Source organism: Solanum lycopersicum, chromosome 11 (assembly GCF_036512215.1).
Source record: "Solanum lycopersicum chromosome 11, SLM_r2.1".
Lineage (NCBI taxonomy): Eukaryota > Viridiplantae > Streptophyta > Magnoliopsida > Solanales > Solanaceae > Solanum > Solanum lycopersicum.
In genome coordinates, this window is record NC_090810.1 from 31,507,798 (window position 1) to 31,579,886 (window position 72,089).

Genomic DNA, 72,089 nt, shown 5'->3' on the forward strand with positions numbered 1-72,089 from the left:
AAAGTTCTATCATATTATACTTATACTTCATCGAAGTTGGCTTTACTCATTGATTTCTCATCTCATCATTAGTATTAAGTATGAATTGACTTCAATACTTTCATTAGAGTGTTAATAGGGACTAGTCTCTTTATTATATTTACAGTCTCATAGGTGAGTACATTTTAATAGTCATTTGAGATTGCTCTCATCTTTCACATTAGCCTCTTATCAGGTTGTCACCACATTCATTAGCTTTAGCACATTTGCTATTCATAATTAATCTCCCCTTTTACGTGAATGTTCATTTCATCATATGCCAATGCACTTGGCCTTTTAGTGTATTCTACACTCTTACTTAACCCTTTTAGGGTCACATCATTTCATCACATACATTTTAGGTTCACTTACTTTTAAATTATGCTAGACTTATGAGTTTATACAAACAAGCCATGAGGCTTCATTTATAATTCTTTTAAGTTATTTCTATCTTCTTAAGATTATGTATACAAGACTTATGCATCTTGTATGTATGCCAAGATCTGGATTTTGATCTATGTAGGCAGCATTTTCTTGGAAATTTATTCACGTACGACTTATGTGTCAATATAGAATTGGGCAAGGAAACCCAATTTCAAATCCCTTGGATAACACTTACATTTGTATTTATTTTTCCCTTTTTCCTAATATTCACCCTCGGCTCGGGGACCCGATTTTGAATCCCCTCAACTAACATTGTTTTTCCTTTCTTTTTGCTTTCCCTCACTTCACCTTAACCGTTTAGTTATTAGGGGATCCAAGATCGAACCGCCATAAGCACATTTCTTTATTTTTTTTCTTTTTCCTTAACTCCTTTTGTGTATGCCAAGAGGATGTGGGTTCGAATCCCACTCCTATTATCTCATTATTTTTATTACTTTCTCCTTGTTCTCATGTTTGACCAAAAGGTGGTGGGTTTGAATCCCACTCGTCTCACTTATTTTTTTTTATTTTCAAGTATGAGAATCGGCTAAGGCTCCCAATTTTGATTCCTATTAACCACATTTCCTTTTAAAAAATTAGTGATTTTAATAAGGTGAGGTCTTACGTTCAATACTTAGTAACATCACTGATATTATATTCATTTTACATTGCATATTGTACAACTTTGCTTGGCCGAAACCAACCAACAATGTACTGGAAATTGGGTCACATTTTTCATGTCAGTTTTATCAACAATTATACGTTAGTTCTTAAGGAATTTCGTGAATCATTTAGTACGTTTTTAGGGTGTAGTTTCATTGTTACATTTAGCTAAGAGTCTTCCACTCAAATCAGCCACATTATACCTCATATAAACATCACAATTTATACAAGTTTGTGCGCGTTAAATACAACCATAAAACATGTCATTTTCGAACTTCAAACCGAAACTATATTTCACGGCTTACACATTGCGCACACATAATTTTTCACATAATTTCGGAAGACATAAATTAACAGTCATACAATTCTGAAGACAATTTCATGAACATATTCATCACAAACATAACAATTGACGCCTAATCTACCAGCAGACATACAAACCTAAGATCATTGGAAGCTTGTGACAAGGAACATGTAATGGGTAACAACCTTAGTTTTCGAAGTAGATTCATTTGAGATAAGGGACTCTTGGGAAAAGGACCAAGAGGAAGAAACCCCTACCTGATTTTGCGTCATTCTACACTTCATGTTGCCGCCAAATCCACCCCAAAAAAAAATTTCACCAACGAATCTTACACCTTGCCCGACGAGAACATAACATTTTGTTTTACGTTTTCGGATTGCTTTGTCTTTTGTAAGTTGCGTGTAAGTTCTTCAAGTATGAAGAACTTTTGTTTTTGTTATTAATCTGATTTTTGGTTTCTTTTTTGTTTACCAAAGAGAACGTGAAAGATAATGTTGAAGAGAGGGAGATAAACGTGTGAGTGGATAGATGTGAGAAAGAGTGTTTCCTTAGAGCTAGGACTTTAGGCAAGACATCGTCAAATAAGGTTAAATAATTAATAATAATGATTAATAGTAAAAAATCTGATTTTCCATTTTCTTAAATCAGCCATTAATTATTAATTTATTAAATTAATTCACCAAATTAAATAATAAAATTAAATCATTGCTCCCACCTAGGTTCGAACCCGGATGGAGCAAGATATTGCTCAAAGGCCAATTTTGGCCCTTTCTCCCCAAAATGCCCCTCCACCATATTAATTAAATATTTAGGGTAATAACGATACTACCATTAGCCTGGAAAAAGATTATTTTACCCCTAAACCTTCCATTCATAAGATTTCCCATTTTTATGTCTGGTAAAGACCCATCCGGGTAAATCTTCATATTCGGGTGCTCTACATGGATGGACCCAACCTTTCCTAGGTCACCTAACTCACCAAGTTAGTTGGATTGGCTATTGCAGAAGTTCAAGGGTTTGGTTCTATGCGCATCAATCCGTGTGAACCCGGTCTAGTCGTAGGCATTCTAGACACATTAAGCATTACTTAGCATATCAATATTTAGGGTTGTTACATATATTCTAGGTCTTATTAAAATGTTTAACCCTGATATGACTCTTTTAGCCCTTTGCAGGACCTAAACGCACACCAGATCATTTTACTAGTCTATGGACGTCATGGTTGTTTCTTGACGTTTACACTTTAATCCTCCTATCTAATTTAATTAAATTAGGATAGGTCTAGAAACATAATCTTCACCATTTTTAGGTTATTAGAAACCTTTCAAAGCTCTAGCTTAAGTAATTTGATTTCCTAGGTGTAACAATATCCCCCCTTGGGGAACATTAATCCTCGAATGACACATTAAACATCTTTTTGGAAACTATGACTCAAGACTAGCAGCCCAACCAACACATGATACATAAGAACAATTCAATAGCAAAGGAGGAAACATTCACTACTTTCTCAAATACAACAATGCATCACAATGAGGTAGAAACTATATCAACCAGCAAATTGCTCATATTTCATCATTTCAGATTTTACAGGGAGGAATGTCCTTCTCCTTCTCATATAGCTCAACATATTGAACAAGATGAAATACATAATTTTATCACTTTAAACATGAGTAATTTCATAACAAGAAGTATCACATAAGGTCAACTATTCCACATAGTCAGGTGCTAACAAATATGAAGAACATATATTTCAAGACACACATGAAACAATAAATTGTCACAAGAACATGCACAATGAAGAAAAATCATGGAAGTTCAAACACACATAAGACCCTTCATAAATATAAACTAGGAGGAATCACTAACTCAACCTTAACTCTAAGAGGAAGGAAATGATGAGGATATCGGGACTTCATATCGGCCTTGGCCTCCAAAGTAGAATTTTCCACAAGATGACTCTTCCAAATAACATTTATGGAAGATACTTCTTTATTCCTCAACTTCTTAACGTGACGCTCTAAATCTCAACCAAAACCTCTACATAGGAAAGGTTTAATAAACTCCTAAACCTTCTTGAGGAAGGATAGACACCGGATCACTTATGCACTTTTTAAGCATTGACACATGGAAAACCGAATGCACCGGAGATAACTTACTAGTTAATTTTAACTTATACGTAACACTTATAATGCGTTTCAAAACCTCATACAAGACCGCATACAGGGGATTAAGTTTCCCCTTCTTCCCAAACATTATCACACCTTTCATGGATGATATCTTCAAATAAATCAAGTCACCTGCCATAAACTCAAGGTCCCTCTTTCTATTGTCGACAAAAGATTTTTGCAGACTTTGGGCCATCTTCAAATCATCCCTTATGAGTCGGACTTTCTCCATAGCTTAGTAAATTGTTTCAGGACCTATGATAGTAAACTCACCTTAGTAAATTGTTTCAGGACCTATGATAGTAAACTCACCTATCTCAAACCACGCAATTGGACATCTACATTTCCTCCCATAAAGGGAATCAAAGGGTGCCATTGCAAACTCGAAAGACTCTTGTCAAATTCAATCAATTGTAGATGGTCATCCCAATTATCCTTGAAATCAAAGACACATGCCCTCAACATATCTTCTATGGTTTGGATGGTTACTTCCGCCGAACTATCCAGTTGAGGATGAAATGAGGTACTACATTTTACCTTGCTACCGAGCCCACTTTGGAATGCTTTCCAAAAATGTGAAATGAATGATAGACAAGGGGATTTTGTGTATTCTCACAATCTCATTAAGATACAACTTAGCATATTCTTCCGTAAAATAAGTAGCTTTGACGGGGATAAAAATGGTAGATTTTGTACACCTTTCAACAATAAACCATATCAAATAATTTTGCCTTCGTGTATGAGGCAAACACATAATGAAATACGTATTGACATCTTCCAATATCCATGTAGGATATCTATATCCTTAGTTAACCCTCCGACTCTTAGATGTTCTTCCTTTTCTTGTTGACAATTAGGAAATTTGGCCACAAATTCCATAAAGTCCTTCTTCAAACCATTCCACCAATAGATCAGTTGTAGATCACGATACATTTTGGTGGCATCTAGATGAATAGAATATCGAGAACCATGAGCCTGTTCAATTATTTTTCTTCTTACGTCATCCACATTCGTCACACACAACCTCCCCAACGGGCCAATCTATGCATATATTTCACTAACTCTTTCTTCCCATCATCAACATGGGCTGCACTACACTATAAATTATACTCATATCATTCGCAAAAATATTGGATTTTTTGGGGTGGTATAGGACACTTATATCATAATCTTTCAAATTCTTTAACAACCTTATTTGTTGGAGATTTAAATCCTTTCTTGTGAACACATATTGGAGACACATATGATCGGTGAACACATCTATATTCACTACATATAGATAGTGTCCCTATATTTTCAAAGCAAACGCTACGACCACCAGCTCAAGATCATGAGTATGATAGTTCTTCTCGTGAATCTTGAGTTTTATAGAGGAATGCACTATTATCTTACCATGTTGCATGAGGACACAACCCAAACATACTCGAGAAGCATCCACAATATACAACAAATCCTTCGGTTGGAGAAGAGGTAAGCTTATCTTTTAACTCTTGAAAAGCTCTTCCACAAGCTTCGGACCACTAAAACTTCACTTTCTCTTTTGTTAGGGTCGTCAAAGGAGAAATACTGATGCAAGCCCGTCAACATATCTCCTATAATACCAAGATCACGAGTTGGATAATTCTTCTCATGAAGTTTGAGTTGCCTAGAAGCATATGCTATCACCTTGCCATATTGCATGAGGACACATCCCAAGCCCACACGGGAATCATCACAATACACTACAAAATCTTCATTACCTTCTGATAAGGTCAACACTAGAACAAACGTAAGCTTATCTTTCAATTCTTGAAAACCTTTTTCACTTGCTTCTTTCAACTCAAACTTCATCTTCTTTTGGGTCAAAGCTATCAAAGGAGAAGCAATGGACGAAAATCCATCCTCAAATCTTCTATAGTACCCCGCTAGACCCAAGAAACTTTTTATGTCTATTAGAGTGAAAAGTCTAGGCAAATTTTTGACTGCATCCATCTTTTTAAGATCAACCTCTACACCATAACCAGAGATAATATGGCCAAGAAAAGCAACTGATCTTAACAAAATTCATACTTTCTAAATGTGGCGTAAAGTTGGTGTTCTTTGAGGACTTTCATGGACAACCTCAAGTGACTCTTTCTCATTTTCATTCTTGGAGTATATCAAAATATCATGAATGAACATAATCACAATTGGGTCGACGTAATCTCATAATACTCTATTCGTTAGGTCCATAAACACTGTCGGGGAATTAATTAACCCAAAAATACATAACTAGAAGCTCATACAGACCCTATCTAGTTTGAAAAGTTTTTTTGGGAACATATTTACCTCTCACCCTAAGTTGGTGATATCGAGACCTTAATTAATCTTGTAAAAGTAGCAAGCACCTTGGAGTTGATCAAATAGATTAGCAATTTGAGGGAGAGGATACTTGTTCTTGATGGTGACCTTATTGAGTTGGCGATAATCAATGCACATTACAAGAGACCCATTCTTCTTCTTAACAGACAAGTTTGGAGAACCCCATGCAGAAATATTGTGTTGCAGGAAACAATTTTCTAGTAAATCTTTGAGGTGGAGATTCAACTCTTTCAACTCAGCCGAAGCAATCCTATGTGGTGGAATCGAAATGAGATTGGTATCCTTTAATAAATCAATGCCAAAGTCAATTTTCCGTTATGGAGGAATTCCTTGAAGGTCATTAGGAAATAGTTCTGGGTATTCTCTCTCTACAGGGAATGACTCAATAGAAGAAGTTTCGCATTCTAGGTCCTTAAGCCTCACAACATGCTATAAATAACCCGTGGCTATCATTTTACAAGCCTTCAAGCACGAAATAATTTTACCCCTTGGCATAGAATTTCCCACCTTCCACTCTAGAATGAGTTAATTAAGGAATTGAAACTACACTAACCTTGTTCTACAATATGTGGAAGCAAAACATGCATGAAGCCAATCCATACCCAAGATGATATCAAAATCAAACATGTAAAGATCTACGAAATCAGCAACAGTAACTCAATTGGGAAAAATTACAGAACATTTCCTATAGACTCTTTTTGAAACCATAGTGAAACCCATTTGGATACATACCGAAAAGGGTTCAATCAAAACATCGAGAAGTACATCAAACTTCCTAGCTACCATAGGTGTAACAAAAGAAAGAGTAGCACCTAGATCAAACAATGCATAAAAATTAATAGACAAAACTTGTAACATACTCGTCACAATGTCGGGAGAGTTCTCTTGTTCTCCTCTAGCCTTGAGTGCATAGAAACAGTTCCTTTTTGGACATTCAGAATTAGGACAGCTTGGTTGAATTTGGCTATTCTCCTTACCTTGAGTTCTTACATGTGGACAATCATTAACCATATGTCCACCTTTAGAACAACCATAGCAATTATTAGTTCCAATAAGGCATTCACCCACATGTTCTTTACCACACTTACCACAAGTTGGTCTCTCTTATGGTGGATCAACATTCAACCCCTTTTATGGTTTAAGATTCGAACCTCTATCATTTCAATTGTTGGAGAAATTTGAAGGAACTTGAATTGAAAACTTCTTCTTAAAATTTAGGCTTGTCTTGCACATCAAGCCTATTCTTAGAGGAACTACTTTTAGAAGACCTTGCCGTCTTAGCTTCCCTATTATCCTTCCTTAGACAACTATCCTCAACTTGTTGACCATGAACCATCAAGTTAGAAAGATCCATATTGTCATGAAGCATGGCTGCACGACTTTCGTCTACAAGATCTTTAGACACGCTGTTACAAAATGTCTCATCTCATCCATATCATTCGAAACAAAAGAGGAAGCATATTTGGACAACTTAATGGATTTCAAGGAGTATTCCTTAACACTCATACCTCCTTTACTAAAATTGATTAACTTCTCTACCTTATCTTCCCTCTGCTCCCTTGGAAAGAATCTGTCAAGAAAATCCTTTTTGAAGATCTCCCATGTGACGGGATCATATCCTACAACACTATTATCTATCCACTTATTGTACCATGTCTGAGCCACGTCCTTGAGTTTATAAGAAGCAAGCTCAGCCTTTTTATTAGTACTCACCCCCATACCAAATAAAATCTTGTAGACCTCATCAAGGAAGTCTTGGGGGTCTTCATAAACCATAGATCCGAAAAACATAGGAGGATTCATCCTCGTAAAATCCCTCAAATGTCTAGCCATAATACTATCATGTTGGTTCTCTCGAGGAAAACTTTCGTGTTGCTTGTGCCATAATGGCTTGAGCTTGGGTGGTGATGGCTTGGGCCATTTGAAGCAGGTCTACCCTCACCTCACCATCAGCCATTGTCGGAGGACTGAAAAGAACTTGTTCATATTCAGCAGGTTACACTTAAGGAGGAACTTGATTTCCTAAGGGAGTAGCTCCTGCATTCGCAATCTTATCTCCTACTCTGCTTGCGGTTGTCTTTCTTGTGTTCATTGACTAAAACCATAAGAAATGAATTAGATGCTAGAATAAAATTAGTGTCAAAAGTCTAGAGTTATGATATAGGATTATCAAGAAACAAGAAGTTTCCTAGTAATCACGTAGCCTCTCATCCATAATTGTGGCGCGCTTCATAACCATGAATAAGATACTATGTAACATGGTTTATTGAGACATTGATCCTAAGGATATTTAACCTCATGATCTGATACAACGTTTGTCACACCAGAAGAGTATACCCCTGATGCGACCGGTGTCGTCGTCCTCTCAAAGGACTCAAACAAGCCTATTAGTGTTCTTCAATACACGTCATCAGTTAAAATTGTGGAAAATTTTAAAACTTTTAGATCTTATTTAAGTATATGTAGACTTCATACTTAACATTCATAATGACATACAATATTCTAAAAACTTGTATCAAACATATAAAACAATCTAACAGATTGAATAAGGACGTAGCCAATAAATTGTAATTATTCCATTTAGGCCTTTATACAAAAGAATCCAAGGAACATAAATGGAAATAGAATGTTCACAAATTCTACTAATATCTTATAAGTTGGAATACGAAAGATAACATCCCCCAAACATTTGGATGTTCCAATACTTGGAGAAAGAGTTCTAAGCTTCTTCAATCGACCTTCTAAATCTTCAATGGCCGGACTCTACATTTGTAGTAATATAAGTAGTGGGATTAGTACATCATATGTACTAAATATGGGTATATGCACATAACATTAAAGGACATGCATGAAACGGATCATTTCTTAGAAAGCATGCTAAGTTATATGAAAGTCTTCAATGCACATACCATAGAACATATACAACATAAGGATTTCGTCAAATAAAGCATAGTCATAATCAAAGACATATTATCATAGAGCCATGTTACCATTTATATTCCATAGATCATATAAACATAACATACAAAAATACTTACCAATTATCTCATCCCCAATCTACAAGTACTATGGTCATGTGAATCCCTATAACCCTACACAACCTAGTAGATAATATAGGATACCATAAATAAAGCGTTGATTTATATAACATGTAACTTAGTAGTCATCATTTCATATGAAAATAAAGCATGTTCATCAGCATAGCCACCATCATATAAGAGTAATAACATGTATCATAATCATCATAGCTATCATGTTATGATATTACATAAGACAATCTCCGAGGACATCCCTTAGAGTCAACTTGTGCAATATCTAGGTAGAGTCTCATACCCCTACCTATACTAAGGTAGACTCTTCAAGTCACCCTAGTAAACATCCATTTACTTGCCTTTTATTTTATAAGGGAACATACACCTTAAACGACATAGACCACGTGAGATAAACATGGAATCCGGTGTCATAAAATTCCACACCAAAAAAAGGTGGTCTACCCGCCAAAGTAGAAAAAAACATGACATAGTTTTCTAGGTGTATCCTACGATGGCAACATAGTTCAAGAACTAGGAGATGCATTAGAGACCCATAGTTCCACATGAAATCGCAGCCTCTATCTGGTGAGATTCATTGTGAACCTACCTTACAACTATGAAGGGAAACCTCTCATATCTAGTTCATTGGTGTTTAGCTTAAGTCCCTTTATCATAAGCTTATCATAGGTCATAGGATATTACCTCCTTATATAAATGATCATGAGCTCTTTATGATTAGTTCCAATCCCTACGTTCATATGTCATCTAGTAGTAGGTATATCCCATTTGAAACCATCAAATTGATAATAAACATGCTTCACACGAAAATCTATCATTACAAGTCCAACACACAATGCATGAATTATTAATCATTCAAAACAATTACTTTTCATCGAGTATCATAAATATAGAGTTAGGAAAAAAATCCATTTTGTAAAGTAAAAACGCTAGAATTTTGAATTCTTTAAAATTATCTTTGAAAGGACCTCTTGGTCAAATGAATACCAAGAGTGAAAAACCCATACCTTATAGATGAAAAATCCATAAAAATATGTATTAAAACCTTAAAGTCTTTGTGTTCTTCGTTAAGATCTTCTTGTTCTTCAATAGGGTTAGGAAAAGAGATTGTTCTTGAGAGAGTTTAGAGAAAACTTGTTTGATCTGATTTGGAATATGTAAAAGTGGTCTAAAACCGACCTAAAATCCATATATAGTCGTCTTAGGAATAACCCAAAAGACCCTCCACTTAAATGACTCTTTGATGAAGTTAAATTACAAAAAATGTGACTTTAACGATTCTGGGAAGTGGTTGAGCGTCACGAGGCCAAATCCTATCATTTTTCTAGAGATTTTTTGTCAAGGCAGTGAGGTACATGTCAGACTTGCGGCCTCTCAAATCTTGAGGCAGAAAACCTCGTGAGGAATGCCATCGCGCACCTGTTCCTTCAATTATGCATGTTCGAAAGCTGCCAGGCAACCTTCTCACCCATGTTTGGGTCCTCCACAAGGACCCTTCGGGTGTTCCTTGGGTTGTCTTTTCTGGACATTTGGAACCTTTATACTATATACTACCTATAAAAGGTCTCTTTATATGTTTTGGACTGTATTTGACACATCTAAGCCTTCACCAAACATAGGGACGTTTACTTGTTCAACTTAGCTAGTTTCCGGACGTCAAGGTCTTTCTTTGTTGTTTTTGCTCTAACCTTTTCAAAATTAATTTGTTACATTAATATAGGTCTTTAAATATAATTTTTAACGTTATTTAATTGATGAATCTCTAGTTTAAGTCACTGAATTTCCGTAATGTTACATATGTGCTCATGTAGGTCCTTGCTTAGTGGATCCACTAGAATAGCTTCTATGTATAAAGTACCTATCCTTGAAAGTAGTACCCCTGTAGGTCCTAGATTAATTGGAATATGTGGAGGTATGGGACTCCATGAGTACATTGCACAAGTAAGCTTTTGAAGGATTTGTAAGGGTGGTTTACCTATGATATGAAATAAATGAGCGATTAATAAAGTTATAGTTAATGAATGAGATCTTATATGATGTTATGATGTATGTTGGTCTTACGCCTAATGTTGAATGAAGATGTTATGACTTGATCAATATGATATCCTTTTATAGGATGACTTCTTAGGAACATTTGGAGTGAGTAGTATTATGGGATGCTACTTGCACATTGCACTCGTGTGAATTGGGGGTTGTCTTAGATGATGGCTTTTATGTGAAGGTTATGTCTTATGATGTGATTATAACCTTACGAGTATATGAAGTTGGATTGATTAAGTCTATATGAAAGTTCATCTTCGGTAACATTAAGGTGATGCATTGTACTAAGTATCAATTAAGGGTTTCTTGAAGAAAGGTGTTACGATAAAAAGGAAGGCAATGTATGATGTGTATTGAATATGCCTCAAAATGTGATAAATGGATTTATATGTAATTTTGAATAGTTTCCATGTGTATGATGAGGTATGTGGTCTATGTTATGCCTATTGTATAGATGCTTATGAAACTTTCAAAAAAAGCATAATGCATGATTTCTAACCAAATGTCCCTTTTAAAACATGTTTGAATGGTTATCATACTTGGTGCATTCTAGTAATAACTCTATTATTCTTCATCTTTTTACACAAAGTGTAGGTGGTGATGGCTATAGTATCTTTCTTAAATTGCAAAGCATGGATAAACGGGATTAGTTTCTTAACTACGTACTTTTGGTTTATAAATGAGGGACATTTTAGAATTGTGTTGTACTATGAAAAGATTTTAATTTCCTTTATTTTATGTTTATGCAATGAAGGTATGCTAACACATTATATAAGACATTTGAGGGGTCGAATATTTCATGTGACATCTAGGGTGTACCCTCGGTTCATTACATACTCCAAGAGTAAGGATGAGCACATTGGTCATTTGAGGATAGTATTGCAAGTCCTCAAGGAACATCAACTCTTTGATGGCACATTTGCTTTTCATAATTACTCATTCCTTTTACTTGAATGTTCATTTCATCATATGCCAAAGCACTTGGTCATTTAGTGTGTTTCACATTCTTACTTAACCCTTCTAGTGTTTCATCATTTCATTACATACATCGTAGTTACTCATCCCTTTTTACGTGAATGTTCATTTCATCATCTTTTAGTGTTGACTCAAGCATCATGTAGTCTCGCTTCTTGATTGATATTTACTTACTCTATTGATGACTGGTCATCCTTACTTTACATTGATAAAATGTGAATTGTTCTTTCATATCATCCTTTATTTACATTGATAAATGTGAATTTTCCATACATATAATCCTTAGGTGTTAATGAGACTAGTTTCAAACATTCTAACACCTTCATTCGTGAGTATTCTTTTAACAAATTAGCTTTGGTGTAAGTAAGACTTGTCTCACATCCTATAACACTCCATTCTAGTCACCTACTTAATTTAAACCCCTTTAATTATATTATAACTCATGTTACTTACTTACTTTAATGTAGTAGCTTCATATCACCGTTCATGGACGATGAGCACTTCATTCAATGAGTTTCATGTGTTTATAGTTCATTCTTGTGGAGCATATTGGGAGTTGCCCCAATTAATGTCATGCCCTTGGTTATGGATTCATTGATATTAGTTTAGAAGTGTTTAATATATATTTGATAATCTTACTACACAAGAATTGACATATAATTAGTATTGGCTCAAGATTTGGGATGTTAGTCTAGAAAATTCATTCTTTTTGGCATAAGCCAATTTTTACGTATGTTCATATTTAAATTGCCATATGTATGAACCCTTAGACATTATTTTAATCATTCACATAAGTTCCTATACATTAGCATATATTCATTTTGACCAAATAGAGTTAACCAACTTTATTGGAACTAGATAGCCAATTTATTCAAGATATGATTTCATAGATGTCTTTGAGCCAATTCTTAGTTTATGAATTTTAGTGTAACGTTTTAAGAACATATTGGACAGCATTATGTTTAAATTTGATGGATTTAACATCTTCATAACATCACAACAACAGAAATTCAACATTCAACCAAAGAGACATATTCACTTAACACATCACGGACTTAACTTAGCATATTATTGATCGTTAATTATCATGATAAGATTAACTTTACGCAATTACAAGTTCATAAGTTTATTAGATACTCATATTCAAAAACAATACATTTTAAGAAAATCCATCACCACATACCAACAACATTATCTCTAACCTATTCAATATTGAAATCGAAAAGGATACTGAGGAAGGGAAGTTCGACGAGAACGACAAGAACAACCCTAGTATTCAAGATCTTGTGAATCGTTCGAAGGAAAATACTCGTGGAGAAATAATTCCAGGAGATAAATCCATAAATTAAGTAAAAATCAATCTACAAAGACCATCTTGAACGAAAAGTTGGAGAAACCTTGAAATCACCTAGGAGAATCAATAGAATTTTTGTTTTTCTTTCCCTCGCTTGCTTACTGTTTTGCATCCCTTTTTTTCTATTAGTTTGAACGTGATTTTTAGGTTTAAGAACTGATATTGAATTATACAACTTAGTTTTAATAAGTTAATTTAATAAACTAATTAACCAATTACCAAAACGCCCCTCCTAAAATGACTAAACATAGGAGAACATAACACTTAGTCAAATCTGGAAATTGGTGTTGACTATGGTATTGGTCAACAATTTTGACCTTATATTAATCGATTAAATCCTTAATTTAACTAATTTAGGTACCTAGGGTAAGTGCTAAAGTACCCTCAAGTCATTGGAACCAAAATTAACCCCTTTTACCCATCCTAGGTTAACTACTAGGATGTTTCTTCAATTGTACTAGGTTAGTGTAAGAATTTTGTTTTGATCATTTAAAATAATTCATTAAATTGTGAATTTACTTAATTAGGTTACCAAAGGAAATTACTAAAGTACCCTTAAGTCATTAGGACCATAACCAATCCTTTGAACCATCCTAGGTTAGGTACTGCGTTGTCTTTTTCTTGTTTTAACTGAAATCTTGAAATTGCTTTGTGATTTAGGTTTTGACCCTTTAAATTAATTAATTAAGTTTCTAAATTAATTAATTAAGTGTCATAGGATCATTAATAAAGTATACCTAGGTTTTTAGGACCTTAACTAACTCTTTGGACAATCCTAGGTTAGGTACTAGGTTGTCCCTTTCTTGTCTTAACCGGAATCTGAAAATTTCCTTTTTAGTTTCGGTTTTAGCCCTTTTAAATTAATTAATTAATTTTCTAAATTAATTATTTAAGTAACCTATGGGAATTAATAAAGTACCCCTATGTTGTTAGGACCATGACTAACCTTTTAGACCATCCTAGGTTAGGTACTAGGTTGTCTCTTTAACTAGTACTAGGTTAGTGTCAACTCGGTTTTGGTCCTAGGTTGTCAGGTGCAGTAATTAGGGGTACCTTGTGCACGTTTCCCCTCCCCCCTAACAACCATAACCTAATTCGGTTAGTGTGGTCCCCTCCTTGGCCACTTCTTCACATATCTTGCACATGTGCTTGCACTTGGTTTGTTGTACTTCCCTAACTGACTATTATTTATGGTTCATTTGGTAATGTTTACTTATTGTCCCAAGGACCCTCACTATGTCCTTGAGCACAACTAAATTTACATGATCATTTTAAATGATCATGTGCTATGGTACTAGGCTTGACACTTGGACGCCTAGTACTTTGTGTGGTGGTATGGTTGAATATTGAATTTTGGATTAGGATATTCCATGTAGGTACATTTATTTAACATAAATCTTTGATTGGGGTATGACAACCCAAAAAGTATATTTCTTATTCGTATATAGAAAATTTGTTAATACCCCTTAGCCAATTTTTCTATACCATGACCAATATTTCTCAATATTGGGCAATGGAGTGCCTATGTACCCCTAATAGGCTATCCTAAGGACATACTGGCTCTTCATTAGACATATGATTTTTCGGAATGTTACATTATCCCCCCCTTAGGAACGTTAATCCCCGAATGTCACTTACACATCATTGAAAAGAAGAAGGTGATTTTCGAAAGTTACTCTATCATGCTTAAACGTTTCTCTTTTGTGAATATCTGATTCACACTTATTTTGATGATGCATAACCTTCAAGCTTATATGAAGCTTCATATTTAAAATTGAGAAATTTCCTTCTCAATCACACTTAACTTAATGCACGTCACAAATCATGTGACACAGAAAACATGCCTATGTTACACAAAAACAGCAACATAAAATGCAACATAACTGCATTTTAACTCACATAGTGCTATCATAAGACATAAGATTAGGGACTTACCACACCAAATCCACTAAAGCACTTAAACTTAGAATATCTTACACATAAACCAGACTTAGGAAAAGTACATCTAACCTCTTATATAACATCTTGTTGTCCTTAAGATTTGAACCTAATGACGCCTAACTTAATTTCAAAGGAACTTGTCGCTATGCCATCTCTTTCTCTACATAACTCTTCGACCTTACCACTGTCTCCTATGGGAGTACTAACTAGAAACGGTTCATGTAAGATCTCAGGAAGTAATTCAAATTGATTAGCCACAAAAGGAGGTACCATAGACAAGGTAGATCCTAGATCTAATAATGCATAAACATGAAAGCAGAATTATCCACATCTGTGGACTTCTCCTTGTTCCTCTCTTCCTTTCAACACATAAAACTGGTTTCTTTTGGGGGGTTAGGCTACAAAATAAGGATTTGAACCACGCCTTTCTCATTTTAGCCAACTTATTTGGAAACTAAACACTTACTACCCTGTTTCTATAGTCTATTATAGCATATCACTTATGAAGCAAATCCATGTATAAGCCATATTCTTGAGTTGGTACGTAGCAAACTTATCCTTCTCCTCCTCATCAATACTCATAGCAGGCTTTTAGACATTGCATGCATTCACCTCCATGCGAACAACCACACACACCACACGTCTTTCATCCACGTTGGGAATTTCCATTATGGCCCCTTCTTGGGAAGGCTAGATCTTGAACCTGGCACCTTAGACCACTTGGACATCCTAATTTTTAAGCATTCACACAATAAGGAAGTTAGATAGTTATGTTGACACAAAGTGTCAAATATTTACATATCACGATAAAGGAAGAAGGTAGAATTTCCTAATATCGTGTAGTCTCTAAGTAATGATGGTGGCGCGCTTCATAACCATAAGCTAGAAACTACGTAATGTGGTTGTGTTGATATTTAGTTCCAAGGTACTTTAACCTCATTATCTGATACCAACTTTGTCACAACCCATATTATTGAATCCTTATCGCAACTGGCGTCGTTGACCTCTCAGAGGTCGAAGACAAGCCTTATCTTGCATTCATCACATTCATCAAGTTAAATTTGTAAAAAATTTAAAACTTTTTATACGTATGAAGTATACATAGACTTCATATAATTATTAACTAGATACATCATATACTAAGCTCAACATAAGATAACAACCATTTAACATAAAGAATCAATTTGAACTGATGATGAATATATCATAAATAGTTTACCAAACACGGCCTTCTTACAAAGATTCGAAGTGCAAAAAAAACGTTAGGGACAACATCCACTAGTTATGTATAAAACTAAGTCCATAGAATCCTCAAAATCATGAGGACCTACCAAATGGTTTGGAGAAACGCTGAAGTCCAAACCGCTATAAATGTCGTCAACCTGTCCTCTTATCTCCACCTATGAAAAAAAAAGTAATTATAAGGGGGTTAGTACACCCCTTGTACTAAGTATGGGTGTGTGCACACATACACATAAAGCTATGCATGATCAATGAAAGCTCTTCCTAAGCAACATGCCATTTCTGGAAAGTCTAGTCATTAGACTTTCCTAATTCGTTAGTTGTGAATTGTGGTATGAATATGATGTATTTTAATGCATTCAAAGCACACAACTCATTTTTTATGTTATTAAAACACATTAGTATCATTAACATACTAATGTCCTCTTTGTACACTTAGATTATTCTTCAATATTTTTCTTGTTGTTTTTATGTAGTTCAATAACTCCTTTTATCCTATGTTTTACTTAAAATTTCAATGATTCATTGTAATCCCATACCCACAATGAATCAAGCAAGTAATTCAAGAGATTAAGGAAATGACTTAACTAAAATTTGTGGCATGAATATATTTATAAGTCAATCCTTATTACCTATACTCATTCTTTAGTTGATTGCATAATATGCATAGATCTTGGGTCATTTCATTAAAGCTTATGATCTTGCTTACTTTGGGCATGAATTCTTTATAAACGAATCTTTAGTGACTATTTCCTATTATTGTATTATTGGCCTAATGTAAGAAGTCATTATAAGCCAATCTTATTTGGCTAATATCTTTTGCCAATTATATAAACTCATTCTAAGCCAATTATTTGGATTTATAATTTCATAACATGAGGATTAATTATTAGTTTTTCCCTTTACTTATTGTAAACTTTATTGGACAGGATTTGACTATCCTTACAACAAGTTATTCATTACATCAAGTATTCATTACATTTCATAAGTCATTCTTTATTGATTATGCCATTGATTTCATTACTTTCATGTTTTATATTTTATACATTTCATATACAAGAGACATTGGAATCTTTGACATAGCATTAAGACATCTCAAGTGAGTGGCCAACATATAGGACCTCAACCGGAGGGCCTTCTTTAGCAAACAAAGAGTCTGCTTCATTCGTTCATTCATACTTCACATTATTCATTTAATTCATTCGTAGGCTTATGTAAACACTATATATACCAAGGATGAAGTTTAAGACTCTCATCGGGATCAGGAAGTGTAATGACCAAGAATGACCTAATGTCATTACTTGAATCTGATTTCACCTCGTGATTGTCTTGCACAAACACCTTCGGTATCGTTCATTTCATTATTTTTCATACTTTGAGGAACTCCAACCTTAACCTTCATAGATCATGTGAGCATCATGAAATGCAGTGTCTACCCCACTCCAAAAAGAGGTGGAATCACCGGCAAAAGTAACCCAAAACATGCTAGTGTACATGGGAATTGAACCCCCCCAGATCCCTATATGGGCAATATAGGTTTGAAGACTATGAGATATAAGGAGACCCATACCCAGCATGTTGGACAGTCTCATCTCATGAGAGTTACGTGAACCTCCACCCTTCACGAAAGAGAGTATCACCACTCTTAGCTAGCCTATCGGTGCTCACTATAAAGTTCAATTTCATTCAACTCATACATCATGGAGGTTGGCTTCTAGTATGAGGAAATCATATCTCAATAGATGATTTTTAATCTCATCATTTAAATAGTATTAAGTATACATCAGTCTCAATACTTTCATTAGAGTGTAGATAGAGACTGGTCTCTTCATTAGCTTTACACTCTCATAGGTGAGGACATTTTGTAACGTTTACTTAGGATCATTTGAGATTTCTCTCATATTTTACATAAGCCTCTTATCATATTTTCACCACATTCATTAGCATTAGCACATTTTCTTTTCATAATTACTCATCCCTTTTACATGAATATTCATTTCATCATATGCCAATGCAGTTGGTCATTTAGTGTGTTTCACACTCTTACTTAACCCTTCTAAGGTTTCATCATTTCATTACATATATCTTAGTTACTCATCCATTTTTACGTGAATTTTCATTTCATCATCTTTTAGTGTTGACTCAAGAATCATGGAGGCTTGCTTCTAGATCGAGATTTACTTACTCTAATGATGACTAGCTATCTTTACTTTACATTTATGAAATGTGAATTTTTCTTTCATATCATCCTCAATTTACATTAATGAATGTAAAATTTCCTTATTTTTCATCCTTAGGATTTAATGAGACTAGTTTCACACATTCTAAAACCTTCAGTCGTGAGTGTTCTTTTAACAAATTAGCTTTGGTGTAAGTAAGACTTGTCTCACATCCTTCAACACCCCATTCTGGTCACTTAATTAATTTAGACCCCTTTAATTATGTTATAAATCACGTTACTTACTTACTTTAGTGTAATAGCTTCATATCACCGTTTATGGACGATGAGCACTTCACTAAATGAGTTTCATGTGTTCATAGTTCATTCTTGTTGAGCATGTTGAGAGTAGTCCCAATAAATGTCATGCCCTTGGTTATGGATTCACTCATATTACTTTAGAAGTGATTAATACATATTTTATACTCTTACTATACAAGAATTGGCATATGATTAGTATTGGCTCAAGATTTGGGATGTTAGACTACCAAATTCATTCTTTTTGGCATAAGCTAGTTTTTACGTATGTTCATATTTAAATTTCCATATGTATGAACCCTTAGCCAATCTTTTGATCATTTGCATAAGGTTCTAGCCATTAGCATGTTTTCATTTTGACCAAATAGAGTTAGCCAACTTTATTGGAACAAGATAGACAATTTATTCAAGATATGATTTCATAGATGTCTTTGAGCCAATTCTTAGTTTATGGGTTTTAGTGTAACCTTTTAAGAACATATTGGACAGCATTATAGTTACATTTGATGGATTTAACATCTTCATAACATCACAACAACAGCAAGTCAACACTCAACGAAAGACACATATTCACTTAACACATCACGGACTTAACTCAGCATATTATCGTTCCTGAATTATCATGATAAGATTAACTTTACGCAGTTAGAAGTTCATAAGTTCATTCGATACTCGTCATTCAAGAAGAATTAATGTTAATATCATCCATAACCACACACCAACAACATTATCTCGAACCTATTAAATATTCAAATCGAAAAGGATACTAGGGAAGGGAAGTTCGACAAGAACAACGGGAACAACCCTAGTTTTCAAGAACTTGTGAATCGTTCGAAGGAAAATACTCTCGGAAAAATAACTCCAGGAGATAAATCCATAAATTAAGTAACACTTTATATACAAATACCATCTTGAATGAAAAGTTGAAGAAACCTTGAAATCGCCTAAGAGAATCAATGGAATTTTTTGTTTTTCTTTCCCTCGCTTGCTTACTGTTTTGCGTCCCTTTTTTTCTATGAGTTTGAACGTGATTTTTAGGTTTAAGAACTTATATTTAATTATACAACTTAGTTTTAATAAGCTAATTTAATAAACTAATTAAATAATCACCAAAAGGCCCCTCCTAAGTTGACTAAACATAGGAGAACATAACACTTAGTCAAATCTGGAAATTGGTGTTTATTATTATTTTTGTCACCATATTGACTTTATATTAATCAATTAAATCCTTAATTTAATTAATTTAGGTACCTAGTGTAAGTACCAAAGTACCCTCAAGTCATTGGAACCAAAATTAATCCCTTTTGGACTATCCTAGGTTAAGTAGTAGGATGTTTCTTGAGTTGTACTAGGTTAGTGTAAGAATTTCATTTTGATCATTTAAAATAATTAATTAAATTTATAATTTAATTAATTAGGTAAAATATAATTACTAAATTACCCTTAAGCCGTTAGAACCATAACCAATCCTTTGAATTATCCTAGGTTAGGTACTAGGTTGTCTTTTTCTTATTTTAACCGAAATTTGGAAATTGCTTTGTGATTTCGGTTTTTCCCCTTTAAATTAATTAATTAAGTTTCTAAATCAATTAATTAAGTATACTAGGGTAATTACTAAACTATCTCTAGGTCTTTAGGACCTTAACTAACTCTTTGGACAATCCTAGGTTAGGTACTAGGTTGTCCCTTTCTTGTCTTAACCGGAATTTGAAAATTTTCTTTTAATTTCTGTTTTAGCATTTTTAAATTAATTAATTAATTAATTTTATAAATTAATTAATTAAGTAACCTATGGGAATTACTAATTAACCCTAAGTTGTTAGGACCATAACTAACCTTTTGGACCATCCTAGGTAAGGTACTAGGTTGTATTTTTAACGAGTACTAGGTTAGTGTCAACCCGGTTTTTTGTCCTAGAATAGTAAGCTATTTAGGGCAGTAGGTTAGATTCTATATTTCGTTAGGAAGTTAGGACCCACATGAAGGGGTCCCTTGTGCACGTTTTCCCCCTTAACTACCCTAACCGAATTTTGTTAGGGCGGTCCCCTCCTTGGCCACTTCTTCACATGTCTTGCACATGTGCTTGCACATGAGTTAGTGTTAATTACCTAAATAACTATTATTTATGGTTCATTTGGGAATGTTTACTTATTGTCACAAGGACCCTCACAATTTCCTTGGACACTGCTTAATTTACATGATCATTTTAAATGATCGTGTGCTATGGTACTAGGCTTGACACTTGGATGCCTAGTACTTTGTGTGGTGGTATGGTTGAATATTGATTTTTAGCTTAGGTTCTTCCTTGAAGTACATTTATTGAACATAAATCTTGGATTTGGGTATGACAATTCAAAAAGTATATTTCTAATTCGTATATACAAAATTGGATAATCTCTCTTAGCTAATTTTTTTATACTATGACCAATATTTCTCAATATTGGGCATTGGGGTTCCTATGTACCCCTAATAGTGTAACCTAAGGTCATATTGGCTATTCATTAGACATATGATTTTACAAAAAGTTATACTTCCATACCCAAATGATGAAGTTTTATTGGGGTCCACTAATCGGGGCTCCCCCTGCCACACGCTTTGGTTTGGTGAGGGACATCTATGAATTACTCCATATTGTTTGCTGGGATGTTACCCACCCCACCATCTGCATTCTTATAGTCGACAACCCTAAGAGCACTTAGTCCATCAATGCGGTGCTCGAGGTGCCAGAGGTCTCCAACTAAGAGTAAGAGACCCACATGAAGGAGAGGGATATGGGGTAGTTGTGGAACACACAGGTAGAGGTTGCACGTCGGGAACAAGTCGATTAGGCTACTAATGAGGGAATCACTTGTACTCACTTGTCACTGTATGCCAAGAGGTTGTTGCACCTAGTATCTAGTAGGATCTGTATTCCCATCGAAAAATTGCATCGACTTGACCTTTCGCAGGACTCTAGTCGTAGTTAGTTTTGTACAGCGAATTGGGATGGACGTGAGGGCATATATCATGTCTGAATAGAAGATCTTTGATAGAGGGAACAAGAAGGATTTCTTCTTGTTCGGGCTAGTGACAGCTATGTGCGAGAGGGCGGGGGTTCCACTCTTATACACTGATAAGGTATTTCTTATGGATCCCTTTTTTCACACTCTTTTGACTAGGAAACCATCCACCCAGGGAAGGATGAGACAAAAGGGGCACGGGGCCGGTAGCACTAGAGAAGTAGCTATGCAAGAAGATGAAGGAGAGGATGATGATGTCGGCAGCGATGCCCATCCTACCTAGTCTCAGTCCTCGCTTTTAGGCACTCGCGTGGAAGAGGGCCTGGCGGCTGCCTAGAGGAAGTTTGGAGTCTCTCATGCTAGCGCCTCGACTGCAGTTCCACCATCCACTACCCTTGAGTTTGAGATGTTTTTCCGCCAGCTGCGATGAGAGGAGAAGAAAATGCGCCAAATGTGAAAAACCCTTAAGGTCATTTTTGCTTGCGCCACCCCTAGTAGGAGCTTCTAGGCTCAAGCTGAAGGAATTTTGGGAGTTTTCCTAGTTGAGAGAGGCATGGATTGGCGAGACAGACCCGGAGGACCTAGAGTTCGGCAATGACACTTCATATTCCCATGAACCTTCATTAGGGTTTGTCGTACTTGGCCAAGTAATAAACAAAATTTATATTTTTTGTTTTACTTTTTCTTAGGTTTTTGTAGGAACTTGGATGCTCATTTTTCTATTTTTATAGCTTAATTAATGTTAGGTGATAATTTTGTTGCTGAGTACTCATTAGATTGTGAGAAGTAGTCCCTACACATTTGGGGTCCATAGGTGAAACAAGTGAAAATAGGGGATTCAGGGTTGAGATTTTGTTTCACTCTGGTTGTGTCGCCCTGGCCAAATGATCCCACCCCAATGGCTTCAACGGGACCAGTTTCCAACACAATAATTCTTGGGGGTTATCCACTTTTCTAGAGTTTTTTCAATGACTCCTAAGGCTATAAAAGCATTTAGGATAATCCTCTTAGCTAGGATAGTCATTGTCCACCCCGAGTCAACCCAGCATTGTACACACCAGTACCCTTTTGCACTAATCTAACCCTATAAGCATGCACATCCTAAGAATATGCCTATTAATCACAGTTTGTAATCGGTTGCAAAGAATATCAAGATACCCTTTCATCATAACAAATTTCATCACTATTCAATAACATTCAGTTATATGATATGGTTCCCGACCCATCCTGGTTGCCCTAAAATCGGAGTTTTCCTACAGTCACAAGTTGTTATTTTCCCTTACCCTCTTTATCAATAGTAAGCCTATGCACAAGTAACAGTTGCATTCCCTCTCATAAGTATATCATGTCATGCTTCAAGAATTCCTTTATGAATTACGTCGTAGTTTATCTCTGGACCTGTGCACACAATTATTAAGTGATGATTCTCTCTCTCTAACAAAAACTTCACGAAAACCCAATCAATCATAACTCAGATATTTTTCGAACATTTAGGCAAGTAAACTGCACACATCAAAATCTAAAGAAGCAACACTGTGCACATACTCACATCATAGCATTCAAGTAAGTATACTTCACACACCAATCGTTCTTTAGACAACACCATGCGCATAATCACAATTTCAAGATACATCACACAGGCAAAAATCAAAGTGATTAATTAATTTGCTTCATGGATGACCATTAGTTGATCATTCGTGCATTTATAAAACCTCTAAGGCCATATACAAATTGGAACCTTCTCGGTTCAATTTTAGCTTGGTTGTGTCCCTTTAGCCATGACTATGGTATGTAGTTCCATTTCTTGAGATACCATTGGAATTGGAAGATACCAGTCGGACACAACTCGTAGAAACAACTTTCAAGGAAGAATAATGGTCACCTACTCTAACACCTAAGTAGTTCGACCCTTAGTTCCCAAATGGTTAAAAAGATGCAGAAGATTGAGAAAAGCTGGAGCTAAAGGAAATCCATGAGATTTTTACATAATAAAAGGGTTTGAACAATCCAAAGTTAAATTTGTTAAATAAATAAAACCCAAGAGATCTAGTCTAAACATGTTCAAGAGCTTCTAAGATTACAAGGTGTAAAATACAATAACTAAAGACAACTTCCACAACAGGGAAGGAAGAGTAGAAGTTGTTGGAGATTGTCTTGTCTTAACCTATGAAACAACACTGAGCCTACAACAAGAGTATGCCACAAGGCATAGCAAGACTATGCCACACGTACTGGTAGACATCATCGATTAACCCGATACCACTGCATAATATAAAGAAATCAACTAGCAGGAAACAGGGAATAAGAAAGTATACCACTCAATATTTATCCTCATTGTTTTATTTATTTTTTGGAAAAAAATATATATGTTTACATATGTTTTTGACTTTTTTAGAGTCGCCATTGAATTTTTAAGGAAAAATAAAGAAAACTTTGCTTTCAAAGATTTAAAAAGAAAATCAATTTGAAAACATTAAAAAAGGTTCGGGGATTCACATTTATATTTTAGTAAGGTGTTTGAGGCACCTAAAATATTTGTTAATATGGTTTTCATAAAACTAACTTCTTTGGCTAAATGTTTTTAACTTAAAAATTTGAGATGAAAATTATTCGATATTGATTAAAAGGTGAATTATCAATTTTATTATCTAATTGAGATTTACAAAATATTAAATATTATTTTTTGAGTTCATTTATATTTTTGATCGATTTGAATAAGCAATTAAACGAGATGGTGTCTTGCGAGGATTTGCAGTTTCTAACCCCAAAGCTAACATGAACAATAACAAACACATAAACGATAAAGTAAAGGGGAAAGAGAGAGAGATTCGTTGGGCCCAAATCCGGTTTTGTCCTCCTGAACTGATGTTTGGACCCACTTTCTTTTGGGTTTTAACCCATTCTCGTTTTGGGCTTTTAGCCCATTTACATTTGGTACTGTCCTAAACTAATCATACATTAATTAACAAATGAAAGACAACAAAGGATTAAGCCCCCAAGATAACAAAATACAATATATATTTTTAAAAAAAGAACAAAATGAATTGGGCCTCATGGCCGGCCTCTTTATCTCTTCTAATTTTGTATCTTTTGCCTTGATACTTGTACGTCATTTTTTATGGCTTGACTCGATGAAGGAAAATATTTAGGGCCTTCGTGCCCCAAATGGGAAAATGCGAGGAGATAGGATCCATGGGGACCCGGGTATATTTCACATGCAAACAAAAAATATACCAAAATGAGTAACAAATTGATTTGATGTAAAGGAGGATCAATTAAGTTGAATTGATATACCACTTAAACTTTTGTCTTCCAGACATAGTAAGAAGAAAGACATCAAAAAAAGATTCTCAAACCCATTTTTATGGCATTTCACTGACTTTGAATGACTAATTCTATAAATCAGAAAAGCTATTTTCAATTTTTGATATTAAACCCATGACCAACTTGTGGTCACATAGCTTTGAATAAGCCAATATATCCAACAATAACTCAATGGCAAACATCCTAAAGGAGCAAATGCGACTGGAAACAGTAAGCAATGTATAATGCAAACGATGGACAAAAACATGTTTCTTATCATGTGAACCAATATGACCAAACTTCAAAAATAGAAAACGAGAAACTTAAGAATACCAATATCCTAGAGAATAAATTGTGGTAGATAAACACTTAATTCTTCCGTGCAAACAATACACATAAATGGTCTCTCCTTTTGACAAACAATGAACTCTAATATTAAACAAAGCTTACTATAATCTAACATAATTAAAATAATGTTAAACATGCTATATGATGTTGAGTTGAAGTTCAATTTTTGCACATGCACAAATTGACAAAATAATAAGAATAATACAACAAGACGTATGCTTAAACTATAAATCCGTAGATTTAAGCTAACATTAGATTTATCATACATAGACAGATTGGATGCACTAAGTCAAAACATCAGTGCATTTAACCGAGATGAAATTGAACAAATATGGAGTTGCTTCGGCAATTTGGAATTAATACTATATCCCAAGGACCAAGAAGCTCCAATTCATTCAAATAACAAACTCATAATATCATGTAACACAGATGCAAAAGAAAAATGTGTAAATAACTATATACCTTGATTCATATACTTAACACAAAGAGCATGCAGGAAACAATGGTGGAATGCTGGGTAAAACCAAAGAACCAAAGCTGGGATATGAAAAGGGGACAGAAGATGACTCAAGTTGTGAGACAAATCCATTTTTGACAAAAAAAAATACTATACAAGTTGAACGTAGGGTACATAGTTACAAAATTTCAAGAAGAATCTGAAGACAGTTGAAACACAGAACCATATCAGTAAATCAATTAATGACAGGACGATCATGCTTCAATTTGACAAAACTAGATTAGATGCTCAACGCACAACTACTAAGACTACAATCAGCTTAACATTAGATATAAAGAAGAGGAGAAACAATAAAAGGGATGATAACAGGGAGAAAACGAGAGAAAACTGAACTTCAAACAAACCATAGAAACACTACCAAAATTTTAGATAGGGAAAGTTGAGAAGAGATTTGATTGAACAATCTGTGAATGAACCTAAAACAAGGAAAAATAGAGAACAAAATAGAAACAAAATCAGTGAATCAAATAATTTAAACATGCCATCATTTATCACTCTTTGAAATGAAGCCAAATGCAAGAAATTCAAGACAAAGTGAATTGTTAACAGAGAACTATCAGGTGAAGGAGAATAAAATATTGCATCATGTCAATAGATTATATTCTAAACAGCAGCTAGCAACCAATCAAACACAAATATGACCATAGGCTTCCCAAATGGCAAAATCCACTGTAAAACAAAGGAAAGGTGGAAAAAGAGACGTCAAAATGATTGAAACAATAGTTGCAGATTTAAGATAGTAAGTATAAATCGCTAAATGAAATTCGAAATATTGATATTTTGCCTCATTTTTTCAGCCTATGGTGAAAGAATAATAAGAACGACATATAAGACTAACCCCACATTAGATTCATAACGATCAGAAGAAAAAACAAACAAGAGCAACAACATGACAACCAAGCTAAAAGAGAAACTGGAGGTAGAAGGAAAACCGTACATAGGACATAACGACAACTCGAACTAACTAATTTTATTTGTTCTTAATGTGAAAAAATAGTGTAATATAAGCCAATGGAAGTCAAAATCACCCACAGAATATGATTTCAAACTTCACGACTAAAATGTTACTTTCACATTAGATTTAAACAGAGAAAATTAAGCTTGGGACCAAGGAGAAACATCAAACCTTCAAAGGAAATTAACACAAACATCAACATAGACTAACATACAAACTCATTACTGATTTGCACTAATTTGCAGCTAACAGTGAGTCACAAAAAACATTCCAAAACACTAACATATAAGCAGCCCACACAGTTGAGAAATAATATGCTAACAACAATGTATATTTGAAGCGACTTGAGCATTCAAAGAATGAGAAATCATTATGAGAAAGTAGCGGAATATGACATCGCTTCACCTAGCTCTAGACTTGAATAGAAGGAAGCTAGTGCATATTTTCACGATTTTATATTAGGAGGAGAGATCTGTGTAGGCCACTGAACATCACAATGAACTTAGCACAAATTTTTATCCAAATTGATCACACATTTAAGTTAACAATCTCAAACTTTTTAGATTTCATTTTCTCCGACTTTGGAGAAAGAACAGAGGAAAGCAAGCATCTAATACTACACGACACCGCCAGTTCCCTACAGCCAAAGAAACTTAAGACGAACAGAACATTTTGTCGGCTATGCAAAAGGATGACTGAAAAAGAAGGAAACCATAGCTATTGATAAGATTCACGAACTTAACCATTTTTAATTATATATAACCATATCTTTCATTAAGATTTCAGAGACAGATCATGAATGGGAACTATCAAATCAGCTAATTCATAATTAGCTCATGTAACATTCATCCAAACTCAACCAAATTAACAAACTAAATTCGACGTGAAGAGAAAGTACCTTCGTTGGGGCAGCGACCTAAGACTTGGACGAGCTATTCCTCCACCATAAGACTTCAATGCAAATGTTTGACCAATAACCCGCAACGAATGGAGTGAAACAAGAAAGTAGAGGATCTTTACTGTATGTTCTATGAAGGATTATAGCTATTTGAGTTTTCTATCTATTTTGTTCAAGGAAAATCTGAGCCAAATAATCTCCAATAAATTTTCTTTTTTTCAAAAAAAAATCATTCACAGTGAACAGGAAAAGATATTATATATGGGAGAATTAGGGTTTCAAAAATGAGGGGAAAAGGGTAGAGACGGGTTTGAACCAAGAATAAATTTCTAAAATTCAAGCCTGCTTACAAAAGCTTAAAGAAAATCCTTCTCTTGTATAAGTTCTCATTCAAATCCCGCAAAATCCGGTCAAGGCATGGGCTTGGAGGGCTTGGATACTTTCCAATCTTCCTTCCTTAACGACATGTCATCATCTCGTGCTTCCAGGATGAAATCGCGTGCCTCCATTACTGTTGAAAATCATACGAGTGAGGGAGACGTTTAGAGAAGACGACAAAAGGTCGAGCAGTTGTACGCAAAGGGAGACGTTTAGAGAACTCGTTTTGTTGTCGTGTTTACTGCTGATGCGCTGAGTATTCCATTTGCACTTCGATGTTTGCTAGGAATATTCACGCTAAAGAGGGGAAAATGGCGGGTCGGGTAAAAAAGAGATTGGGAAAACGGGTTGGGCAGAATTTTGGGCCTGTGACTTGGGCTGGGTCAGGGCAAACGAAGTGAGCTGCTGGGACTTGGGCCTGGGATGATTTGAGGAGGAGAATGGAATGGGAGTGGGCTGAATTCCTCTGACACTTTGTGATGGGTTTTTTATGCTGCAGAAAAAGAAAGCCCTCACATTTGTTCTTTTAAGATGAGTTTTGAAAGGGGATTGATTAAAAAAGACCCAACAAAGTTGGCTATAAATACATAAAGCGAATAAATGTAAACTAATCAACGAGCTTCCTAATCTTGATGCCATAAAATATTTAGACATAAGATAAATAATTTAAAATATAAATTGTCATATAACTAAACTAATTAATCAAATTTCAAGTAAAACTAATATATATATATATATATATATATATATATATATATATATATATATATATATATATATATATATATATATATATATATATATATATGCATGTATGTATTATTAGGAATTCCCAAAGTGACAAAATTGTATGAATATAACTTGAATATATATTTGAATGTCGTGAAATATTAATTATTTAAAATTGTTTGGAACTTAAGAAGATCGTGAATTAATTTATACTGGGGAGGGTCGAATTTGGGGGTCAACAATTGTCCCTCATTTTACTTGAATTGATGCAAGAAATTCGAGGAAAATAAAATTGACCGACTCAATTTTGACCGACCATGCCGCTCGTCTTTGGGAAAGGGACTTAGTATGGACTTTGGGAGTTATGGCCAAACCCAGAAAAGGATTTCCAACATATGTCAGGCTATATGAGAATTAAGATAACTTGTAATTCGATAAGTTTTGTTCAATGCACGATTCTTAAAAAACAAATTTAGAAGCTACCTCGATACCGAATTATGAAGGGACCAAAATTCTTGAGAATAAGATTCAAGAGCAAATTTTTGAATACAGGCAAGTTTTCGACAATGTGTATGCCTACATATCCCTAAAGTCGAGGAATTAGTCTGCTTGTAGTTCGACTAGATCGGTCGAAAAGGAAATCTATTATGCTAGATAACCTTTGTTTCTGGAAGAGTGACAAGTAAATTGAGTATGTAAAAGAGGCTTGTAACCTCTTAGTCATGAATGTGGTGCACTTAACACCCATAATTAATAACTTAAAAGAACATAATCTTCAAAGCTCTTGGCACATTGTCACTGAGATCAAAAACTTACTTCCGGCAAAGACCAAGAGTTCTGGATGCAAAACCGAAACTGAGAAATCTAAAGAAAAAACCATATGCCTTTTGATAGGGGTGTGGTTTGATTGTGGTGGATGTCGCTCCTCTACTCGTGTCCTAGGAGTTTGACACTCCTCTTTGGACTACGTCCCAATCACTGCTAAGAAAAAGTTCCACGTTGCGCTGCATCCTTTTTATGTCATCCACATCTGTTGTTTTGGGGAGAATTCATCTTTTCAGATTCTCTTGACAAAGACTGAGATAAAATTCTTCAGCATTAAAATGCAATTCAAATGGGAGGCAGTGTCTTAACTATGTCGACACTTGATTTCTCTCCTTCAACATTTGATGTCAAACTTCATCGATTTGACGGAAAGAAAATAAAGCTGAAGTCTTATGTTTGGAAAATAATCTTCAATATACTCTTCATTTAATGTCAAAATAAAAAAAGTTGATGAAGTGTTGATATTTCTCTTGATGTCATATTTGATGATTCTCTTCACATGCACTCTTGCCAAATAAAAGATGCATTTGATGTTGAGGGGTAAATATTTCTCTTGAGATACACGATTTTCTTTTATGGCAGTGCATGATTTCTCTTTCTCAATGCATGACTTTTCCGCGTTGCATGAATTTTTTCTTGCAATGTATGACTACTTCTCCGCAAAGCATTATTTGTTTTCTGCAATACATGAATTTTCCGCGATGCATGAATATTTTCTCGCGATGCATGAATATTTACTCGTCATGCATAATTTCCCGCGATGCATGAATAAAAAGTCGAGATGCATGAATATTAACTCGCGATGCATGATCTTCTACAGGGCATGGATATCTTTCCATGATGCGTGATGTCTTGCAGGGCATGCATATCTTCCCGCGACGCGTGAATATTAACTCACGATGTATGATCTTCCGCGATGCATGATTTTCTGCGGGGCATGAATATCTTCTAGCAATGTGTCATTTTCTGTGGTGCATGAATATGTTCCTGCGATGTGTGAATATTAGCTTGCGATGCATGATTTTTCGCGATGCCTGAAGATTATTATGCAATTCATGATTTTTGTGGGGCTTGAATACCTTCCCATCATGCCTTCATGGCAAATTCCGTGATGCATGATTTTCTATGGGACATGAATATCTTGGAATGATGCTTGGTTTTCTGTGGGGCATGAATATCTTCCCGCGATGTGTGAATATTAACTCTCGATGCATGATTTCTGCGATAACTGAATATTAACTTCCGATGCATGATTTTTGCGGGGCATGAATATCTTCCCGCAATTCCTGCATGGAATTTTTCGCGATGCATGATTTTCTATAAGGCATGAATATCTTCTCACGATGTTTGGTTTTCTGCGAGGCATGAATATATTCCCGCCACGCATGAATATCCTCCTCTTAATGCAATCCTGGGTACCAGATGAAGACATCATTTCAATCGAGCAACCTAGCATCTTCTAAGTGCTTTATGGATGGATTATGTCATCTCAATTGACAATACGGTAAAATGACCCTCACGGTAATGTATCATCTCAATCAATAATACAAATAAAATGACCCTCCGGGTAGTAATACTATCTCGTCTGATAATATGATGCACATGACGTCCTTGACGATAAGCTGTAAAACGTCTATCTTGAGATTTTCATTTGATTCATCTTTAAGCACAGTTATATCTTCATTATAAACTTCTTTGTTGGGAATTGAATGAAACCATAGTGTTACCACTTCCCAGTCTTCGATATAAGCAATATAAAACATTTCCTGCATCCATAGAAACATTGTCAATTTTGGAGTGCTCTTTGCCCCCATTGACTTCTTCGTATTCATCGATCGGAAGAATTTATTGATTTCAAAAAACCTATAACACTGCATCCACATAAAAGTCGTTATTTTTAAAAACGAAATGATTTGTGTCAATTTCTTCAGTTGTCTGCCTTTCCTTTGTTATCTCCGGTTTATTTTTCTAACCTCCCAACTCTTGATAGATTAGACAAAATATTTCATGTTAAAACAAATGAAACATAAAGGAAAATTTTTTTAAGGAAAATAAATTTTTGAAAAAATAGTTTTTGAAAAAGTTATTGCCAAGTATCATGTCATGTAAGGCTTCGCGGACCTCTTTGAGTCTGATGCTTGGAGGATTATCTAATTATCATTTCTGAGTATTTAGATTCTCTCTAGACTATCCATAAACCTATGCTAAAAATTTGAGGCCATCCTCAAAATTTCTTTCCCAGTTGACCGTTTTGGCTTATCCTTGACTGCCGGTGAGTAAATCACGGAATTTATTAAATACTCTCAAAAATTTTGTCTCAGTTGCAAATCTCAAAGTAACTTCAGTCTTGTTATGTTGAGGAAAAATCTTCTTCTCAAGAATTTTTTAGCCCCTCTCAAAAATTATATCCCAATTTCCATTGTAAAGAGGAATAGAAAGCTTATGGGAAATATGACCAAACCCTTGTTGCGCTTATGTATCCCATTTAGGTAAGAATCAGGTCAAACGTAGTTCTCCCTCATAGGTTAACAAAAATAAGAAGTTTGACAAAGAAAATTGACCAAGGCTGACATAGGCCGCCTACGTATCTCATTCTTGAGAATTCAGGTCGAACATAGTTCAAATATAAAGAAATATTAAATGGGGATAAATGGGGTGACCGAGGCCGACATAGGTCGCCTACGCATCTCATTCTTCAGAATATAAGTCAGATGTAGTTCATTACAAAGGGGGATAAAATTTAAACAAAGCAATTACATGCATATAAGATGATTACAAGGAAATAAAAGAAATACAAATTGAAGCTTCAGAAGTAATATCTCTTGACGGAATCTGAGTTTATCGGCTTCGGCCATGTAGTGTCATCCATATCTGACAGGACCAAAGCACCTCTAGATAATACTTTACGAACCATGTAAGGCCCTTTCCAATTCAGTGCAAATTTTCCTTTATACACATCTTGATGAGGAAAAATGCGCTTAAGCACTAAGTGAAACGATTTCAAAATTTATGGCTCTGGCTCTCTTGTGAAAAACACGAATCATTCTCTGCCGATATAGTTAAACATGAAAAATAGCAACCATTATCTTCTCATCAATCAGTGTCAATTGATCAATCCGCTTGCTGACCCATTCTTATTACTTAATTGAGCTTCTTGGACGGTATCTCAACTTCAGCAGGTATGACTGCTTCTGTTCCATATACTAACAAGTATGGAGTGGATCCAATTGACATTCTGACATTCATTCGCTATCCCAACAAAGCATATGGAAACATTTCATGCCAACCTCGGTGATTGTCAATCATTTTCCTTAAAATCTTCTTGATGTTCTTATTGGCAGCCTCTATAGCTCCATTCATTTGGGGACAATAAGCGGTTGAATTTCAGTGAGTGATCTTAAATTGCTCACATATATCTCTCATCAAGTGACTGTTGAGATTCGCACCATTATCAGTGATGATAGATTCAGGTACTCCAAACCTACATATCAGAATGTTGCGAACAAAATGAGCTACAACTTTTTTGGTCACCAACTTTTACAAAACTGCTTCCACCCACTCGGTGAAGTAGTCGATGGCAACCAAGATAAATATGTGTCCGTTAGAAGCGGCTGGCTCTATCGTTCTAATGATATCCATTCCCCTAACTATAAATGGCAAAGGAGAACTCATAACATTGAGTTCGTGAGGCGGCACTTGGATCAAATCACCGTGCACTTGACATTTTTGCATAAACTTGCAACAATCGTGGTCCATTGTCATCAAGAAATAACTAGCTCGAAGGATCTTCCTTGCCAAAGTGATTCCATTCATGTGCATGCCACAAACTCTTGTATGTATTTGTTTAATAAGCTTTGCAGATTATGCATCATTAATACATCTGAGGAGACCAAATTTTGGAGTCCTAAAGGACTCCTCCACTTAGAAAGAAGTTGAGGGTCATACGAAGTATCAACTTTTTATGGTTGGATGTGGAATCTTCATAATAAGTCCCGGTCTCTAAGTACTGCTTTATATCAAAATACCATGGCAAACCATCTTGTTCCGCTTTAACATGCGAACAATAAACTGGATGTTCTTTCAGCTCTATATCCAGAGGACCAATATAATCATTATCTGGATGCTTAATCATTGAGGCAATGGTGGAAAGAGCATCAACCAACACATTATGAGTCCTGGGAGTATGTCTAATTCAATCTTACTGAATCTTTTGCACAACTTCTGTATATACTGCACATACGGTGTGATCTTTGGGGTTTTTATGGCCCATTGTCCTCGAACCTGATATATTAATAAATTTGAATCTCTAAAAAACAATAACTCGTGGACATTCCTGTCAATGGCCATATTCAATCCAAGGAAACAAGCTTCATATTCAGACATGTTGTTCGTGCAATTAAATTGGTTTTGCTGCCATCAGATAGTGCTGACCGGATTCTGACACTAAGACCGCTCTGATACCTTTTCCTTGGTGATTTTCTGCTCCATCACAAATGATACTTCTTCATCGTGAAAAAAAGTCTTAAGCGGTTCATGCTCTTCGTCGACGGGATTTTCTGCGAGATGATCATCCAAGGCCTGTCCTTTTATCGCATTCTAAGTCACACACACAATATCAAATTCACTCAAAATAATCTGCCATTTGGCCAACTTTTCGATCGGCATTGCTTTATAGAAAATTTACTTCAATGGGTCCATCCTGGAAATAAGGTACGTTGTGAACTTCTGGGCAATCCAAGTCAAAGTACAACACGTTTTCTCTAAAAGAGTATAACGAGACTCATACGACGTGCACTTCTTCCTTATATAACAAAAAGCTCACTCTTTCTTTCCTAGTTCATCATGTTTCCCAAGCATGCATCCAAATGCGTTATGTGAAACGGACAAATACAGAAACAGCGGACTCTCTTCTGCAGAGGAACCAATCTGGTGGATTGGAAAAATAATTTTTGATAGCATCAAAAGCAGTCTGACACTCTTCAGTCCACTTTGTCAAAGTGCCTTTCTTCAAAAGCTTGAAGATAGGCTTACACACAACAATTGATTGAGTTATGAATCAGCTCCTGTAGTTCAACCTTCCTAGGAAATTCATCGCCTCCTTCTTAGTCTTCAGAAGAGGTAATTCTTGAATTTCCTTAATCTTGGAAGGGTCGAGCTTAATACCTCTTCTGCTGACTATAAATCGCAACAACTTGCCGGCTGGCACCCTAAAAGCACATTTAGCGGGATTTAATTTCAAGTAATAATGACATAGGAGATTAAAGAACTTTTTTAAATGCATCAAGTGGTCCAAACTCTCGCGCAAGTTGATTATGACATCATTTACATACACCTCGATCTCCTTATGAATCATGTCACAAAATACGCTCGTCATAGCCCTCATATAGGTAGCGCCAGCATTTTTTAGGTCAAATGGCATCACCCTATGATATACACCCCAAGGCATAGTAAAAGCTGTCTTTTCTGCATCTTCTTCGTCTATCTGGATCTGATAATAACCTGCGTAACAATCTACAAATGACTGTATTTCATGTTTAGCACATTATTATTGAGAATGTGAATGTTCGGCAATAGAAAATTATCCTTGGGGCTAGCTTTTTTGAGATCCCTATAGTCGACACAAATTTTGATCTTCCCTTTTTTTTGCGACTGAAACAACATTGGCCAACCAAGTTGGGTATTGCATCACTTCCACCAATAAAGGCTCAATCTGCTTAGTTATCTCTTCTTTGATCTTTAAACTCAACTCAGGATTGAATTTCGGAGCCTTCTATTTCACTAGATTGAACCCCAAATTAATCGGCAACTTGTGGGATACCACATTGGTACTCATCCCTAGTATGTCAGTGACCTCCCAGACGAACACATCAATGTATTCCGTAAGCAAGTGAATCATACCCCTTTTTTGAGCTTCATTCAAGTTTAAACTGATTTTGACCTCAAATATCATGCAAGATAATGAGAATATTGAACCTCAATCTGTTATAGAATGTTGACAAAGAAATGATTGGCCAAAATGACAAGAAACAATTCAATCAAAGTTAAATTCACTTGCCAAGCGTGAAGTTTTTGGACCTGTAGTTCAAACACTTAATGATATTAAGTTTTTTGGTTGCAACTGGATTTTTGTATGAAAAAGAAATGAGAAAAATGAAATACAAAGGCATAAAGCACGCCTTGTGACACAAGAAATTTCACAAAGGCCTGATGTCGATTATGAAAAAACATACTCACCCGTTATGGATGCAATTACATTGCGTAATATCATTAGTTTCATAGTCCATGAACAACTTGTAATGCATTTGATGGATGTGGTTACAACCTACCTTTTTGGATCACTTGATAGTGAGATATACATGAAAATTCCTGAAGGATTTGTGATGCCTAAATCATGTAATTCAAAATCTCGAGAAATGTATTCAATTAAATTGCAAAAATCATTATATGTTTTGAAGCAATCTAGATGCATGTAGTATAACCGTCTTATTGAGTATTTAATTAAGTAAGGTTATACAAATGATGCAATTTGTCCATATGTGTTTATAAAGAAAACAATATCAAAATTTATTGTACTTGCTATTTATGTTGATGAGATAAGTCTTATTGAAACTCCAATAGAGCTTCAAAAGGCAATTGATTATTTAAAGAATGAGTTTGAGATGAAAGATCTAGGAAAGACAAAATTATGTCTTGGTTTGTAAATTGAACTTTTGACAAATGGTATTTTAGTTCATCAATCATCATACACAGAAAAAGTGTCAAAAATATTTTGTATGGATGACGCGCATCCATTAAGTACTCCGATGGTTGTTCATTCACTTGATGTGAATAAGGATCAATTCCGACCTCAAGAAAAGGATGAGGTAATTCTTGGTTCTGAAGTACCATATCTTAGTGCAATTGGTCACTAATGTATCTTGTTAATACTACAAGGCCTTATATAGCTTTTGCTATTAATTTGTTAGCAAGATATAGTCCTGCTCCTATTAGGAGACATTGAAATCAGATCAGACACATTTTGCGATATCTTAAAGGGACAACTGATATGAACTTATTTTATTCAAATAATTGTATCCCTAATCTTCTTGATTATGCTGATGCATGATATTTATGTGATTCACACAAAGCTCGATCCTAAACAGACAATGTGTTTAGATATGGTGGGACTGTTATATATTGGAGATATACAAAGCATTCAATCGTAGCCTCTTCATCTAATCATGCTGAGTTAATAGCTATTCATGAAGCAAGTAGAAAATGTGTGTGGTTAATGTTTATGATACATCTCATTAGAAAGAAATGTGGTTTAGAGTGTGATAAAGTATCCAACACTTTATATGAAGATAATGTAGCATGCATAACACAACTTAAGGGATGATTCATAAAAGGAGATAGAACAAAATACATTTCACCAAAACTTTTCTATACACATGAACTCCAAAAGAATGGTGATATAAATGTGCAACAGATTCATTCAAGTGATAATGTGGCTGATCTATATATTCACCAAGTCTCCACCAACTGCAATTTTCAAGAAGATGGTGCACAAGCTTGGAATGCGGAGATTCAAGTCTTTGGATTGATGTTCTCATTAGGGGGAGTTACTACACGTGGTACTCTTTTTCCCTTACGAGGTTTTGTCCCACTGGATTTTCCTTGTAAGGTTTTTAATGAGGCAACTTAGATGTGTATTAATAGATATATGTACTCTTTTCGTTCACTAGAGTTTTTCCTTTCTTAAAGTTCTTTTTGTAAGGTTTTTGACGAGACACATCATTTATGAATTAGACATTCATGTGAGTGTTATAAAGTATCTGTATTATTATAATGTCTGAGTGTTATAAAGTATTTGTATTATTGTAAATGTCTATCATGTGGAGTTCTTTTAGGATATAGTTAAGAATTCTACTTGAGGACCAAGTTAGATTTCCCCTATAAATAGAAGGATTCTCTTCATTCTAAAATCATCCCTCAAAAGAAATAATAAGTCTCTACTTTCTTCTACTTATTCTATAGTTTCATAACATTTGAAACAATTTTCATTCTTTTTAACATAACATTCTTTCTCCCCCCCCCCCCCCCCCCGTTAATTCTTGGATCTACGCTTATCTTTCAACTAGTCATTTTGTCATATCACAACAACTGTATTACACACACTTTATTTTTATTGTAAAAAAATGTCTAATAAAAATACGTTTTGAATAGATAAAAATATCAATAGGTACTAGTACTAATAAAAATGTCTAAATAAATTATACGGATAATTTAAAGGGATCACATATGACTTATGGCAACTATAAACCAAGTTGAGAGGTAATTTTTATCCTTTCTCCCATAATTTTACTTTGGTCATTAATTTGCCATAATGTGAAGCTTACGTGGCATCCACTTTTACTACAAATTTCATTTTATTCTTAGGCTTAAGTCATCTGCAGCCACTCAAAGTTGTCCGCACAATTCATTTAGACACCTCAACTAATCCTTGTGCCAATTGAACACTTTATTTGTTCAAAAGTCATTCCTATTAGACACAAAATGTCGATATGGAAAAAAACGTGTAATTCACTTTCTTTGAGCGCGTTAATTTATTAAAAATAATATTTTCCCTTTTTTTTCTTAATTTATCCCTTAAGATAATTTTATAAAAAATTAATTAACAAAAAAGAAGAAGGATAGTTGTCTTCTTCCCTCTTTCTATCATATTATTCTTTCACCATTTTTATCTCTTTTTTTTTAAACAGCACACCACATTCCCTCCACCTCTCTTTCTCTCACCGTCATTGTTCTTTCCTGCTTTCCTCTTTTTTCTTATATCGATTTTCGTCTCAAATATCTCGAAGAAGTTTCATTTACAATTATAAAAAAAATATATGAATAGATTTTTTTGGGCAAAAGTCTGTTAATTTTTTTCAATTCTAATAAATAATTTCTAATGTATAAAAGATGAAGACAATGAGTGAAAATTTTAATGCTATCGAAATGAAAGAGAATGCATATTTAGCTTGAATAGACAACAATGATGTGTCATTGTAGCTCCATTGAAGAGAAGAAAGAGATGGAGCGACACCAACTTCATGGAAAATCAGAAATGGGTTTCTGAAGGAGGAGGAAGAAAGTGGGAGGGTGGAGGCTTTAATTAAAAATAATTTTTTTAATTTTTAAAAATACTTTATGAATGTTTTAAAAAAATTAAATGTAATGCCACGTGTCATCATATTATTGGTAAAATTAATATGAATTCGCGTTTGAACTGCACGCGATTTTATTTTTCAATTGATTGTCAATTTGTGTCAAATAAGTTTAAATTTTTTAAGGTTTAAATGTTCAATAGCTACATTCCTTAATTAAAGTGTTTAAGTGGAATATGAGAACAACTTTAAGTGCTACGGATGACTTAGGCCTTGTTCTTAATAATTAATAGTTAACACACTTATCATATACCATTTTGAACCTCTTGGTGTGACAAACATTTTTTTAAATTTTGGGCTAGGATTGGGAAGTCAACAACAACTTGGTGTGGGATATAAAAAAGGACATGATTACCTCAGTCATCACCTTCTGTTGTCGTTGCTTTACAACCCCATGCTTCCATATCTCTTAGTCGCCGGAGTAAATGAATCATCCTCGGGCAGTTGCCGGTCTTATTATATTTCTCCTGTTCTCTGTCGGTAATTTCACCGCCGTTCCACAACTCCGGCGAAAGCCTCAAGTTACAGGAGGTCTATGCGCTCACCTCATACAATCTGCAGGTTTCCCTTGCACAGAGCACCAGGTACACTTTCTATCGCCTCCATCCATGTCTAGTGTATATATAACATGCGGATAATCTTCAGCATTAACATCTTTTTCCTCATAAATCTCCAATGTATGTGTGTTAAGACAAGGAGCGTTGGGTAAGCTAATTACTGATTAAAAATTGCAGTATAATGATTTATCTCGGCATTGGAATCGTTTGTGTGCCTCAATTAGGAGATTTAGTTACAGATGATACATGTATGGCTGATTTATTGATGATTTCGTTTTATCCAAATTGTGGATTTTTTCTTTCTTTCTGGAGTTCAGTTCAAATATCCTATGTGAAAGCTATGAAAATATGCAGTCGATGTACATAGAAATATATACATAGTGTTCCTTGAGATGATATTCTTTTACTTTATGCTGTATTCAATCATAATAGCCCTTGTGTGACACTTTTAGTCGCTGATTCAACTGATTTTTTTTTTGGTGTGTAATGAATCCATGTAGACTAAGACAAAGGATGGTTTCCTCCTTGGACTTCAACGTGTGTCATCTCGCTCAACAATTGTCAGAGGAGAAACGGGTCATCCAGTTCTGCTCATCCATGGACTCTTCATGGTAATGTTACTAGCAAATCTTGAACTTCGTTATTTGCTACCGTTTGAATACTAGGACTTTATTGCATTTCTGTAACATGTTTGGAACATACTTAAATTCTTATCTATATATATTCTTTGTCTCTGCCTAGCTTATTTGATTTTCAGCACAGTGTTCTGTTGTAGGATCTATGCACCGAATCTTATAATGATTGAACCAACCCAAGCAGCAATATTTCTCCAAATCAATCAGAATTTTTTCTTTGTCAGAAGTTAACTATATCTGAATATCGGGTCTTTACTGGTTCAATTGGCTTCAGGTATCACATTGTGGGATGACTTCATGTTCCTAAAAAAGACTGAAGCTTAAAGTTTGAAGGGATAGCAAGAAGTAAATATGTTCTTTTTGAGATAAAAGAGGCATTGTGTCTTCATGAAGGATATTGTATAAGAATGCTTTTGGAGAGATGCCTGTGTGGATAGCATCTTAGGTTAGGTGAAATAGGTAGGACGACGTAAAAGTTCAGCTGAAGCATCTTGAATAGCATTTAATCTCTTCATTTTCATAGATACTGGGGGTTACCGCCCGTGTCAGCACCGGCCTAACATGAAGAACAATTCTAGTATTTCAAAATTGAATAAAATAATGCCTTGTGTTGAGGCTAGTTGTGGTGTAGTCTAAGTTGTTGTCGTCTTTGATCATAAGACTGAGATCTGTTACATACTGAGACCTGTTACATAAGTAAGAGAATGTGAAGGACTAGTTCATGAAAATATTAGATTGGAAAAAGGATTGAATCACGGTTAGTTGTCACACATAAGCATAAGTAAACATCGTCACTTCTATTCTTAATTCATAATTAAATCACATAATCAATCATAAGAGTAGTTTATATATATATGGAAAGGATGCAATAAATAAGTTGAAGTGGTATAAACGTTCCACAGTTGTGTACAGGATCTCAAATACTTTTATTAGCTTTTCTTTGGTCATCTTCAGCCAAACATAAGTGTATCTCTTCTATTCTATCGCAATAATTTATTCACAGTTTTTTTAATGATATATTCCCTTCATCTTCTTTTGTTCCTGCACTTCTTCATTCTCTTTTTTAACTTCTCAATAGTATTGCGAGATCTTTTCATTTTATTATCTTCTCAACCGGTATTATAGTTTTCAGCTTTCCTTTTTCACCCTTCGCTCAACACTTAATCTTTTTCCATGTTCTTTGACCGCTTTGTTCCCCGTTTGAAACGTTTTGGAGTTAGAGAGTAACGCGTGGGTGACAAAAGAGTAGAATTCGTCTCTTTATCAGAAAGAATAGTAAAATTTTGCTATGAATTTAAAATTTTACTTTACAAGCTCACAGGTACTATAAATTATACTAAAAGCCTCACTCAAGTATACAAAAGCCTAAGTGGCTTTCTTTTCTTCCTGCTTTCTTTCATAAGGAGTAATCTAAGTTGATTCAAACACGTGAAACTGTGGTTCAAACAGCAAAAGAAAAATTATTTTCATACTAATTAGTTAAGTATTAATTAATCTGAAAAGTGACGGACATTTTAATAAAGCAAAAGCTTAAAGTGCAACAAAGATAGCCCGTGCCAGCATGGGCCCAATTTAAAGGACATTTTGAATAGTAAATGTCATGATTTGCTACCAATTAGAAAATGAATTGCATGTACCATAAGATGCAAACCGTAAACATACCAAGATTGAGAAGATAAGCTTATTACATATTTAGTGCTTGATGGATTGAGAAGATAAGCATATTACCTATTAACTGCTTGATGGTATTTGGTTTTCTAAGAAGTCAAAGTTTTACAAAATAGTTACGTACAGTATATTTACATAACAAAATGGGATGCAACCTCTCGGTTGTTGTGATCTTTGACCATAAAATTGGAACCTGTATTTGCGGGGTAAGTCGAAACAGAGATAAATTAGGACACATTGTCAAGTCACTTCCTTTGAAATTAAGCACAGAAAAAATGAGCACCTCATGTGATGAGAACTTTATTGCTTTGTCAGATTCCAGTTCAATGTTAGACTGTCATAATAAGATTAATCCTTCTAAGCTGGGTACAAAGCTTAGACATCAGGCATTATAGTTAATCACACAATGTCTGGATCCTTAAACTAGTACTCGTAACAACTCAAGCCTATCCTAAAATATTCCATCACAAAGTGAAATGTTATATAACTTCTTAGTTTAGAAAACAATGGAAGTAAAGTGAGCAAGAGAAACAAAATTTTTGTAGGTAGAAGAAAACCACAAACTGACAAAAACCACTAACTTTTAGCCCCTGTTCGTAAAGTTCTCATTTTCTTTTCTCTTCTTCCTTCATTCCAGAATCCAAAAAATAAAAGTATATCGAGAGAGTTAGCTCTGTCATTCACAAACCGAAAGACAGCGTGATGTAGATAAGAGAATTAGAAAATTACTACATGAGGCTTGGTTGACTATGATCTGGAAGAAGGCTTTCGGGTGAACAATTATGAAATGTATGGTAATAAGTTCCTCTTCAAATGCCCCAACAAGCACATGGCTGAGCAAACCTTACAAGTGCAGTGGAGTTGGAAGAATCAAACTTTCAGCTTGGAGTGGTGGAACCCAATGGTAGGGTCAGGGGTGTGTACCTAATAGTACAATGTCCACCAAAACTTGGATTAGAATTGTCGGAATCCCTTTGTATCTGTGGTTACAAAAAGTCTTCAAAGAAATTGGAACCCTATGTGGGTAATGGGTGGCCACACAAGAAGAAACAAAGCTGAAGAACCACATAAAATGGGCTAGAATCTTGGTTTCCAACAACGGGAGGAATATACCAGAAAAAGTCTTTACTTGGTTGGTAGTAAAAGAGGCAACACTAACTCAGGAGAATCTAATGAACATGGGCGGACCCACGTGGACTCCAGGGGGTTCACTTGAACCTCCTTGGCAAAAAATTACACATACATGGTAAATATTTTGAATTTATGTAGATATAATAATTTTGAACCCATCATGAACAAGAAGAAAGTTGTAGTGTAGTGGTAGATCGCGTCCAGGGTTTGAATCCCATTGAGGTCATTTTTATTTATGTTTAGCTTAAATAAATTGGCCCTCGCGTCGAGGGTTCAATCCAATTAATGTCATTTTCTTTTTAGCTTCTCTTCATTTAGTTTCAGGAAGCTTAAATAAATTGGCCCCCTCACGTCCAAGGTTCGAATCCCATTGAGGTCATTTTTTTCTTAACTTCTCTTCATTTAGTTTCAGGTCGAATCTTTCACGTTTTTTTTGGGTTAAAAAGAGTAGATTTAAACCCAAAAAAATCCAAACGTGGTGAAAGGTGTCTGCTAACAGAACTAACTTTTTGTACTTACAAAACTATATATACTACTTCCTTGGAGTTGTATTTTGTGGCTTATTCACACTTTAATACTTTACTTTTTGAACCTCTTTATGAAAATCCTGGATCCGCCACTACATTCATGAAGAGGGAATACATATGTAACCTAGATGCTTTTTTTGTGAGCAATAGGTAGGGACAATCAACCATCTGTTTCTTCGCTGCAGGGTGGTTAGACAACTTTGGAACTTGTTTGCCAGCTTCAGTGGCACAAGTTGGACCATGCCAAAGGGAAAGTCAAGCTATAGAAAGTTGGAACCATGAAGGTAGTGATAATACACACCAAAACAGATGGAGAATTGTCCCTACAGTGATTTAGTGGACCATATGGAAGGAGAGAAATTTGAGATGTTATGAGAGCATCAGTAGTCCCTTACACATGATTAAAATGAACTGCATTATCACTTTTTGCTATTAGTGCAGTTCTATATATGTAGATGATCCTATAATTATTATAGATATCCTATATTCTTTGTAAGATGAAGTAGGAACTAGTTTAGTTTTGTTGAGTATACTCAACTGTATGCAGCTCCATAATGTAAATTTGGGATCCCAACGTTTACTGCTGAATATTTATCCACAAAACTGTTACTTTTGTTAAAAAAATACCAAAAAGGCGATATCTGGAAATGACATTAAGTACTATTTTCCAATCTGGTCGGAAAGTAAAATCAGATCTGTAATGATAGAAAGAGTTTCTGAAGAAGAAAGGATAGACAAGGACCCACCCAGTTTTCCTGTTATCTAGAGGATGATAGATTGTTCCTGCTTTTGTGAAGTACAACAATCCCACTTTTCTAAGGATGTGTCAGCAATAGAATAAACGGAAGGGATCTATTCAAAAACTGCCAGAGTGTTTGAAAGAGGAGCACATGAGAAGCACGTGACCATTGTAAATTAAATTGAAAAATTGGGCCAACTTCTGAAGCCCAATAAAGAGACCATAGTTTCAAGAAAAGGTGGGCCTGATTTCTCAAGCCTAGTCATTTTTAATAACTCAAGCTATAGCAATGGTTTGGAACAGAATAGAGACATCTCTACTGAGACTCCAGAAGTTCAATATCTCCTAGGAACAGAGTCAGCAGCCATGCAGATTAGAAATCTATCGATTATTGAGGAGAGGGAGACAACGAATGTGTCGATAGAAGGCGTGTCAGAAGAAGTAATAGTAGAAGTTGAGCAGAAATTAATAGAAACAGCTGAGAGGGAGTTAGGGAGAAAGAGACCGACAATATCAAAAATAGATTAATTGAGGCTGGAAGAGAAACTAACTTACTATAAGGGGATGGGATATTGAGGAGGCAGAACCACTGCAAGTCCAGCAACAAGAATCAATAATATGCAAGGGAAGAGAAACATCATTGTGGGTGAAGCAGAATATAATCAAACTAGGCAAAGTTCTTAGAGCAGATTTTCGAGGACTTGAATAACAAGAGCTCTGGAACCATTTCTACAGGTTGATAGTTCTCGACAAGCCAGAAGAATAGAGAATATGAGTTTCTGTAAGAAGACATGATTTAGAGGTTCTCAAGAGCTAAAGAGTCTTGTGTCTTTTGATGTCAAATTCAAAAACAATGGGGATAGGAGCAAGGGGAGAAGTAAAACAAGCGGTAATTGATGAAGTTCAAACAAGTCTCATGGAATGTTAGGGGGTAGAACAATTCAGATAAAAGGAGATTGGTTTAGATTTTATTGATAGAATGGAATGTAGACATTATTTGTCTGCAAGAAACTAAACTAGAAGGGAATTCATATAAGGAGGTGAAACAAATTTGGGGAGGTAGATGGGTTAAATTTGCTTGCTTAGAAGCTAGTGGCACCAGAGGGGGTATACTATTGCTAAGAGGATTTGATGTGGCCAGATTTGGAGATGACTCACTTGCAATATGCTGATGATACTCTGATACTGTGTGATGCTGAAGAGGATCAACTCAAGACCTTGTGGGTGATTTTGGTACTTTTTGAAGGGATTTCTGGGTTGCTCATTAATTGGAGGAAAAGTTTCCCTATATCCAATCAATGAGGTGCAAAACATGGAGATTTTGAATGATCCCAGGTGAGGAATACTGGTATCTACCCACCATCTATCTGGGGATGTCATTGGGAGCAAAAACACAATCAACTGAAATATGAAATAGCGTAATTTAATGGTGTGAAAAGAAGTTGGCAAGATGGAAGACTTAGAACCGTTCCAGGGAAGGCAAACTAACTCTTATCAATTGAGTCCTTGATTCACTCTCAACCTACATGATGTCTATTTTCCCCATTTTGGATGAGGTTATTAATAGATTGGACAAGGGGAGGAGGAAGTTTCTCTGGCAAGAAAACAATGAAAGGAAGGGTTATAATCTGGTCAAGTGGGAAGCAGTAATAATTGAGAAAAGACAAGGGGATTGGGAATTAAGAACTTAAAATTTCCAAAGCAAGTCCCTTGGAATGAAGTGGTCATGGAAGTATAGCCATGAGAACCAGACTCTATGGAGGAATGTTATTAATGCTAAGTATGTAGAGGAAGACCACTTGATGATGAAAGAAATAACAACACCCCATGCAGCTTTATGGAGGTCTATTAGAATATTGTGGAGTGAATTCAAAACCAACATTAAGGTTAAAGTTGTAAATCGGGCTAAAACTGATTTTTTGAAAGATGAATGGCATGAGGCAGGAAGACTGGAAAATCTGTTCCCAGATATTCATGCATTAGTCTCTCATCAGCAAGACCATTGTAGAATTTTGGACATCCCTTGGATGAAGATTCAACTTTAGAAGGCATCTAAATGACTGGGAGTTCCAATGAGTTGCAGATTTGTTCAATATTATCGAACAGTTCAATGGACTGGAGGTAGGTCAAGATACCTTAGGGTGGAAAGGTAATAAGAAGGGTCAGTTCAATGTAACTAATGCTTACAGGTGGATGAATCGATCACCTCAATGCATAAGCAGTTGGTCATGGAAAGGCATCTGGAAAAACAAAAGTCCACACAAAGTAGCCTGCTTTATCTGGTTGCGACTTGCTAACCAAGGAAGCAACTCTCGCGCAAGACAATCTGATGAGGAGAAGGATACCATTTTGTCCTAGGTGTTTTTTTTTTTTTTGTGGAAATGGCTGAGACAGTTAATCATTTATATCTTCATTGCAAAGTCACTGGACAGCTATGGAGGATTTTCCTAAATCTCGAACAATCTCATGGACTATGCCTGAAAATATTACCGGAGCAACCCAGAGCTGGGAGGAAGCTGGTGTGCAAGAAAAAAACTGAGATGTATGGAGAATTGTCCTTGCTTGTATCTGGTGGACAATTTAGAAGGAGAGAAATTCTAGATGTTCTGATAGCATAGAGGATAGTATGCAAAAGATTAAGCCAAATGTCTTTTGTTACCTGTGCTTTTGGTGTAATCAAATATATTCAAATGACACTATGTCCATCATTGATGTTCTAGATTCAATTTAGATAGGAGTTGCAGGATTTTGAAGTAAAATTTGTAAATATGGTTTTCAGTACAAAGGTTGTACTGTTTGTGAGAAATATTTGAAGTTACTTGTTCGAAAAAACGAAATTTTACTATTAAACAGAACAGTGGAAAAACAGTTTTGAATGTCAATGTAGGAAACTCACCCGATTTGGATATCTTGCAGATAGTATAGAGCTGCCACCTCCTGCCAAAATAAACGGATGAACTTTCAATGATAGAGGCAAGTTTCATGAATTTTGATTTCTATGGAAATTCCATGATAATTTATTGAGACTAATTGAAATCCGATGAGGAAAAAGCTAAAGCTGTTTCAAATAAAAGTAATGAGTCTCTCATGAGAGGAAATTTTGCTCGCTTGAAACACTAGCAGCCTCATAGGTCGATCCATTAATTAACTTGATGATAATTACGCGGGCAATACGATACTATATGCTCGTTAATCTGCGCTGGCAGGGCCTCTTTCCTATCATCTTACATCGACCTTTATAATTTTGGTTCAATATTTCAACAACACTAGTCTATTTGCTAATTTAAAATTTGAATTATATGTTTAACATTGATTAACATGCATATATGTCAACATATTTCAGCTTCTTTAGCCTCTGACTCAATCTCTCAACTTATGGTTTCAGTCTTGCTGTTTCCTCCAACAATCCTTGTTGGGTTTCAAGAGGTTCATGAGTTGCTGTTTTGCATGTATTAATCATTGTTGGATCCTTGAAAGCATTCACTTTCACTGCTCAAAAATTTTATAGATAACCAAAGGGATAAAGCATTCACTTTGAAATTATAATTAAATCGGAAAAGGGTACTTGTTTGGTGAATTACAGAGAGAAAGGCATGTATACAATGCATGGAAATGGAAATCAAGGCTTATCACTTTGGCAAGCTGAAATGAGGAAAATACCCTCACTTTTCAATTGAATGACAAATAAGTAGACATGTTGATACCGTCCTTTCTTTTATATAGAAATAAAGAAACAAAGCAAATGATGTGTGAGTAGAATAGTTTTGTTAATCTCAAACTAGCTCAATCTTATGAGATGTATTGTATGGTGGTTTAATGTTTTATCTGCTGTATTGCCTTAATTTTGAAGTACCTTCTTGGTACTCAACAATCAATTATATACCTTATCTTATAATTTTTTTATCTGCTATTTGACCTTACTTCATTAGGAAACGCAACTCAAAGTTAATGTTTTTGGATCTTAGTGTTAGTGTTCCACATGGACTGAGGGAGCGCGTTGTTGTTTCCTTGTATGGTTTTGGGTAATCCTCATCTCAATAGCTTTAGAAGTTAAGGTCAAGGATGCACAATTGAGTTTGAGTTAAAATTTTAAATTCAGGGTTTGAGGGTATGGTTGTTCAGGTTCATTTTCTTTTGCATATATTCAGGATTTAATGATTAATAGTAAGATAGTGGAATGTAGAATAAAGGCGTTCAGAATATTTGCAGCTTTTATGTTTTGGAGTCTCAATAAATTGAGCATTTATGTAGCAATACATCGTGTTCAGTGACTTTATATGAGAAACAATATTCTTTGGCACTCAGGTAATAGTAGCAGTAAAGAAGTCATGCTCTGTTTCTTCAGTTAGCTTGGATCCTTGGTCGCCACAACATGCTATAAACACATTTCCCAGAATAATCAGTGAGAAACAAATTTATTACTACAACAATGTCTATTTTGGCCATTTTCTAGTACAATCACGATTCTCTATTATGAGCGGTGACTAACCTCAATCATATGGGAACTTCAGCCTTGAAAGTTCCGATCATTTTATATTCAGCTAGTACTGCTTCCACTGATACGTTTCTTTGCATGTAAGGAACTTATGTAGATGCTCAATTTAGATAATTTTAAATCATCTGAAGAAAAAGGAAGTGTTTGAAATACTCTCAAGCTGTATCAGGACACACAGCTCAATTACTAGTGTTAACCATTTCCGAATTCACCTAAGGTAGCATACCCATTTTTACTAGTCATTCGAAAAGTAAGAGTTAAGTTGGAGTTCTTTAAGGTAGCAAGCCCCTGTTTACAAGTCATTTGAATTGTAACATTACAGTTTATAGTTCTTTGCTTGAAGCATATCTATCCTACAAGTGAGTGCAGAGCGATAGCATTTATGGTACAGTCGATGACTGATTTATTCCCCAACAACTGACCTTTTGCAGAATCTTGATTTATGCAGGCAGGTGATGCATGGTTCATGAATTCTGCTAGTCAGTCATTGGGCTTTATCCTTGCTGATCAAGGTTTTGATGTCTGGGTTGGAAATGTGCGTGGCACACGTTGGAGTCATGGGCATGTATCTTTATCAGTGAAAAATAAGGTATTATTTCTATCTTATGTATGTATAGTGTATGAACAATTTTCTAGTTTTGCATATGTTTATCCTTCATGAAGTAGTCTAGAAGCTGCCAGGAATCATACTTGATGGGTTCAACCATTATTCTTTAGCACTGAATCCATTGCACAGTGGAATTATGGGTTCATATATTTTTCAAAAATTTAGTGATCTTTTACCTATATATCTATACACTGTTTGAAAAAATGATATATTCAGCTGAACACATTCATTTCATATTGCATCCACCACAGGCATTTGTTTTGGCGTGCCACGGCCAAGCCTTTGTTTTCCTGCCTTTTTAAGGGGTCGGCTATCTGTGACATCGGAAGTAAAAGGCTGAATCATGGAAAGTCTACTCTGACCCTGGTGGTTTTATTTGGTGATGATAATAATCACTTTTTGCCTCTTAAATTATCTGCAAATTTTTTTGCAAAATTGAGGGAGAGAACACTGTATATACGAGTCAAATGATAAGCCGAGCAGTTCCAGAGAAGGAATCTAACTGTGTGAAGCTGATATGCTCAACTGGAACAACCCCCAATGGAGTTAAATTGTCTTGAAGTTTAAATTTTTAGATCTGTTGTACACGGGAATATGGGTACATGATCCGGGCTTAGGCTATTATGTCATATAATAACAGAAATTGAAAAACAAGAAACAAGAGTAATGTCAAATATGCTCAATTAGGCATGTACCAAACATAAGCTGCACTCTAAGTTACTCTGCAAACAGATCTTGCGGAAGGAAAAATGGAGGAACTATTTTATTGATCTCTTTTATGCTTCAACTGGAAAAAGAATACAAGCTTGACTATATATAGTCTACAATAAGCTCATTGAACTGTCATCTTTCCTCTAATCTAACCGACTCAAATTAGACAGCAACAACTCCACTAACAGTCCACTCACAGTGACTCTAACTAACTAACTAACTTTGGCTAGTTTTAATACTCCCCCTCGAGCTGGAGGGTGAAAAATATCGAGAACCCCCAGCTTGGATAATAAGAAACTGTGTTGTGCCACTCCAAACCTTTTTGTCAACAAGTCTGCTAGCTTAAACTTAGTGGACACATGAACTGGATGTATGAGGCCTTCCTTAAGCTTTTCCGTAACAAAATGACAGTCGATGTCGATGTGTTTTGTGCGTTCATGGAATTCAGGATTGACATTAATCTGCATAGCTGCGTTGTAATCAGAGTAGAGCTGTATAGGAGTCAATACATTCACACATAAGTCCTTCAGTAATCCAACCATCCAGATGACTTCAGCAACTGCAGCAGCCATGCTGCCATATCTGCTTCTGCTGAGCTACGACTTACAGTTTGTTGCTTCTTGGATTCCCACGAAATCAATGAAGCACCCCTGTGATTGATCTCCTCGTATTAGGACATCCAGCCCAGTCGAGACACAGTGTACTTCCAGATTTTCTGTGGGACCTTTTCTCAGGAATATGCCCAACCCTGATGAACCTTTAACATATCTTACCACTGCCATCCAATGTGATTGCTTAGGCTGCTGCATAAACTGTCTCATCAAATGGACAAAACAAATGTCTGGCCTACTAATTGTCAAGTAAATCAATTTCGCAATGAGCTTTTGATATCTGCATGTGTCTTCAAATAAAGGATGGGTATGTGCAGTTTGTTAACCAACGTAGTTAGCAATGGGTATGTGCAGTTTGTATAACCAACGTCGTTAGCAATGGGTATGTGCAGTTTGTTACAGATTTAGCAGAAGTACTATAATCATTGAGCCATATAGGTGGTTTAACACTTCTTGAAGACCTTCTTGGGATAACTGGAGGTGGAACCACTTGTGCATCCTCAGGAAAATCTGCATGAGCAACTTCATTGATGGTTGTAGGATACCCTGGTGGATCTTCATCAGCACCTGCAAGTTCGGTAGCTCATGAACTTGTGGGTGTAGTGGTCTCAACAGACAACTTGTACAATTTCTTGCATGATTGTAGCAGGAATGCAAACATTTTCCTGAGTATGATTTTCTTCAACAGCCAAATCATTTGCAGCCCCAAGTGGTGTGACAGCAAACATATCTTCAACCTCACAATGTGTTCAATCCTTAAAAGGAAACACTGTTTCTTTGAATGTTACATCTCTGCTGAAAACAGAAGTCCAATATCACATTGATATAACCTGTATCCCTTTTGGTTCTTACAAAAAACCTATTGTGACTGCTCTTCTAGCCCTTTCTTGAAATTTATCACCTCTAGGCAGCACACTAGCAAAACAAAGACATGCAAAGACTTTTAGGTGATCAATCTTCGGCTGTTTCCCAAATAACATCTCATATGGTGATTTGTCATTTAAAACCAGTGAAGGTAGTTTGTTTATATGATAAACAGAAGTTCTTACACATTCCCCCTACAATCTGATGGGTATTCCACTCTGAAACTTCAAGGCTCTAGCCACCTCAAAAATGTGTTTGTGGTTTCTTTGAACTAGCCCATTTTGTTGAGGAGTGTAAGCACAACTAGTTTAATGAACGATTCCTTTTGAACGAAATAAATCAACACATTGAGAATTAACAAACTCCCTACCATTATCAGATGGAAACATTTTAATAGACACAGCAAACTGATTCTTTATCAATGATTCTAAATTTCACAACACAGTGAACACTTCACTCTTTGACTGAATTAAGCAGAATATATACTGTAGTTATCTACCAATGTAACAAAATGGTGTTTCATGTCATATGTAGGACTTTTATAAGTCCCCCAAACATCCAGGTGGACAAAATCAAAACAGGCTATAGTTTTTGTGGTACTATTTCGAAGTTGAAGTCTATGTTGCTTAGATAATGGGCATATGTCACAGGTTTCATGGACATGGGAATGCACTTTCCTGGGAAGAGAGGAAATGTGTTGCAGAGCGTCACAAGATGGATGTCGAAGCCTGCAATGCCATAAAGTATCTTCTACACTCCTAGAGATCTTAGTTGAAAGATTTGTTGATGTATCTGATGTTGGACTAGTGATACATTCTTTGAGAATGTATAAGCCTTCTCTTTCCTTACCAATCCCCATGACCTTGCCATTGGAGAGTGCCTGTAATATGCAGAAATCAGGGAAGAAGGCAACACCACAAGATAGTTCTCTGGTTAGCTTGGATACTGAGAGTACATTGAATTTAAACTTAGGAACATGCAACACATTGTGTATAACTTGATCTCCCATAATTTGTCTTTCTTACATTGTTGATTTGAGACATGTCACCTGTAGGAACCTGGACATAAAAACAACATGTGGACTTTTAAGTGAGTAAGAAGTTCCTTAAATGGAGTAACATGATGAGATGCACTTGTATCAATTATCCAGTCATGCACTAAGGCACTGGACAGTAAAGCAGGGATACCTGCTAGATTAGCTGAATACTGTGATGACTCTTCGTTTCCCATCATGTGCAACATCTGGTCATATTGACGATCATTGAAATGGCCCTGTGAGGAGGAGGACCTCTGCTAAAATGTAAGTGGAATTAGCTCAAGGACTGAACCCTGATGAACCACCTCTAGCAGCAGGCCTAGGTGGTCGATAACCACGTGAGATATGTTGAAATCGACCCTGAGGTCTGTATCCAGTGGGCTGATTCTGAGTATTCCCAAAAGAGTTGGAATCATCAGCTTGAACACCTTCGTTAGAAATAGAATATCATGCACCATCATTACTATTGGCCCTCTTATGACTCTGGAATCCAGGAGGATAACCAATCAAGCGATAACAATAGTCCTTTTTATGGTTTCGATCCCCACAACATTCACAAAAAAGTTAAACCTCTGAAGACCACCCGAAGTTCCAGGTTCCTTCTTAGGAGATGGTTTATAGGTTTGTGATTTCTCTGCTACTCCTTCGCATCAACCACACCTAAAAGTTCTTCGGCTCTCCTCTTGTGATACTACAGCCTAAGCTTCATTCACGGTAACAATAGGATTCCTTTCCAGAATATTACTTTGAGTTTGACTATAACTTTCATTTAGGCCCATAAGAGAATGCAGCAGTCCTTGAGATCTGAAATGCTCCAAATAAGGTCGTTATTCCCCACAGTCACACTAAGGCAATGGTGCCATGATATCTAATTCATGCCATGAATCCTTGAATTTAAAGTAATAAGTAGTTACAGAATCCATACCTTGCCGTAAGGTTGCAATATCAGTCTAGAGATGGTAAATTCTCGTTTAATTCAATCGAGCAAAACACTCCTTGGAAGCAAGCCAAACTCGTTTCACATGTGATGCATATAGGATCTTCGGCCTTAGTTCAGCTGCAACCATACAACCGATCCATGAAAGGACAATTGCATTACAGTTTTCCCACAATCCAACCAGTTCACCTTTGTACTGATGCTTTGAACATGTTCATCGATGAATCCCAGCTTGCCTTTGTCTCGAAGAGCAAGCGTCATCGATCGACTCCATAGTGTATAATGACTGCTCCAGGTGAATCCGAAGCTTGAAGAAACAGTTGATGATGATGATCAACCACAACAACAGGCTCATTCTGCTTCATGAATTGACATGGTGATGTAGAGTTCTCACTATGCAGATCTCAAATTGCACAGCAAATTACAACGAAAATGACGACAGATTGCTCTTATACTATGTCAAATTATGCTTAATTAGGCATTTATCAAACATGACTGCACTCTAAGCTACTCTGCAAATAGATCTTGCGTAAGGAAAAATGGAGGAACTATTTTATTGATCTCTTTTGTTTTGCTTCAACTGGAAAAAGAATACAAGCTTGACTATATATACTCTACAATTAGCTCATGCAACTGTCATCTTTCCTCTAATCTAACCGACTCAAATTATACAGCTAACAACTCCACTAAAAGTCCACTCACAGTGATTCTAACTAACTAACTCTGGCTAGTTTTAATAAGTAACAATACGACTACTAGAATAGAAAGCAAGTCAATACACTCCTACCTACTAGTATGGGCACACTCCTACCTGCTACCCTTCTACCCTAATCTGTGTCCTTCACACCTTCTCATCTATGGTCATGTCCTCAGTGAGCTAAAAACTGTGTCATCTCTTGTCTAATCAGCTCTCCCAAAACTTCTTGGGTCTACCTCTACCTCTCATGAACCCATTCATAGTCAACCTCTCACACCTCCGCACTGGCATCCGTGCATCTTCTCATCACATGCCTGAACTATTGCAACATCACTTCCAGCATCTTTTCTTCCACTAAAATCACTCCCACTTTGTCTCGGACACTCATTTTTAGTCCTATCTCTTCTAGTATACCCACACATCCATAGTGGCATGCTCATCCTCATCACAATGTCTCATTCAGAATGTGAAGGAGGTCAGAACATATGCTTGACCATTCCTGGGGATGGTCAAGGCGGTTGGGGAGAATATTTTATTTCTATTAATGGTTCTGATGGATTAGAAGGGACGGGTACTAGGGACTTTACTAGGCCAGTGGATGGATTTTCTCTTGGGGGGGAGGGGGGTCGTTATGGAGGGGAATAAAATCTCCAAGTTGGCGAAGGATAAGTTGGTTCTTCCTTTGCAAAGAGATATGTGAGGATGTGGATCATATTTTACTACATTGCAATTAGCATTGAGGTTATGGTGGGATATCTTTAGTTGGTTTAGCATTTCCTGGGTGTTACCTTGATCTGTGATGGTTGAAGGAGTTGTTGTTCAGCTGGAAGAGTGGAGCTATGAGAATAAGACACAATGCTTGGAATAACACTGCCTTTGCGTTGATGTGGATCATTTGGAAAGAGAGAAATAGGAGAACTTTTGAAGGGGTGGAGACGAGCTTTGCTCAATCAAGGAGTAGTTTTCGATCCCTTATTTTCCTTAGGTGTACCCATGTAGTTCCTATTCCTAGAGGATTGGGAGGTGTTTGGGAGCCCATATTTTGTAGGTTCTCCGTTTTTGGCTTATCTCTTGTATATGTGGCCTTGTTATCATCAATGAAATACTTTACTTGATTTAAAAAAAGAGTTAAGGAGCAGTTAGAGAAATAACACAATGCATAGCATGTAGAGATTAAGATATATTCAGCAAATGAGTAGATAAATCGTGCACTTTTAGTATGTAATGTAGTAAAAAATCATCAACAATTTGCATATGATACACAAGTTTTTGAGAATTCAAGTTGGCTTAACAACTCTGTTTGAAAGTAGAAATATGATGTTCTTCTTTCCACATCAAATCTTCATAGATAACCTAAGTCATATGGTATAGTTTTTCTTACTTTTTTTGCCAGTTTAATATACTTGTACTAATGCCAGTGAACTCGTTTTCATGCTTCACCAATATATTTTTCATATTGGACAGAGAATGTGTCAGTGATTGCCAGATATTTCATGCTTTTCATTGTTCCTATGAAAATATAAATTATTACAGAAATCATATATGCGGTTCCTAATGATGTGCTAGTTACCAAATAAAGACAACTGTTTGTATTGGAAATGTCTTACATCCTCTATTAATTGTCTTAGGAATTTTGGGACTGGAGCTGGCAAGAGTTGGCTCTTTATGATCTTGCAGAAATGATTCGATATGTAAATAAGATCACTAAAGCAAAAATTTTTGTAGTAGGACATTCACAGGTTTGATTATTTCTTAGCATCTATGTCTTATGTAACTGTAAGGTTTTCTATCATTGACATAGCATCTTATGGTTCTTTTCCTCATCTTATATTCAGGGAACAATCATGTCTCTTGCTGTTTTTACTAAGCCAGATATTGTGGATATGGTCAAAGCTGCAGCACTCCTTTGCCCTATATCATATTTGGATCACATCACCTCTGATTTTGTGCTTAGATTAGTCAAAATACGTCTTGATGAGGTGAAGAAATAGTGGCTCGCCATGATAGACTCACTATATATATGACTTAAGAAATACTGACAAATTTTATGGTATGCATTAGGTAATTCTTGCGTTGGGGATCCATCAACTTAATTTTAAAAGGTTCTGCAGAATCTTTCACTTCTTTATCCAGTGTTCTTATGACCTTCTAGTGCCTTTCTTTAAACTTTTGACACATTATAATTTTTGCAGTAATATGGGAACTCAAATCATGGATATGATGTGCGATGGGCATATTCACTGTGACATCTGGCTTAGTGCTATTACAGGTTCTTTATCATACATTCTCCATTTCCAGGCATTTCCTACTTACAACCTGTTTGGCTCAACTTAAAAGCTGGTCAAATTGACTTAAAAGCTGGTTTTTGACTTATTTAGCTGTTTGGCAATACTCAAAATAACTTATTTTAAGTTAAAAAAAACTTATTTTAAGCCAAAAGTTAAAAGCTGGGTTAGGGGGTCCTTTTTTTTTTAGCTTATAAGTTGTTTTAAGTTGACCACATTTTTATTTTCTTCGTCTTAATATTTTTATACAATCTCCAAATTACCCATATAACCCTAACATTTCTTTCTTCCATTTTTCCTTTTTCACGTTTGACATAACAACTTCAGCATTTTTATCCAAACACATAACTGCTTATTTTAAAAATAAGTTTCAGCACTTTTAAAAGTACTTTTTTAAAGCTGCTTTGATTAAGTCCATCCAAACGGGCCCTTATTCTGTACAAGTTCTCTATTGTACTTTTGAAAGGATTGTATAAACCTATTCATGTTCTAACACTCCCCTCAAACTAGTGCATACAATTCATGTAGCAAGCTTGTTACAAATGTAATTAATACGACCAATGAGGGGCTTGGTGAGATATCTGAAAGTTGATCACTCGACTTCACAAAATTGGACAATCAATCTCAATGTGCTTGATACCATGTGAAAAATAGAGGAAAAGAATATAATTGAATTGTTGTTGTTGTTTACATTATTACATTGGGACCCTATTTATAGACCCTGGAATACAATCCTTTACCAAGTAGAATACTAGTTAGTATTCCTATTTCTATTTCTATTACAATTCATATTCTAATAGAATTGTATAGACCTATTCTTATGCTAATAGGATTGTATAAACCTATTCCTATTCTAATAGGATTGTATAAAGCTATTCGTGTTTTAACAGAAATAATTTCTAGTCACACGAATATCTATAACTACAAGTTTCAAAAGTCTTTCATTCTCAAACTCCGTGTCAAGTCAAACGAACTCATATATATTGGGACGGAGGGAGTAAGATTTAGCTATATTAGGCAACAATTCAGTTTTGATATAACATGATTAGGCAACTTTACCGTGAATAGTATCCGGAAATCAACAACGATAGGAATTGCTGGAAGTAATGTAACACGATTTCTTAACTACATAAGGATTGAAAGATTGTTCCTAAGCATTTTCAAGCTTTCTGCCTAACCATATTTATCAACAGTGGTTGAAAAACAAATAACCTGAGCAAGTTTGCTTGAAGTACTTGATAGTCATGCTTAACTTCATGCATAGCATATTGGCTTATCCTTATATAGCAGGTTGTTTATTTATATGGTGTACTGGGCTTGGTCATGAAAATCATTATGAAATATTTCATCCCAAAGTGGAATTTTTTTTTCTTGGCTTTGTACTATTCAGTTCACATTAGTTTTGTTTCATTATTTTATTCAACATTGATACTTCTTATCGTTATTGATGGTAGTATTGGCTGCTTTATATTTTTTTCCTGTCTTCTGAATGAAGCACTGAACTATCTCAAAAGCATGAACTGTACTATGTCTTTCCGTACTTTCTTGATGATCAATATTCATGCAGGCAAGAATTGTTGTTTCAATGATTCACGGATTGATTTCTATCTTGAATATGAACCTAACCCATCATCCTCGAAGAACTTGCATCATCTCTTTCAGAGTACGTACAAATTTTCAGATTATGCAAAATATAGTATGCTATTATTACTTATTTTTTCAAGTGGGATGGGAAGTAGTAAGTTTAACCCCTGGGGTTGGGATGACAAGGACTGGATGTCAGATCTAGTTTACATCTAGAACCTTGACCACTAAACCAGTACTTTGGGTTTTGTCTCCTATCCCTTTTCATCTCAATTTCTTGAATTAACTATTTTTATAGTTCATTTTGTCAGTATCTCCCGAACAAGGTATAAATGAGGACTCTCCTCCTCTTGGGCTCTGTTTTACATCCTTAGTTTCACAAAATATGTCGATGATACTTGTTATGATTTGTGCTACTTTGAGTGTGTTCATGCGTAGTGTAACTGCTCATATTGTCATTCTGGCTTATTTTCCTGATCCAAAATTTTGCAGTGATCCGTAAAGGGAGTTTCGCTATGTATGATTATGGAATGTGGAAGAACCTCATGCGCTATAAACAACCAAAGCCCCCAGTATTTGATATCAGCCAGATCCCCACATCATTGCCATTGTGGATGGGTTATGGGGGCAATGATGCGTTAGCAGATGTCATTGACGTCCAACATACACTAAAGGGGTTGAAATCCAAGCCAAATCTGCTTTATATTGAGGAATATGGTCATATTGACTTCCTCCTGAGTACAAGGGTAAAAACAGATGTTTATAACGATATGATTAGATTTTTCAATTCTGTACAAAAGGTTAGCAGTTTTAAATAGTGGCTGATTAGTATGTCTCATGTGTGGTGGCCCTGGCCTCTTCCTTGTCCATACTCTATAGTCTTGTACATAGGATGATGATGTAGCTCGTGCTACCTCTTTGGATCCAAATAGTTTCTGGCAAATAAAGTGTGTATATAAATCATTACCAATCATTGTTGTAAAAGTGTGGTTTAAAAGTGTGCAGCTCTATCAGTTCAGTTTTTAGGCAAACGCTACTTCCCAAACACATCATGTTTGTATATGGTATTGCATTCCTGATCATTGTTGTAAGGAATTTGCTACCTGATGGCTTTTCCACTGCTTAATACTCTCTGCCGCCTATTGTCAAAAACAGCCTGTCATTTCCACAACTTTAGAAATGTCTTTTTCGAAGCTGCTGAGGAAACATTGAGGTTTGCTTGGTATTGAGGAAAATATTTTTTTATTTCTTATGTTTGGTTGGTCAGTTTTTTTAAAAAAAATTTCTTAAAATTAAGGAAATTAACTTCCCTAGTGGAGTTGACAAAATAAGTTTCACAATTGAATTGGACATTTATTGTGTGCTACCCACCCTTCAACACACATCAACTCAACTCTACCTGGGTAGCCTCCATCCTCACCAGTACCCCCTACCCTCAGTTCCATCTTTCACAATATTTGTTTAGACTATACACAAACATTTTTAGGATAATATGTTTTGCTTATATACTACACACAGAAAATAAATAACAAACTCACCAATTTTCTTAAAATATATTTTCCTTTATACTTAGCCCACCTTGAGTGATCTCTTTTGGTGTAAAAATAGCATGCAACTTTAGTGAGTTAGACTTCATTCATTTTTATTAAGATTTAGACGATTGAATCTGACGGTAACATGAATGATTATAATTGTCTGTAGATTTGAATACTGAATGATTAAGACTTTGTTTTTAAACATTTGAATGTGCATAATAAATATATAATCTAATAAAAATTAACCAAATATTAATAAAATCAAATCATTATTTGATAAGGAAAAGTGAAACACTTGTGTTTGTTACTGATGATAGAGATAGTTTATAGTGTTGTGGTGATGGTATTATTTGTGGTTGGTCACTATTAACGAGTGTGATGATAATTGTTGTGATGAAGGAAATTAGTGATGTGGTAACTATCATAATGGTAACGGTTGATAGTGGTATTGATGATTGTTATAGTGAAATTGGTTGATGTTAGTTATTTGTTGTGTTGATGGTGGCGGTTGATGATGTGTTATGATAGTTGGCAACTGTGCTAGTTATGATGTGGGTGGTCGATAGTGTTTTATTTTAAAAAATTATATTTCAGACTGGTTTAGAGTCATCACTTAATTTTAAAGGGGAATTAAGAAAATCGATTTTTCAATATATTAAACAGGAATCAATTGAAAATATTTAATGGGGGTTTCGGGGTTCTTATTAACACTTCGAGAAGGGTTTTGCGAAATGCCCGCTAATAAGCGGTTGTCAAGTAATTTGGCTACAAATAATTTAACTTGTCATTAAAAGGGAAAAGGGAAGAATGGGAAAACTAACTAGGTTGGCTATATTTTGCAAAAATTATTCTTTAAGTTCATTTAAAGATGATCGATTTTAGTTAAATTATTAAAACAAAAATAGGCGTATGTCGGGGATTTGAATTTTCAACCCTAAGACTAATGAAAAATACTAACAAACAAAGTAAACACAATAAAATAAAGAGGGAAAGAGAGTTGGGCCCAAATCTGGTGTTTGTACGCCTAAATCAGTTTTTGGGCCCATTTCATTTTGGGTCTTAGGCCCATTCATGTTGCACATGTCTTAAAATAACATAAATGAATTATTTTTTCTTTGGACCACACACCCAATTTTTTACATGTGTTAAAATTCCATAGTAATAATAATAATAATAATAATAATAATAATAATAAAAGGGACAAAGGCCTAGACCCAAAATAACAAAATACAATTTTTTCAAATAAAGAGCGAGTGCTTGGCCCAATCTTTTGAATTTCTCCGATTTGCTTCATGCAATTTCGGCTCCAAAACCTGTTCGTCGATTTTAAGCTCGAAAGTAGGTTTGACTCGAAAGAAGAGGCTTTTGGGCATCCGTGGCCCAACTTGAGATGCAAAAGAAGGAATGAGTTCTTTTAGGGTGTTGGAACTGGACAACAACGAGCAGGAAGTTCTTTTAGGGTGTTGGAACTGGACAACAACGAGTAGGACCAACTCTTCCACCATGTGACTACAAACACCAACAACGAACTAGAAAACTTGGTGGAATCTCGAACGAAAATGTGGATGGCAAAAATGGAATAATGGAACTTGGACTAGAATTAGTTATCTTCTATTCTCCTCTTGTTTCCTTAATGCTAGTACGTATTTTTAGCTATTTTTGCTTGAATTGTTCTAGGTATTTGTTTTTGCTAAAAAAATTTCTAACTCAAAAATCTTGAACCCCTACAAATGAAAATGAAGTATTTATAGGGTAAAAACTAATCAGGGGAAAAATAAAAAAATCCCCATCCAATTCGAAATTAAATTTTTCCCCAAGGACAAGGAAAAACTGCTGGTTTGTGCGATATTTCAAACAAATCGCATGAAATCCGACGATGGGGAGGGGGGGGGGGTCAAATTGATTCTAATCATCCTTGTGCTTGACGTGGCATCCATCCATGTGAGTCAAACATGAAAATTACGACTGTTGCAGGGAAAAGTTGTACTAACTACTCTTTTGTACGAACGAAAAAGGAGAAGGAGACTATGGTATGAACTCGTCATGACGATTTTCGTGTATCTGTCCTCCCGTGAAGAAGACGAGGCGCGTATGGGGTCAAATTATGTCTGGTATTCGTTGTCGTTGACCTTTCTATCTGATCGCCGTCTATAGTTATGTATATTCACGTTCTTGGATTCTTTGCTAAAGAAAAAAAGGGTTTGTGCCGGGTTAAAGGGTGTGGGTTGGGTTAAAGGGAAATTGAGAATGGTGCTGCTAATTTTTTGAAAACCAAAGGGAAATGGGTGTTGAGACGGCTAAAATTGAGAGGAAAGGCCCTATATTTGGTCTTGCGATGGGTCTAAAAATGGCCAGATCTTGAATTGATATATCGACCACTATTGCAATTATAACAAAATGAATTTAGAAGGTAACCAAATTGAGTTTGATTAGAAAATTTGGTTAAAATAAGAATGAGTTGACATTATTTAATTAAGGAGCTTCTTCATTTTAGCAAGACAAAAATAACTAAGTTAATTGTAAACTAATGACTCAAAATATAAACAACTAGTTTAGAAGAAATTAAATTAAAAACGTGTTAAGTAAAATCAAAATCTTTTTGAGACGATTTTTGAATATTTATAAAATAAACTAATTATATAAATCAAAATATTTTTCAAGTCTTTTTAGAGTAACTTAAAGATACTCTAAAAAGACTTGAAAAATATTTTATATCAATTATCTCAACTCGTTTGGAATTTAAGAAGCTCAATGATTAATTTATATTGTGGAGGTCCAAAATTGGGTGTCAACAATTGTCCCTCATATTACTTGAATTGATTCAAGAAATTCAATGAAAATGAAATTGACTGATCCAATTTTGACCGACCACATCTTCATCTTTTGAAAAGAGTATTCGGTACGGTCTTTTAGGAATTATGGCCAACCCTCGAAAATAGGTCTCCTATATATCTCAAGCTATATGAGAATTCATGTTACTTGTATTTCGACTAGATAGATTAAAATGAAATTTATTGTGCTAGATGACCTTCGATTCTGGAAGAGAGACAAGGTAAGTCGAGTATAAAAAGGAGGCTTACAACCTCTTAACCATGAATTTGACATTCTTTACACCCATAATTAAGAACTCGCATGGATATCATTTCCAAAATTTGGTGTATTCTCACTCAGATTAGAAAACTGCTTTCGGTGACGATCAAAATTTCCGAATGCGAAACTGAAACGAGGAAACCTAAAGAAAAACTCACATGCCTTTTGATAGGCGTGTGTTTGATTTTGGTGGAAGTCACTCCTCTGCTCGCGTCCTAAGAGTTTGGCACTCCTCTCCGGACTATGTCCCAGTTCGCTGTTAAAAAAAATTTTCACGTTGTGCTACATCGTTTTGTTATGTTGTCCGCACATATGGTTTATTTTTGGATAATTCATCCTTTCGGATGCTCTCGACAGAGACTAAGATAAAACTCATTAGTATAAACATGCAATTCAAATGGGAGACAATGTCTTTTACCATGTTGACAATTAATTTCTCTCCTTACGCATTTGACGTCAACTCCATTGGGTTTGACGTAAAGCAAATAAAGCTTGTGTCTCATATTTGCAATGTAATCTTCAATGTACTCTTTCTTTGATGCCAAAGTAACAAAAGGTTGATGCAATATGTTGATACTTCTCTCGATGTAGTTGGTGGTGATTCTCTTGATGTCGTCTTTGATGATTCTCTTCATGTTGTCTTCTCGTGATGGGGAAATCTTTCTCTTGCGATGTATGGATCTTTCTCTCGCTATGCATAAATCTTCACTTTGCGATGCAGGAATATCCTTCCCGCAATGCATGAATCTAATCCCACAATGCATGATTCCTTTATGTTGCTATGTATGGTTCCTTCTCTTGCTATGTATGGCTCCTTCCTTCTCTTGTTATGCATGACTCTCCTTACCGCAATGCATTATTAATTTCTCTTGCTATGTATGGATCCTTCTCTTGCTATGCATGATTCTTTTCCCACGATGCATGATTCTTTTCCTCCAATGCGTGATCTTTTTTCTGCGATGCATGAATCTCTTTTCCGTGATGCGTGACATTTTTCCACAATGCATGACTTCCTTTTCTTGCGATGCATGCCATATTTTTCTTGCTATGCATGTCTTCCTTCCTTCTCTTCAGTGCATGACATCTTTCTCTCTTGCAATGCATGACATCTTTCACTGGCTATGCATGACTTCATTCTCTTACAATGCATGACTCCTTTATCTTATTAAGCATGACTTCCTTCTCTTGCTATGCATGATTTCTTTCCATTTTGGTACCAAACGAAGATAGTGCTTCGTCGAACAACATAGTGATCCTCTGGGTCCCTTCTAGATAATGATATCATCCCCATTGACAATGCAGTAAAGATGACCCTGCGGGTAGTGTATCATCTCAATTGACAATAAAAATAAAATGACCCTCTGGGTAGTGGTATCATCTCAATAGATAATACAAATAAAATAAACTTCCAATTGTTAGTTTCATCATATTTGATAATGTGGTGTAGATAACGTCCTCCAAGTATCTTTAGTTGATGGGAAACTAGTAAAATGTCTTTTGTCTGGATTTTCATTTGTCCCATCCCTGAACGTAGTTGCACGTTCATTATGGACTTCTCCTTGTTAGGAATTGAATGAAATAATACTATTAATATTCTCAAATCTTTGATAAACACGACATAAATATTTCATGCATCGACAGAAAAGTTTTCAATTTTGGGGAACTCTTCGCTCTTTGACTTCTTCATATTCAGTGAATGGAGGAATATGCTGATTTTTAGGTAAACCTATAGACTTGCATCCACAAAAAATTGTTAGTTTAAAAATAAACTGATTTGTGTCGATCTCTTCAATTGTGTGCTCCTTGTCTTGCTATGTGCGGTCGATTTTTGCATTCTCCCGCATCTTGATAGATAAGACAAAATATTTTTTTGCAAGAATAATTGAAACATGGAGGAAAGTTTTAAGGAAAATAGATTTTTAAAAGAGTAGCATTTAGGGAAATGTCATTACCAAATGTCATGTCACGTCAAGCTTAATAAACGCCTTTGAGATTGATGTCTCAAGGTCTATTTGATTACTTGATGGGAAGCATTTAATGTTGCTCTAAACTGTCAATAAACTCTGTCGAAATTTTGAGGTCATCCTAAAAATTTCTATCCAGTTCACGATCATTTTTTTTTATCTTTGACCGTTGGTGAGCAAACTACTAAAAATTCTATCCTGAGTAAAAATCAAAGTAACTTTAGCCTCAACTTGTTGGAGTGAATATTCTTCTCAAGAATTTTTAGGTCCCTCTCAAAAACTCCGTCCTAGTTTCTATCGTAAAGAGAAATAGAAATCTTACGGGAGATATGACCGAATTGTTGTGGTGCTTATGTATCTCGTTCTGCATGAAACAGGTCAAACAAAGGTCCCTCTCAAAGTTTAACGACAATAAGATTTTTACAAAGAACCAATCGAGACTGACATAGGCCGCCTACATATCTTATTTTTTAGAGTTCAGGTCGAACATAGTTCAAAAACAAATAAATATGAAAAGGAATAAATGGGGTGACCGAGACTAACCTAGGCCACCTATGTATGTCATTCTTGCGAATTTAGGTCAGACGTAGTTCATTACATGAGGATAGAGTTCTAAACAAAATGATTACAAGGAAATAGAACAATTACAGGGAAATAACAGAAATACAAACTGAAGTTTCACACATAATATCTCTTAACAACATCTGAGTTGATTGGTTTTGGCCATTCGGTGTCATCCATCTCCGACAGGATCAAAGCACCTCCAGATAATACCTTGCAAACCGTGTAAGGTCCTTAACAATTTGGTGCAAATTTCCCTTTATAGATTAGGGAAAATGCGTTTAAGGGCTAACTGACCAACTTCAAATTTTTTGGCTCTAACGCTTGTGGAAATTCAGAATCATTCTCTGTCGGTATAAATGATCATGAAAAACAACAACCATTCTTTTCTTAGTAATCAATATTAACTGATTAATTCACTCTCGAACTCGTTCTGCATTACTTAACTCAACTTCTTAGATGAATCTCAAGGAAGGTATCTCAACTTCAGTAGGTATGATTGCTTCTATTCCATATACTAGCAAGTATGGAGGAGCTCCAATCGACGTCCTAATAGTTGTTTGATATCCCAACAAAGCATATGGAAACATCTCATGCCAACCTCTGTTATTGTCAATCATATTCGTCAAAATCTTCTTGATATTCTTATTGGACGCGTCTATTGCTCCATTCATTTGAGGACGATAAATGGTTGAGTTTCAGTGAATAATCATAAACTGCTCGCATATAACTTGCATCAAGTGACTGTTGAGATTTGCACCATTATCAGTAGTGATGGATTCTTGTACTCCAAATCTTCATATCAACTTGTTGTAAACAAAATCAGCTACTACTTTCTAAGATACCGATTTACAGGAAGCTGCTTCCACGCACTTGGTGAAGTAGTCAATGACAATCAAAATGAATCTATGTCCGTTAGAGGCGGTTGGCTCTATTGGACCGATGACATCCATGCCCCAAGATACAAATGGCCAAGGAGAACTCATAACATTGATTCTATGAGGTGTAACTCGAATCAAATCACCATGAACTTGACATTTATGCCATTTCTGCATGAAGTTGCAACAATTGTGCTCCATAGTCATCAGAAAATAACTGGCTCGAAGGATCTTCCTTGCTAGAGTGAGTCCATTCATGTGCGTACCATAGACTCCAGCGTGTATTTTTTTGAGAAGCTTAGTAACTTTAGCAACACCAACACATCTGAGAATACCTAAATCTGCAGTCCTCCTATAAAAGATTTCCCTTATTAAAAAGAAATTTAGGGCCATACAACGTACTGACTTCATCTAGTTGAATGTTGCATTCTCTAAATTCTTTTTGATATCAAAATATCATGACAGACCGTTTGGTTGCGCTTCAACATATGAACAATGGACTGTCTGCTCCTCTACCTCTATATACAGAGGATCAATATAACTTGTATTTGGATGTTTGATCATTGAGGCAATGGTGGCGATGGCATCAGCTAACTAATTTTGCTTCCTCGAAGTGTATCTGAATTCAATCTTACTAAATCTTCAACACAACTTTGGTATATATTGCACATAAGATGCGATCTTCGAGTTTTTCTCAACCCACTCTACTTAAACCTGATGAATCAACAAATCTGAATCTCCAATAACTAGAAACTCATGGACATTAATGTCAATAGCCATCTTTCACCTAAGAATGCAAGTTTCATATTCAGCCATCTTGTTCGTGCAATTAAATAGGAGTTTAGCCGCCATAGGATAGTGCTGACAATATTCTGACACTAAAACCGTTTTAGTATATTTTCCTTGGTGATTTGCCGCTCCATCAAAGAATACTCTCCAATAAGGGTATGCTTCATATATATCTTCTCCCACAAATGCTACCTCTTCGTTGGAAAAATAAGTCTTGAGTGGTTCATACTCTTCATCGATTGGATTTTCCACTAGATGATCAGCCAAGGCTTGTGATTTTATCACGTCATGGGTCACATACACAATATCAAATTCACTCAAAAGCATTTGCCATTTAGCCAACTTTTCGATCCGCATCGCCTTCTGGAAAATATACTTCAAGTGGTCCATTCTACAAATGAGGTATGTGGTATAAGAAGACAAATAATATCTCAACTTCTGAGCAATCCAAGTCAAAGCACAACACGTTGTCTCCAAGAGAGTGTAACGAGCATCATATGGAGAGAATTTCTTGCTCAAGTAAGAAATGGCTCCCTCCTTGTTCCCTATCTCGTCATGTTGACCAAATAGGCACCCAAATGCGTTATCCGAGACAGAAAAATATAGCAACAATGGACTCTCTTCTCATAGAGGAACTAATACCGGTGGATTGGACAAATAATTCTTGATGGCATCAAAAGCATTTTGACATTCTTCGTTCCATTTTATCGAAACATTTTTCTTCAATAACTTGAAGATAGGATCACACACCACTGTGGATTGAGCTATGAACCGACTGATGTAGTTCAACCTTCCCAAGAAAGTCATCACTTCTTTCTTTGTATTTAGAGGAGGTAACTCTTGAATTGTCTTGATCCTAGATGGGTCAAGCTCAATGACCCTTCTGCTGACTATAAATCCCAACAGTTTGCCAGCTGGCACCCCAAAAGCACATTTGGTGGGATTTAACTTCAAGTTGTATCGACATAAGCGAGCAAAGAACTTCCTTAAATGAGTCAACAGATCCGAACTCTCACGTGACTTGATTATGACATCATATACATACACCTCAATCACTTTGTGAATCATGTCATGAAAGATTGTCTTCAAAGACCTCATATAAGTAATACCAACATTTTTGAGACCAAATGGCATTACCCGATAATGTATACGCCCCAAGGCGTTATGAAGGCTATCTTTGCGTCTTCTTCATCTATCAAGATATGATGATAACCCGCATAACAATCCAAAAACGACTGCATCTCATGCTTAGAATAATTATCAATAAGAATGTGAATGTTTGGCAACGAGAAATTATCTTTTGGGCTTGCTTTGTTAAGATATCTATAGTCGACACAAATTTTGATTTTTCAGTATTTCTTGGCAACTAAAAAACGTTACCTAACCAAGTCGGATATTGCATCACTTCCGCTACTTGAGACTCGATCTGTTTGGTAATATCTTATTTGATCTTTAAACTTAACTCATTCTTGAACTTTGAGTCTTTTTTTTACTGGACTGGATCCTATTAATCAGCAATTTGTGGGACACCATATTCGTACTCAACACTAGCATATCCCTGTAAGACCAGGTATATACATCAATGTATTCTCTAAGCAAGAGAAACATGTCCTTTCTTTAAGCTTCGGTCATATGGACACTAATTTTGACTTCTCCGATGCACTCCTCGTCGTCTAGATTCACAATCTCAGTTTCTTCCAAATTTGGCTTGTTTTGATTCTCAATCTGTTGAAACTCTTCAGAAACATATTTTGGTTCATTTTTTCCCTTTATATTCTTAAGCTTAGTCATCACCTACCTCATTTTGTTCCTTTGGCTCGTGACATGACATGACATTGTCAGATTTTAAATTAATATTACTAAAATCATATGCAAACAAAGTTAGAAAAGTAAAATGTAACAAATAACATAATAAGCAAATTTTTGACAAAAACAAATTGAAAAATAGGTGAAAACTTTGGCCATAGAGAAAGGCCATTTTTTCTTCTTAAACATCACAAAGGAATTTAAAAACTCAAAGAATTAAAAATGCAAAAATAGTGGGTCTCGGGCCTCTTCCAAATTACCATCAATTTCAAAACAAGCATGATTATATGTCCTTTCTACCAAGATATTTGGGGGATTAAAAGCGACGTGGAGGTTAAGTTATGCAACTGATCCCTGGCTGGGCATCACGGATGCCGGATGTATCGATCTCATCCTCAATGATTGCGTCATCTTTTTCGAACATTAACCAGATTCCTTACCCAAGGTCACAATTATTGGCATACTCTCAAAGTCGAAATGATTAGTACAGATGAGAAATTGGCCTAGCCAATGCTTGATCAACATTCTTTCTGTTCATCTTTACTTCATCATCTGTGGGGACATACCCAAAACCAAACTTTGCTCCTTTGGCAGGAATTTGATAGGCTTGACAATTCCTTGAAAATTCTTTCCCAATAAAAAACTTGGTTTGAACCCGGTCTGAAGCATCAAAGTAGAAATCATTTTGTATATATAAGACATCGGGGGCTGTGAATAAAAATCATCACTAGTGGCATTTACCAACCCATCGTGTAGAAATCACAACCTCCGGAAACTTTATCAACGTTTGGCGCATATCCATTGAAATGGCTTCCTTCTCCAGAATGACCAACTCCTGCTCCTTCAAAACAAATTCATTAGTTGGTGAAGGGTAGAAGGCACAACCCTAACCATGTGGATGAATGACCTTCCAAAAAGTAGGTTGTAACTGTTGTTGATATCGAACACCTAGATCTCCACACTAAACTCTGCAAAACCTATCGAAATATTCAAGTTTACCGCCCCCAATATGTCTCTTTGCACTCCATCAAAATCTCTCACATTGACTTGGTTCTGGTGAAGCTTCCCCAAGTTAAATTTTAGCTGCCTCAGAATCAACAGTGTGAGACCGGATCTTTCATCTACCAAGAAGTGATTTATGAACTTTTCTTGACATGTAAAACTTAGTTGTGCATCTTGCCTTCAAAAGGAAGCTCTTCATCACAAAAACTGATTTGGTGTCCTCCTCGGATGACCTGGTTTATCATAGATGCTACATTGTCACTATTGTTGCCCACATGCACATACATGTCATCCAAAGCCTTCATCAGGGCTTGCCTATGTGGCTACGAGCTCATCAACAAGGCCCATACAGAAATTTGAGTCGGGGTCTTCTCCAAATGCTTCATAATCGAATAATATTTTGGCTGCATTTTTATCAAGAACTCTTCATCCTCACTTATCGGTCTATTTGTTTGGTCCTTTACCCCCACCATACAGAGCCAATTCTTTCAGTATGCAACATGTAACGGATCGGGTCATGCCTTGATCGGAAGCATTTTCAATCACAAACTTCGGTCGGGCAAGAGTCTTTCTTAGCACCACTAACAACCTTTTCGGGTGTTAGAATCACAAACTTTTTCTTCTCTCTAATGAAGCTACAACCCTTTCTAGTTCATTACTAGCGATCAGAACTATTGCCTTTGTCAGCACCAATCATCATCCGTCCCTATCATATTGATAGTGACACCCCCAAGATTTGGCAAAGGATTACTATTGAAATTTGGTGCGACTTTCTAAAAAGAGACCACTTTATGGTCAATCAAATCTTGAATCTTGTGCTTAAGGTTGATACAGTCCTCGATATCATGTCCAACACCGTTAGATTGATATGTGCACCTATGATCCAATCTGTAAAGCCTTAAGCTAGTGTCAACTATGATGGGCCGTACTGGATGAATATATCATGTCGTAGTCAATCGCTCGAACAACTTTGTTTGACTTACGATGAGGAAAGGAAAATTCTTGCGGGTTTCTTCTCAAATCTGGGATTGGGGAGGGGGGGGGGGGTCGTAGTTTCCTTGTTGAGGGAGAGGCATCTGACAATAATTTGGAATTTTAGGACAGGGGTCTTTATATCTTGGATATGAATTGGTTTGGTAATTTGGCAATGGATATTGGTAGTTCGGGGAGGGGGGACGGTTATTTTGGTAAAGTGGAGTCGATGTTTGATACATCGGAGAAGGCATTTTGTAATTTTTCTAAACTTTGCCACAGTTGGGGAAGGCATTTTGGTAGTGATGGTATGGAGTTTGGTAAACTGTAGGGGGACTGTGGTAGCTAGAAGGGAAAGTATTTTGATAATTGGGAGGAGGGGCATTCTAATAAGTGGAGGGAGGGGTATTTTGGTGATCAGCTTGTGCAGAACAATTCGGGTATGAATTCTGTGAAGATCGAGACTGATCTTGGTATGAAAAGGATATCCTTGTCTTCTTCCCCTCATAAGATACAATGGACACATCTTCTCTTTTCTTCCTGAATAAACCCGAGGATCTAGGTGAGGCAACAACACGAGCAATCTTCTGGTTCCCAATCCGTCTTTGATAGTCTCACGTACTTTGACTATCTATAATGAACGGAGAGTACCTGCTAGACGTACCCGCATACTCAACCTCGATGAGGTCTTCTACAAGCCTTAAACATAACCATCACAGCATAATGAACTCAAAATGATGCGGAATTTAAAACTTTTTACAATAGAAGTTCAAAAATCATTTTCATAAACAAAAATAGTAGGAATCTAGTACCATTGTCAACACATACACCATCTATTAATACGAGTACAACATAAAGCCTTCAAATAGGGTTCTTAGCCCTTTAGACACAATAGTCTTATAAAACAAAAGGACATAAGAAAGACTACTAAGTTTATTATTTCAATAGAGAAATCATAAAGTGGTATCAAGTGTACTAGTCCTCGGATCTTGGAGGACCTACCACAATTCATGGAGATAAGAAGTCCAAGCTTTCTTTTAAGATGTAGAAGCAAACCAATTATCCGGAACCTATACTCATAATAGAAAAGGAGAAAAGGGTTAGTACAATTTCTGCAATTAGTATTGAGAAATTCATAAAAACCTTTAAAACATGAAAAAAGGGACATTTATATGAAAGTATGCATTTATGAAGTTTTTGAAAGCATTTCACATCATCAACACAACACATATGGCAACCCCCCACCCCAATAATGTCCAAATACAATGAAGGTATGA

At 35.7% G+C, this 72,089-nt stretch overlaps 1 protein-coding gene across 1 annotated transcript; it reads left to right on the top strand.

Moving 5' to 3' along the window:
- Positions 1 to 39,340: 39,340 nt before the first annotated feature.
- On the top strand, positions 39,341 to 59,212 carry LOC101255057 (triacylglycerol lipase 1). The gene is made up of 9 exons (XM_004250606.5): positions 39,341 to 39,715; positions 40,189 to 40,299; positions 49,332 to 49,472; positions 55,975 to 56,085; positions 56,182 to 56,325; positions 56,408 to 56,448; positions 56,539 to 56,615; positions 58,199 to 58,294; positions 58,708 to 59,212. Exons 1-9 carry the CDS (start codon positions 39,557 to 39,559, stop codon positions 59,031 to 59,033), a joined length of 1,206 nt encoding a protein of 401 aa, XP_004250654.1. The 5' UTR covers positions 39,341 to 39,556; the 3' UTR covers positions 59,034 to 59,212.
- Positions 59,213 to 72,089: the final 12,877 nt, after the last annotated feature.

What these genes read in the sequence shown, in the direction of transcription:
- LOC101255057 (XM_004250606.5), top strand. Translation starts at nt 39,557, where the DNA reads ATGAATCATCCTCGGGCAGTTGCCGGTCTTATTATATTTCTCCTGTTC. An exon ending in TCCCTTGCACAGAGCACCAG is followed by an intron (nt 39,716 to 40,188) that starts GTACACTTTCTA and finishes GAATCCATGTAG; the next exon opens with ACTAAGACAAAGGATGGTTT. An exon ending in CTGGCTTAGTGCTATTACAG is followed by an intron (nt 56,616 to 58,198) that starts GTTCTTTATCAT and finishes ATATTCATGCAG; the next exon opens with GCAAGAATTGTTGTTTCAAT.